General features: G+C 34.9%; 2 protein-coding genes, 3 long non-coding RNA genes, 2 other non-coding genes and 1 pseudogene across 9 annotated transcripts; 4 read left to right on the top strand and 4 right to left on the bottom strand.

Moving 5' to 3' along the window:
• Nucleotides 1–17274: 17274 nt before the first annotated feature.
• LOC123908678 (UDP-glycosyltransferase 79B30-like) lies at nt 17275–19038 on the top strand. Its single transcript, XM_045959391.1, has one exon. The coding sequence runs from the start codon at nt 17426–17428 to the stop codon at nt 18809–18811; it is 1386 nt and encodes a 461-aa protein (XP_045815347.1). The 5' UTR covers nt 17275–17425; the 3' UTR covers nt 18812–19038.
• A 3035-nt stretch (nt 19039–22073) lies between these two features.
• LOC123911151 lies at nt 22074–24864 on the bottom strand. The gene is made up of 3 exons (XR_006810383.1): nt 24626–24864; nt 23718–23894; nt 22074–22803 (listed from the first exon to the last, which is right to left on the bottom strand). It is a non-coding gene; the product is annotated as an uncharacterized LOC123911151 (long non-coding RNA).
• Nucleotides 24865–28122: 3258 nt separating this feature from the next.
• Nucleotides 28123–31011, bottom strand: LOC123903715. Of its 3 annotated transcripts, none has more exons than XR_006808164.1 (3): nt 30656–31011; nt 29620–29843; nt 28123–28442 (listed from the first exon to the last, which is right to left on the bottom strand). It is a non-coding gene; the product is annotated as an uncharacterized LOC123903715 (long non-coding RNA). The 3 variants fall into 3 exon arrangements; XR_006808163.1 differs by having other exon boundaries at nt 29620–29836; XR_006808162.1 differs by lacking the exon at nt 30656–31011 and having other exon boundaries at nt 29620–30648.
• LOC123903716 lies at nt 28371–29626 on the top strand. The gene is made up of 4 exons (XR_006808165.1): nt 28371–28498; nt 28604–28661; nt 28819–28855; nt 28962–29626. It is a non-coding gene; the product is annotated as an uncharacterized LOC123903716 (long non-coding RNA).
• Nucleotides 31012–36474: 5463 nt separating the features above from the next.
• Nucleotides 36475–36581, bottom strand: LOC123912003. The gene has a single exon (XR_006810857.1). It is a non-coding gene; the product is annotated as a small nucleolar RNA R71 (small nucleolar RNA).
• Nucleotides 36582–40047: 3466 nt separating this feature from the next.
• Nucleotides 40048–50949, top strand: LOC123905326. The gene is made up of 2 exons (XM_045954932.1): nt 40048–41056; nt 50930–50949. The coding sequence occupies exons 1-2, from the start codon at nt 40048–40050 to the stop codon at nt 50947–50949; spliced, it is 1029 nt and encodes a 342-aa protein (XP_045810888.1).
• Nucleotides 50950–55660: 4711 nt separating this feature from the next.
• On the top strand, nt 55661–55766 carry LOC123912009. Its single transcript, XR_006810862.1, has one exon. It is a non-coding gene; the product is annotated as a small nucleolar RNA R71 (small nucleolar RNA).
• Nucleotides 55767–65203: 9437 nt separating this feature from the next.
• Nucleotides 65204–66078, bottom strand: LOC123905325 (annotated as a pseudogene).
• Nucleotides 66079–72089: the final 6011 nt, after the last annotated feature.

Raw genomic sequence — 72089 nt, 5'->3', positions numbered from 1 at the left:
TTTATTTTCTCAACGCGCACTTTCCACTATGCTACGCCCATCTTCATTAGAACAATTACTAACCTCCTTTTCATATTCACATACAACAACCTCACTGCCATGACATCCATTCATGTGGTGATTTCGAATCCTTATTACACACATACAAACATAATTTTCCAAATTATGTGTGAGGTAGTCCCATTTGTGAATCCTCAATTAGCATGAACCACAACTCCAAGTGTTTCTTCATTACTCCTCATAAACAAGTTTTCCCAATGACTAACTTCCTCACCTTATTCACTCATCCATTAATGCCACATCACTACTTAAACTTGTCTCGACGTCCAAATTCTGATGTGAAATTTTCCAACAACCATTTTCCACTTAGTCATTTAATCGTTCGGATACCCACCGTAACATTCTTTTCCAATTTAAACTTATTTTCCCATCTCCATTCTTTTGTGCTTTTATCCAAATATACCAAGCTCCACTTTCTTTGGCATACACTCCTCGTGTGATTCTTAACTCAACCTTAACTCCTTACGAGGTACATCAATGTAGTCTTTCTTATTATTCCTTTCGACTTTGACCAATTAAACAATGAGGTTGTCAACCTCTCCTTACAACCTCTAATTATTCCTTTTCACTTTCTTTCTAGTGCACAACCTCAATTTTCCATCGCGACTACCACGCCGACGTTATAACTCTACAAAACTCCAAACTAGTCCTCCTCGACTCTCTAGAAATTTGCAACATCCAAGTTCAACAACCGCCTAGAGTTGGTTCCCAAACCACCATACCCCAACAACTCCTTAAATCCAAACTTCATCTTTAATTCGCCGCACACAATCCAAATACTCTCTTGTTCCAAATAAAATTTCATCATAACCAATATACTCTTCTCCGTTCGACCAATCCCCAAATCGTCGCAACTATCTAAAGTTATAGTATTTTCTAATACTAATTACCCACTTCGCGCACAAGTTCTTGCCGCTCATCTCGACGCATCTACTTACTCAAAAAGTTCTTACTCACTTCTAGCCTTCTCTAAGATGCAACCAACACATTCCTCGTAATCGAACACTCTAAATAATTAACCATCCATGTTCCTAGTTATTAGCCCTTTATGCATAACTATCTCTAACCTTATCCTTAGAACGTCATTATGATTAACTTCCAAATTGACTCATCTTGCTCATCCATCTAGTGTCCGACACTTATCTCAAATCTTAATGCTCGTCTTCTTGAGACTACCCACCAAGAATAAATCATACGCTACCATAACTTCCGTAATAGGTCCGATACATAAATCAACTCCTTGAATCTAATCCTCAAGAACTTAAAATACTAGCCATATCATCCAAATTTCCCATTACATCTTAACATTCAACAAAATGTCCTTCCAACTATTACTCTCATTGTCTTAGTACTCTTACTAACAAACTCTCTTTCTAATAATACACGACATTTCTAGAAAATTTCGAAAAATTCTCGTTCAAAACTTGAATTATTTAAAACTTGTCTACCTCAACACCAATGATGTCATAAATTCAAGATACTACTTGGTCATTCAACCCTTTTGGTCGATCGAAATCATTAACTTAAATGTCCAATCACACAGGATCTCTACTCAAATCCTGACTAACCCCTTCAAACTACTCAAGATGTTTACTTTCTCTTAGGGTCTACCTGCCAATAATCAACAATTATAGCTTACACTGCTACAATTCTCTAAGTATTTCCATACCATACACCTCTAGTATCCCATACCATCGACATAAATTCACTTTCCAAAATTGAACTCCTCATTCTTACCAAAACATCTCTCGAAATCTATAGTTATCTAACCAATGATTACCTATATATTTCTCTTACATCAACACCTATACTTACTATCTCCCAAACTATGTATAGATTGTCACTCATCGACGTGATATTTAGTCTCATACCCTCAATTATCACGAGATTCATCCTTAATAATCTCATTTTCGAATTCAACCTATCTCACACACTCAACTTAAACCTTGAAGGTACCCATCGACGTATAACTGTCATCTAACACCACCAGGTTCGCTCACTCTTGACGCGCAACATCCACTTTAACTCAAATACGGCTCGCCCCGATGATTACCCAATCATCGTAATTAATTCCAATTGACATTGTTGTCTGTTCCACCATCCCTCATTGGCTGCATCTTCTTGACAACCAAATGACTTCATCAAGTCTCATCCCGAACTCACCGTAGCAAACATCCAATATTTTCTTCAAAAAGTTCCCCGAATCAAGTCCTTACTTGAAATCCTTTACAAGAATGATGTCCACTCGTCCACACTCAACATTGTCGAGTGGCCACGTCCAATGCCACTTCCAAGAATCCCTTGTAGTTTTGATTCGCTCCAAGTCCATCTTTCCTTTTCACCCATAGGACTGATGCTCCCCACGGAGACACACTTGGCCTAATAAATCTTTTTCCAATTCCACATCCGACTTGATAAGCGCCAAACGTAGTTGAATCACGGATTGGTGGAAGACACACATTAACGAAACGAGTTAATGCGCCAATACTAGCAAACAAGACACACTGCTACCCACAAATGATTCGCTAACCCGACGCGAATCCAACTCTAAACTAACTGACCTCAGACTGTTAACTCATGTACACACTTTCCCTTTGAAGATCTAATGCCGAGCTCTGATACCAAAATGTAACACCCCATTTTTCAAAGCATAAAAAGGGGTATTATTTTTTTTTTTAAAACAACACGCTTAAATAAAATGGCGCGCGTGAACTCCCGCAGCTATCTCGGCAATTCGTCATTCAATAGAAAATAAATATAACATCAACACATTATATTACAGGGCTTCCTCGAAGCAAAGTGTGTACCTGAATAATTTACAAACAGCGGATACATTAAGTTCATCAACCAAAAGACACGAGTTATGAACCGAATATATCACAAGGCCAAAAGGCACTAAACATGTCTGAGTATAAATGTATAAGACATACAGTCATCCAAAAAACAACTAGGCCCTAAGCCTAACCAAAAATGTAGCCTAACAAGCGCTACTCTCTACACTCCGGGATAGTCCACGAAGTCCTCGCCATCCACACGACCCACAGTCTCGCTAGGCTCTCCGTCATCTAAGGTGGGGGATAACCCGTTCATTTATCACATACAAAGCAAGGGTCACCAACTGAAACAAATATACATACCAAATACCAAGTACCAAAACGGAAAGCGAGTAATCATTTAACATAATTCTCAACACCAAGAACAATGAATAAAGTGCACACATAACCTAATGCAAAACCTCTAATGAATGAGTGTGACACCCCGTCACAGGATCGTCACATGCATGGATTCCGGAATCAAACGGTGGGATAACACCGGGTGCAATCACTCAGATCAAACACCTACTCAATTGGTGGAATACCCCGAGTACAATCACTCAGATCAAATACCGGCTCCATTAACGGCGGGTACAATCACTCAGATCAAATACCGGCTCACTTAAAGGCGGGAGTATCACCGGGTACAATCACTCAGATCAAATACCCACTATGAATGCATGAGCATACGCCTTCTCTACATATACTAATGCAACAACTTACATATTCTCATTAATATGTAATCTCAAACATTCCAACATACATATTCGCATAATATGTAAACAACCAATATGTATTCAACATAACTCATTACGAGAATACATAACGCAACCATACAAAGCACTCACAACCAGTGCATAAACAACAAGCCAAAACAACACATGTTATTGTCGGAAGTAAGGCATAAATAGAAGGTGCCCTTACCTCGGCAAGCTTCCAATCAAAAACCACAACGTTCGCTCTATTCTACCGTTTCGCGTTTCCTAAAAATAACGAGCGGACAATGAATAAGTTTCTCCCAAATTATCTTATCGAAACTAAACCTATCTACAAAGGTCTAGAGGTGTCTAAGGCACTTCCTAACACTCTCGGATATTATTTCCGAGTCCTCCCCATAGTGATTAAAAATTCCCGAAGTTAAATACACTATTTTTCACAAAACAAACACATTTTCGACAAAATAGTTTTCAAACTAAAATGACCATAACTAATTCAACTCTTGTCCACTCGAGACGAACCATACGCCAAACTCTTCGTCTCGAAAAGACGGATCAAATGGTTAAGTTTTGAGGGAACTGAAACAATTTTAAATGGACGAAAATGCCCCTGCACAGTTCGTCCAGAATTGAGAAATCAAGGCATTCTCCCACAAATTTTCATTTTCAAAGCATACCATTGCTCTCTATGGTTTTAAACTTCAAAGGACACTTTCATACACTACCAAAACACTTGAAAACAACCTAAAAATTTTACGAAAATATCTCGACAAAATAATCGAGTTTTTCTTGCGTCGCAAGTTTCAAGTTTTTCTTTCCAAATACAATCCTATAATCAAACTTTGACCCACCTATGATCATTTCATCAAAGCATGCTCATTTTTCACAAAATTGTGGACTTAGAAAAATTTCACAATTTTTCCCCCCCCACACAAGCTCTAGGTTCTGCCCTTGAAAAACAAAGTGGCCCTTCCGCTCAAAATTTTTCGCTTCCGAGGGCATGGTAATATCCCATAATACCCCCGAGTTACTAATCCAAGCCCCAAAAAATTTTCCGGGCAAAGCCTCAAATTTCGAAAATTCAATTTTAGGTTCTTTAACACACATACAACACTAAAACCATTTTTTCCCAAAAATTTTTGCATGGTAATTCGCCCTAGGCCACCATTGTGCCTCCCTCAAAGCCCTAACCAATTTTGAAACCTCTACCACACTTTTCCGAAATTTCTCATGACCAAAAGTTTTCAAAATAAGGACCACACTCAAAATTTTTCCAATACTAATACCTAGCATGATTCTATGAGTCCACAAGTCTTTGAAATTGATCAACCAAATCATTTTGAGGGCCAAAGCAAGGATTTCCAAAAATTTGTTCATGAACACCTCAAGAACACACATAAAAAATAAATTTTCTTGTTTCACAAAAACAAAACCATTTCCTAACATCCATTTGCCTACAAAGCTCATAAACAACTTCAAAAATAAAAGCACAACACAATTTTCCAAAGTTATGAGCATTTCAAATAAGTTTTTCAAACCCTAACAAAAGATTTTATGAAAATCTTAATCACCATGGAAATCACAACATGCCAAGCTTAAACAAGCTTAAATACTACTCCTAAACACTTCCTTAGAACCACAAACAACCAAAACTAATTTCTAGAAAAATAATTCTCAAGAACATAACCCAAAAATTCCTAGAATCATGAGTTTCTACCAAGCAAAAACAAGGAGAAGGCTAGTTACCTTAAGAGAAGTGATTTCCTTGCAAGTTCTATGGATTTCCCTAGCTTGGAATGAGATGATTTGGTGATGAAATGAAAAATTGGTGAAGATATGAAAATGGGGGATGGCTTCACGGTTTGGAGAGGAAGAGAAATGGAAAAATTCAGATTTTTCTAAGTCCCCAAAGAAGCTAAACCTCCTTACTATACATTGGTCTTGGTCATTCCTAGCCATTGGATCAAAAGTGCAACTAAAGCCATGAAAAACCCTCACCATTGGATCAAGCAAATCCCATCCACTTTAGATATTTATTTCCCTCATGAGAAACTCACGCCTCATCGACGAGTCGCACTACGCATACGAGCCAAACTCGCGAAACTAGAAAATTTAGAAACTAAATGTTCGCCTTAAACGATTTCCAAAAATTATCGCGAAACATTTTTCCTCGACTGTAATTTTCTTCCCTAACTCTTAAAAATATTCTCAGGACATATCCTAACTCGCGCAGATATATAAATCCTCCATCTAAAATTCTACGGAATTCCGAAACCGTAAAATTTTACAACAGCGGGTAAAATTCCTACTCGTTTTTCCAAAAACAAGAATAATCCAAAACTCGTCGTTCTGACTTCACAGAAACCTTCTCATTCATGAAAGAGGATTACAACCCAAAAGTCTGTGCCTTTCCAGCGCACGAGCACAAAACAGACTCCATCTCAGCAAAAATCCTATTATTGCGACGATACTCACAAAAACACTTAACCAAAAACCCTAAATTCCTTAGCCATTACTTATTTTCTTCACGCAAAAGGTACTGTGGAATTACGGGTCTTACAGATTCCGAAACAAATGAACACGGCTCGCTTTAATTGAATAACTTTCATAATAATTTTAACGAAATTACTAACGGTATATCACATACACCATTTTGCATTACGGTTACTTATATCATATATAAGTTTATGGCCGTTCTTGATTGTGTAACCTTAGGACAATTAACATATCGCATGCTTCACCATACAAGTGTCGGATTCCGAAGCCGTTTCAATGTTAATTACCAAATTCATACACAAAACTTACATCACATGTAAGTATTGACCGTTCTTGTTCGTGTAACCTTAGGACAATCAACATATCGCATGCTCCACCATACAAGTGTCGGATTCCGGAGCCGTTTCAATGTTAATCATCCAATTTATACACAAACAACCGTCAAATTTTAATTACTCGATTTTAATCTTTTATTAACTGTTTTAATCATATTAAAACTGAATTCATGAATTTAAACAAACATCAATTCATGGTTTCGTAAGTGGCTCTGATACCACTGAAGGAAAATTGATACGATAAAAGCAGCGGAATTTTAAAATTTTCCTTTTGTGATCCTTACGAATGGTCATGAATTGTGTTTAGAGTTTTACCGTTTGGTTCGAAAACTCCCTTTAAATCACGAACGGCTATCGAACACTTCGAATCACGAACAAGGTCACGAACAAGAACCTCGAACCGTCACGAACAAGGTCACCACCAAGTCACCAACGAATTTGATCACAAGCGTTAAAGGTATAACGCCTCTAGCCAGTCCACACGAACAACAACCTTCAATGGAGTGCTAGCTCCAATGGTTTGAAGGGTTAGGAGAAAGGAGGCACAAAATAAGGATTAGGGTTTTTCACAAAAACTCTAGAAAGGTGATTAGGGTTTCTCAAGAGAGGAGAGAACAAAGGCTCATGAGAATGAGTAACAAAAGTGTGTAACTTTTTTCTCCTTACCACAAGGGTTCTATTTATAGAGCCACTTGCCATGGCAAAATTACACTAAAGCCCTTTTAACTAAATGGGCTATAGTGGGCGCCATTCTCATGTAAATATGTCTAGTACATATTTGCACCCCCTTCTTGCTACATCATACCATATGATGTAATGCTCATTTTAATTACCATAATACCCTTATCATATTTCCTTATTTCTCCAAGGTGCACCGTACCTTACGGTGTTCCAATCTCACTAGATTGTTCTTATGTGTGTGACCCTGTAGGTTTCCGTAACATTGACAATTATAATAAATCACTATTTATTACAATAAACAGTGAGCGGTATCTAGCAACACATCACTGCTACTCAAGTTACGAGAAATTAACATGTGATCTAAACATAACCTCTTGTGATAATATCAGTGTGTATAATTACCCCTTTGCCCTTTATGTCTATATTGAACACAAAACATACTTGGTGTCATCTTTGTCCAGTTCAATATTGGGCCCATGACATTTATCCTGTTATGCAGGATTGGCAAATTCCATCTAGGTCACTACTGTCCCTCAGCATGCTTTGTGAAGTACCCATCAACTGCCTTTATGGTTATCCTGTTACGGACAACGTTAGATCAGCAACAAAGTACTTGACTCCACATCTAGGGTACAAAGTGGTTTCAGGTCTAAGGGCGGTTTACACCATTATCACCATGAGAGTAACTTATGACACTTTGCATAACTTTGCATGTAGTACTCTCATAGCGGGTCAATCCAGTATAAATATTACTCCTAATATTTATACCTATGTCAAGACTTGATAACTCCTTATCCCATGATCCATGAGATGTGATCATCAGTCTATCTTCATAATAGTCTTTATGCTTTAAGGTTATTTCCTTTACCTTAAAGCTCGACTACGGATACTTTAAGAATAGTGTCCTTATGTTTAATATTATCTCATGATTAAGTCACACTTAATTATTAAACGGACTTTCTATTCTAGGGACTTCATTATTTTGCAACCTTACAAATATAATAAAGAAATGCCATATTTATATTCAAACTCCTAAAGCAAATACTATGAAAATAGATTGGCTCTTAGGGCTTACTCCAACAATTATTTCTAGTGATTGTCATTAGATCACCATCAAGAATATCCATGGATATCTTAAAAGGACTAAGGATGACTTCCTGATTGGATCTGGAAAGGATCATTGTAAATGAGTTACAATGATACTGATTTTCCAAATCGAAGAACAGTATACCCAGATTGTAGTCTGGAATAAACTTTATGCTCGGATGTCAACTATGTAAGCTTACAAGCTTCAGAAGATTGAAATAACTATTACAAAGGTCAAATATATGATTTGAATCGTTTGTCTCATAAGATGAGGAAGAAAATTGTTTTTCCTTACGTTGCAGATTCCCTTGACCTCATTAAAGATGGTAATGGTTTAATCTTGCAAGCAACGGAAAACCAGATCTCACCAACGATTCAAATACAAGTTTTGACACTTGATTTCTTTTTATAGAAGATCAAAAGTGTAAATTGGAAGATGTAATGGGTACCAACATAAGAAAGAGTTTCTTATCCAATAATAGAAAATCTTGCATAGAAGATGCTTGATGATGACGCTAGTCCAATAGGTGTTGAGTTAATATCTGATTGGCTTTAGTGCTAGTGGGAGATTGTTGGAGTAAGCCCTAAAAGCCAATCTATTTTGATAGAATCGTCTTTTGTATGATGACTTTGATTTATATATTTAATATATATAATAAGGCATTTCTTTATTATGTTTGTTTCAAGCTAATAAAGTCCCTAGAATAGCTAGTCTAATTAATGGAACATTAAGTGTGACTTAATAGTGAGACTCCATTAAACATAATGACACTATTCTTAAAGTATCCATAGTCAAGTTTTACTGTGATGTGGGATAACAGTAAAACATAGAGACTATTATGTGAGTAGACCGATGACTTCATCTCACGAGTCATGGATATGAGATATCAAGTCTTCACATAGATATAAATATTAGGAGTAATATTTATATTGGATTGACCCTCCATGAGAATGCTACATTGTATGTTATGAAAAGTGTCATAAGTTATTCTCATAGTGACAATGGTGTATACCACCCTTCGACCTGAAACCACTATGGACCCTAGATGTGGAGTAGAGTACTTAGTTGCCGTTCAAACATTGTCCGTAACAGGATGACTATAAAGTCGGTTGATGGGTACTCCACAAATCATGTTGAGGGACATGAGTGACCTAGATGGAATTTGCCCCTCCTACATAACAGGAGCAATATCTGTAGGCCTCTTGATGGAATATGACTGATAAAATGCGTGGCCACGCCGAACTAAGTCAATATGAGATATTGAGCTTATTCGTTGCTCAGTATATTCTGGGATCAAGAAATAAGATATTGAACCATACAAGGGTGACACAATCTATGCCTTGTGTTCAATATAGATATAAGGGCAAAGGGGTAATTATACACACGATCGTTATCACGGAAAGGGTTCGTCAGATCACATGACATTCTCGTCACTTGGGTAGCAGTGATGTGTTGCTAGATACCGCTCACTGTTTATAATATTAAATATGTGATTTAATATTATTGCCAACGTTACGAGAACCTATAGGGTCACACACAAAGGACAGATAGATGAGAGAAATAAATAAGTAAGACTTATTTATAAAATAATAAGTAGGACTTATTAGTAATTAAATAATTAAGTATGACTTAATATTTAATTTATGAAAATAGAGAAATGCGGTCCACCGTAAGGTACGGTGAAGTGCTTGGTTTGATGACCACACAAGTAGTTCTATAAATAGAACCCTTGTGATGAAGTTTTGTAAGCTTTAACCTAATTCACAAAGTGAAACCTAGCCGCCACTCTCTAAACCCTATTCTCTCTGAATCTCTGGTGGAATTGGCTAGCACCGATCATCGGAGAAGTTCTGTTCGTGTGGACTGAGTAGATGCATCGCTACTTTGCTTTGCTCGTGATCAGAAACAGTTTCTACTTCAAAGGTTCTGCACTTCAAGAGGTAAACACATAAACTTGTGGTTTTGTGTTCTTTGATTTGTGATTAATGATTTAATCAAGATCCGTTCATCGGGATTGTTCCGCTAAGAGGATTAAAATTTTGAAAAACCCCTCTTAAAATCCCTACATATAGACTTGCATAAATAATTCGATAAAATCATGAAAAATCAAGTTCATGGCTCTTTGGTATGTTGCTCCAGCATTTTTTAAACCAAAAGGCATTACTACCCACTCATAGGTGCCTAAAGCACCAGGGCAACGAAATGCAGTTTTTGACACATCATCCTCATCAATAAAAATTTGATTATAACCTGAATAGCCATCCAACATACTTAAATACTCATGTCCTGCTGCTGAATCAACTAGCATTTCTGCTACAGGCATAGAATATTCATCTTTTGGTGTAGCATTATTCAGATCCCTAAAGTCTATACAAACTCTAAGTGATCCATTTTTCTTAATGACAGGAACAATATTGGCTAACCATTCTACATACCTGGCTGTTCGAATGAACTTGCACTTGAGCAGCCTTTCAATTTCCGCCTTGATCTTTGTCATGATTTCTGGTGCAAACCTCCTTGGAAGCTGCTTCACAGGTTTCTTATCTGGTCGAAGAGGTAGCCTATGTTCTACCAAATTTCTGCTTAGCCCAGACATTTCATTATAATCCCATGCAAAGCAATCTTTGTAGCTCTTAAGCAATTCAACCATTCTTTTTCTTAAGCTTGGATCAATATTGGCGCTAATATAAGTTGGCCTTTTAACAGAGCCATCTCCAATATCAACTTCTTGCAAGGGATCTTGGGCTTGCATTCTTTGAATCGAACTATGTGGATCTTTTTCAAAACCCAAAGGTTCATCATCATATATGCAGTCTAACCTTTGCTTTTTTCCATCATTCACCTCACTAGCCTCTAAGGCCAGTTTATCTTCTACGTTACCATTGGCTTCGACAGCCATATCTTCTGGTGAACTAATGGCCTCAAGAGCCATTTTTATTCTATTTTCGGCTGCGTAAGCCGTAATTCGATCCCATGCTGGGGACTTAATCATCATGTTCATTGTAATTGACCCATCCAGAAATTGATGGATATGCATCCTCAGACAAGGGCTTCTCTATGTCTTCCCTTTCCCAACAAAAGCCATGGGTTGGACGCAGTTTGACTGAGTGGTATACATTTTTTGACACCACTTCATTTGGATCGAAGGCAGCATCTTGCTCACCACAAGGAGCAATGGTTGCCAGGTTCTTATCGAAGTTTTGCAAAGTCACAGTGCTTGTCTCTGAAACATATGCACTCTGATCTGCTTCCACATTTTCGACCAAACCATCTTCTCTCCAGATGATTAATCTTTGATGCATGGTTGAGGGGACATCCCCAACACCATGAATCCATTCTCTGCCCAATAGCAAATTATAATTGGGTTTAGCAGCTATGACCATAAACAAGGTCTTTCGAACAGTGCTACCAACACACACTTCTAATTGCACTGCCCCCAGAGAATGGCCAGTTTTGCCTTCATAGTTGGCCAATACCACATTGTGAGAATGAAGGTATGTATCATAAAGACCTAATTTCTTCAGCATGAAATAGGGCATGATATTCACCACAGCTCCACCATTAACTAAAACTTTATTTATTCCCACATTATTGACTTTCGCTCTGATAAATAGAGCCTTCAAGTGGTTCTGCATTCCCAAGTCTGGCTTCTCGAAGATAGCTTTTCGTTCTTCGACACAACCATTTTGCATAACATAGTAACACATTGGCTTGTGATCAGCCAAATCAAGGGCCTCGAAGTCCTCTTCTAACTCATTGACTTCTGTAGGCACATCATACTCCAAAGGCAAGATGGACACCACATTAACCATAACATCGAAATCTGATCCCTCATCCAGGAGATCATCATCCTCCATGTCATCTTCACCTGCTGCCGCTTCTTGGGCATTTTCAGTTGTTGGTTCCTCCAATACTATGGAAAGCCTCTCTTTCGCTGGCCTTTTGGCCATTTCAGCTTTCTCAGTTTTCTGGGTTGCAACAGTTTTGCCCCCAGCCTCAGCATCCTTTGCTGCTAACTTCTGTTTCCTCTGAAACCTTCGCCACTGAGTGCGGGTCATGGGATTTTTTCCCTTATAGTTGTTTCTATAAGAGTATTTGTTGACTTCCGTGGCAGCATTCACTGTTTCCTTTCCAGCTACCACTTTTGAACCCTTAGGTTCAGACACAATGTTCACATTGACATTGCTGGAACTTCCATTTTCCATCATCCTTCGATTGAAAGTCACATATTGCCCACTTACCCATTGGTTGATGGGTGCTCTCCTAGATGGTTTGAAAGTGTTCTGGGGGCCTAGCCTTTGCTGGATCGAAAGGCCTTTGGTGATGGGCTTACCCCAATTGGCTCCTTTGTAGGGCCAAGCTTTTTGGTTTGGCCTAGCTTTTGGCCATTTTCTCTTGTTTTCAGCATAGGGTACAACATTTTGAAGGCCTGCAGTGGCCTCTTTGTCGCACACAGCACTGCACCTGGGGCAAAGCATCACCTCAGAGTTCTTCAGCTTGCACCTATTTAGGAAGTCCACCAGCTCTTCCTCAGCATTGGGGTACACTTCACGCACCCTCTTTTCATATTCCTCTTCAGGCACAGCCTCAATTGGAGCAGCAACATCTACAACTTCAACCATGTTGCAGTCATAGACTTCGACATAGGTAGCATCAGCAGTTGGCAAAGGGTCTGCATCTACCTTCATTGGAGGCTTTGCCTTATCAGCATATTTCAGCCTTCCTTCATTCAGCGCTTTTTGCACCAAGTCCCTGAAAACAACACATTGATAAGTTTTATGTCCCAAATAATTATGAAACTTACAATAACCTCTTTTCTTTCTTTGTTCTATTGGTGGTATTTTCATATCTTTTGGCACAATAATTTGACCATCAGCTACCAATAAATCAAAAATTTCATCACATTTCGTAATGTCGAAGGTATAAGTTTTTGTGACAAACTTATCATTTTTTGGTTCGACTGGATTTTTTCCATTCGACGGCCTTAACAACTTACAAGTGTAAGGAGGTCCGGGCTTTAATTCAGCCACGTTAATATCACTATCTTCGAATTCTAAGTATTCATCACTAATTTCATAATCAATCTCATTATCATAAGAATCAACAAAACTAATTTCTTTCTTTTTCTGAAACTTAGAATTTCTAGCTTTTTCAGCCTTTAACCTTTCGATTTGTCTCACTCTGTCAGCTAACTGTGACATGTCTCGAAGGTATTGAGTATCCAATTTCTTTCGAATCGAATAGTCTAAACCACCAGCAGCTATTTCGACCAGCTCATGTTCAGGCACTTAGGTAAAGCACCTGGATTTCAGTAAACGAAACCTATTTAGATAGTCATCAATTGACTCTTGGTTTTTTCTTTTTACACTGGCTAGCTCTTTCAGGCTTATCTTGGTTTGGCCCATATAAAATTGTTCATGGAAAGTCCTTTCCAATTGGGCCCAACTATGAATCGAATTGGGAGACAAAGTTGTAAACCAAGTAAAAGCATTCTTGGTAAGCGAATCAGGAAAATACTTCATTCGCAGATTTTCATTATTTGCCAAGTTCCCAGATTCAGCTAAGTACCTAGCAATGTGTTCTACAGTCGACTCGCTAGTGTCCCCAGCAAACTTGGTGTACTTTGGGACTTTCCAACCTCTTGGTAACTCTGTTTGTAACACATATTCATTGAAGGCAGAAACAAAATTTGGCCTCCGACAACCTGTGTTTAGGCCGTTTTGGGCCAAAATCGTTTCGACCATGTTAGCCAAATTATTCTGGCCAAGTAAGTTATTGTTCTGAACCTCTCGCACTACCTCATCAAGATCCTGGTTCCTCCTAACCATTACCACTGGAGGGTTCTGGTGAACCACTTGAGGATTTGGGTTAAAAACGGGAGGATTTTGATTCACTACCTAAGGGGCTTGGTTAACCTCATGAGGGTAATAAGTTTCCTCTTGTACAGCTGGTGTAGGTGTCGGGTTTGGAACTGGTTCAGTAGACACATAAGTTGGCCTCTGTTGCACTGGAGTCGAAGACATTGCAGGTAATATCACTTGTGGAGTAACAGGATTTACTCTAGGAGGTGGAGGGGGTGTACCAAAGAAATCAGCAATTCGACTCATTTGGAATGCCAACATTTGGTAACTTTCGTTGGTGTTCTGAATCAATGGATTAAACACAGTACCAATTTGTTGCATCAAGAGATTAACCATTTCATGATTACTCTCGTCCATTTGTTGTCTTAGGGACAACACAGACGCAGTAGTTAAGGGTGTGGGAGTCACCCTTGATGAAGTGTACCTATCAGGTTCGAAAACTGGCATCCCTAGGCCAAGTGTAGGGGGAGGCCCATACATGAAATTATGACCTGATGGTGGTTTCGAACGTCCAGGACCAGCAGTCACGGACGGAATTGCCATAGTTGTTATTGGCATAGTTGGAATGACATCATGCACATTCGAGATGGTTGGGCTGGAAAATATTGGAACATTTACCAAACCAGACGTGTCCAAACTCTGTGGAGGTGGATCGACTCCCCCACTCGAACTTGCTTCACTACTCATTGCGCTAGAACTTTGATTTCTATTAGAGTTAGATCTTTTGGTATTTTTAACCATAACCTAACCTATCGTCAAGTATAAGCAAGTCACAGACTTCTCATTCCACAACATACAAAATACTTTAAACAAACACAAAACCCGTCCCACTAGGCGTGCCAATTTGTTTACGTGAAAATTTGGTAAACAACCGCTAGTTTAAGTATTTAAACTCGCGAGACCAACTAGTAAATCTCAGGACAATTTTGTGTTTTGTTTACTTAGAAAAATGTTTGAATGTTCGTTTTAGGAGGAAAACAAACACTTAAAAGTTGAATCGTTTTCAAGTAACACAAGAGAAACTAGTTCGAATCGCCTCGAAACAGCAGTTTCTCAAACAAGTATTCAAATTAAACTAAAGAAGATCGCTGGAAAGTAAATTGCATTGAATGTAAAACAATTACAAATAGATGGTTCACAAAACATACATTTCTTCTCAGGTATTCCTTTCGTTCGAACGCTGAGTACTTAGAATTTCAGAGAAAGTTTTATGTAAAATTTTGTGACCCTTGTTCTGAATGAAAAACTGCTATATATACTAAGACAAAGTGGTAACTGCTCTTTGATCATCTGGACGGTCTTCGATTCGCCACGTCGACCCACGTTCTCCACTTTCATCTTTCATTCCTTCAGCGCACGCGCCAATGCTTATTGAGCCGTTGTTGTTTCTTTTTTGGGCCTAGCCCAACTTGCCCTTCGACTCGATTCTGTGCTTTCGACAGGTTCCTGACAAAACCAAAACCAAATGTGCCTTCCAAAGCCTTCGAGGCGCTCCTTTGCTTCGATATACTTAGACCTCGACACAAAATTTGAAAGTTTTATTTTGACAATATAACCTTCAAATAAATGTTGGACCCACCAATTATATTTAATTGATAAATACCAAATTTATATCCAACACATATACTAAAAATGAAAGACAAAAAAAATAAATTATTTTCTTTCTCGCTCTCATTTTCAATCATGTTTCTTTCTCCCTCCCCATACCCACCAAATTTCATTTTCTTTCTTCAAATTCTTCCCTAAATCTTCCAACAATTAAGATGTATATATGTTTATGAAGTTGACTTTAGTCTTGTTAGTAGCAACTGCAATCGTGAAACATGTTTTTTTCAGCTATATAAAGTTTGTGAATATTCAGCTATATAACAAAACGAGTGATCGGTAGTTAAATTATCGTCTCGTAACTTTTATAGAAAGATAGGAGTATGTTCTTGGAACAATTAACAATGATATTGTTTTAACTGTTTTTCAAGAAATGAATAATAAATGATTTTGATTGTAAATGTATGATATTAAACAATATTATTTCTTATTTTAACGATAATTTAATTCAAAATTTCTGTCATTTTAGTCACTCCAATGTTTTATGTCTGAATCAGCCCGACTTATAACTAGGCCTTAGCATCGGTCGGTTTCGGTCAGGTTTGGGCCGAAAATCACTAAATCGATAAAAACTACAATCATTTAATTTGGACCCAATTCCGACTGTCTATATCTTCGGTTTGTTCGGGTTCGGGTCATACGGGTGACAGGTTGAACATGTCGGTTATTACGGGTTATATCGAAACTTTGTTTACATCTAAAACTCCTCCATTCTCCAAAAATTCATAATTTTCGAATAGTTTAATACCTCGTACACAATGCAACAAAAGATAGACCAAGTAAATTAAAAAACAAAGAGGGTTAGATGCAGTTACTTTCTTTCAATATGTAGATCTAAAGACAATAAAATATCAAGTAGAAGAGACGTAGAAATTAAAATAGATCTAGAATATATATATTAGAATATTTTTTCCACTTTCTTCATCACCATATTATTTTTTTTGAACAAGGTAAAATGAGATATATATTAATAAACAGTCTTCCCAGTACAAGGTATACTGAGAACGACTAAAAATATTTACAAAGAGTCACGAAAAGAGCCATACAAATCATACAAGGCCCAAACAAAGTAAAGGATCAGACCACCAGCTATGGTAATTTGAGACTAAAGTCACACTCGTCGTCTTCAACCACCTGTAGGAGAACAACTTTGTAAGCTTTGTAAAATATAACATTTTTATCTTATATCAAAGATGGATAAAAATAACAAAGAGAAGAGTATATGAGATTGAGAGGGAGAGAAGGAAAAAAATTAATTTGTATCAAATGGTTGTTCGGTCGGTTTCAATTATGGAGAGATAGAATTTTAGAGACCCGCCCGTATGCAATCTTTCATGCCCGGTTTTTCGCAATTTGTTAACCCGAGACCCGACCCGCACCCGACCGAATGCTTCAATGTGTTGTCGATTATATCGGCTTCGAGTCGGGTCTCGGGTTCATGCTCATCCCTACTTATAACCATTCAAAGACCGGTTCGTTGAAAATTGAAATAGACACCGCCGTTTCCAATACCACTAGTGACAGAGGCAGTATTATATTGCATGTTTGTTTACTCCACCACGTTATTGCTTTGTTTGTTTATTTATAAATAAATAATTACACAAGACAAAGACAAGTTCCTTCACCACCAAAATAAAAGGATCTCCATCTATATTTAGGCAAATCCACATATATCACTGATCACTCTTTTTTTTCTCTCTTCTTTTTCATCTTCTCTTTAGTTCATTTATATTTTCCTTTGTTGGAAATCATCATCATCATCATCATCATCATGGATTCATCATCTCCTTTACACATAGCAATGTATCCATGGTTTGCCATGGGACACCAAACAGCATTCCTTCACCTAGCAAACAAATTAGCAAAAAATGGTCACAAAATCACTTTTCTCACACCACAAAAAGCACAATCAAAATTAGAACCACATAATCACCACCCTCAATCAATCACCTTCATCACCATCACAGTTCCGCATGTTGAAGGTCTTCCTCCCGATGCAGAAACAACAGCTGATGTTCCTTACCCTTTACAACCACTCATCATGACAGCAATGGATCTAACAAAACCAGACATTGAAACTCATCTCTCAAATCTCAAACCTAATATTGTCTTCTATGATTTTACACATTGGATTCCATCTTTAACTAAGCCTTTAGGCATCAAAGCTGTTCATTATTGCTCAGCAAGTTCAGTCATGGTTGGTTACACTCTAACACCGGCTAGATATTCACAAGGTGAAAATTTAACTGAGTTTGATCTCATGGAACCTCCTCCCGGTTACCCTGATTCATCTATCAAGCTTTATAACCATGAAGCTAAAGCCTTTGCAGCTAAAAGGAAAGAGTTTTATGGTAGCAATGTTCTTTTCTATGATAGACAATCCATTGCATTGAATGAAGCTGATGCATTGGGATACAGAACATGCAGAGAAATTGAAGGACCTTTTCTTGATTACATACAACAACAATTTAATAAACCGGTTCTTACTTCAGGACCGGTTATATTTGATAACAACCCAAATTCTGTTTTGGATGAAAAATGGGCTAATTGGCTTGGTGGATACAAAGCAGAATCAGTTGTTTATTGTTGTTTTGGAAGTGAATGTGTTTTAAGGCCAAATCAATTTCAAGAAATAATGCTTGGTCTTGAGTTAACCAGTATGCCATTTTTTGCAGCATTGAAACCTCCTTTTGGTTTTACAACAATTGAAGAAGCATTACCAGAAGGATTTTCAGAAAGGGTTGAAGGAAGAGGTGTTGTTTATGGTGGTTGGGTTCAACAACAATTGATTTTGGAACACCCTTCTGTTGGGTGTTTCATTACACATTGCGGTTCAGGTTCTTTGTCTGAGGCATTGGTGAATAACTGTCAATTGGTTTTGTTGCCAAATGTCGGTGATCAAATATTGAATGCGAGAATGATGGGAAATAATTTGAAAGTTGGTGTGGAAGTTGAGAAAGGTGAAGATGGATTGTATACTAAGGATAGTGTTTGTAAAGTTGTGAGTATTGTGATGGATGATGAGAATGAAATTAGTAAAGATGTTAAGGCTAATCATGCTAAGATTAGAGAGATGTTGCTTAATAAAGATCTTGAGTCATCTTATATTGATGATTTCTGCAAGAAGCTTCGAGAGATTGTCGAGGAAAAGAATTAGTTGATCTTCATGTAGTTTAATTTAGTCATTTCTTTTTTTCTTTTTGGTACAAAATTAATTTAGTCATTTCTAATTTCAATGTATCATGAATTAAATGTTACTACATAAAGTTGTGGTTGTGTTTTTGCAACATCTCCAATATGCATGCATGCATCATGATTCATGTAACTGTGAATGTGTGATTTTCTTATTATTAGTAGTATTGTGTCGCGGTCACTTCAAAAGAAGGATCCCGTGAGTGGTTTAAGTTTAATAGAACAAATTTGGTTTGGATATCAGATTTTTTATTTTTTTGACGGAATGATATCAGATTTATTTGTTTAGTAAAAATAGTAGTATTTTGTTGGAGTTTTAAACAGGGCTTTAAATCCTTTAATATGTGTATAAAATTTTGAATCTACGGAAAATAACTTATAAATTCATTACATGAGCGCCTATCAATCAATTTCAGCTTCTCTGTTCTTGAATTTTCATTGCCATTCATTTAGAGTATCATTCCACCGAAGTGTGTGTGTAGTGTTGCTGTGCAATATTGCAATTCATCGATCCATTCAGCTACTTTATTAAATAATAACTAGTATAATATCTATGTTTACCCAGAGATGGCTGGGTTGTTCCGATATTTTTTTATTGCAGAGAAAATATTGTATAGCGTAAAATTAATCCCGTTACAAAATTATTTGTCATTATAAAGATTATTATCAGGTGTACTGCACTGCACTCTTTATTAATATATTTTAAAAAATGAACAATATTACTCCTATCCTATGTATTAATAATGGCAAATTCTATGGTGCCGTGTTGCTTTTAACGGTTCCAGAACCGTGCGTTGACTGGCCAATCAGAAGCCAGAATTAGACAGTGCTGACCTTTTGCAGGCACATCGGATTACACGCTGCAACACCATTTACCGTGCACTTTCTGTGTTCCCTCATAAAATCAAGCGAGTTTTAGATCTTAGTATATAGTCGTAGATCTTGTATTTTATTGGTAGTTTTGTTTGTGAGTGTGAGTTCCATGTTGTCTGGGAGCCTTGCTTTTGGTTTAATTTCTTCTAGATTTTTTGCGGTTGCAGTTTGGTTTTCTCCCTTTGTTTTAGGCACATTTGTTTTTATTTTTTAGGGGATTTGGTTTTTTAGTGCTTCGGCTGGGTGGCACTTGTTGTGCTAGGAGTTTGTTTGTTTGCCTTTTTTGCTCCCCTTCAAGAAAGTTGCAGATTTGTTGTTGATGTTGTAGATGAAGAATCATTGATGAATTTTTCACTGGGTTTGTCTGTAACTGAATATTTTTTTTTTTATTCCGTAAAAAAAAAATTATTGTAAAAAAAATAGTTATCTACTACTACTACTAACTGCAGGAATAAAATTGAGAGAAATAATAATTTTTTATTGTAAAAAAAAAATAGTTATCTACTACTAACCGCAGGAATATAATTGAGAAAAAGTGGCTCTTAATTTCAATGATCTATCGTAGTAACAATTTAAACGGATAACTTGTTTTTATGAAAGTTGTGGAGTTTAACTGAAACTACAGATTTGGAAACGAGAAAGAATTTCGATGATCGAACTCCGAATATATAAACATATCGTAATAACAGTCTCAACGAACAACTAGTTTTTTTTTTAAGTGTCCTGTAGTTTGACTAAAACTATCGATTTTGACTCGAGATTTCGAATTTTATGAATCTGACCGTTCAATATCACCTAATTGGACTAAAAAACAAATGAGGAAAAAAGGTTCAATGATCGGACTCCGGACATATAGACAGATCGTAATAACAATCACAATGGATAACTAGTTTTTATTAAAGGGTTGTGAAGTTCTACTGAAACTACAAATTTTGACACAAAATTTCGAATTTTATCTGATCGTTCAATATAAGTTAATTGGACTAACAAACAAATGAAAAAAAAATTAATTAACCAATATTATTTTTACACACACTTTCTCTTTCCAATTTAATATATTATGTACAAAAAAAAATGTATGTACCAAAAAAATTAATTTTTGAAATATATATTAAATCTTTTATGGTTTCAACAACTACTCCTAAATATTTGGAATTTACACGAAGGTAAAATAGACAAAATATAACCTTAAATTATCAAAATGACAAGTAATTTGAAACAATTTTTTTTTTTCTAAAACAACAAGTAATTTGAAACGGATAGAGTATTATTCAAGTAAAATTATATTTAAGCGTATAGATTCCGAAAGATTATTAAAATTTACAAAGACAAAATATGTAATTTAATATATTGTTACTAATTTTTTTTAATAAAATTTATATAATTTTTTTTATTGTTTTTTTATAAGTAAAGTTATAATGAAGAATATAAAATTTGAAATTTTATTAAAATTAATAAGGACAAATAGTATCAAATTCATCCATTAGCGGCTCCACTAACTCACCTCTAATTTTTTATTTTTTTTGCCAAAAAAAGGTTAGTTTTTTTTGCCCTTCATTTGTCTCTATTTTGGAATTTAGCTAAAAGACAAAATATGTGTAATCTGCACAAAAAACATGTTTTTGTGCACATTAGAAGCCACTTTCTACCAAAGTGATTTAAAACTCCAAATTTGTCACATTTGTCATTTATTTTTATGCAGTCATTATAAGATATATGAAATAAGGCTTTGTTTGGATAAATAACTTAATTAAACACTCATAACATAAACTCTTATCATATAAGTGCTTATATATAAACTATTTCTATAACAAAAAATAAAATTTAATAACTGTTTTATATAAGCTATAAGTTGTTTTATAAGCTATTTTGGAGAGCTTATGGAAATAAGCTGAAAATAGTTTATGGAAATAATTGTTACCGAAATAATTGTTTCGGTACCTGCGAACCGAAATTTCTCAGATTTTGGTAAGTGGCTACCGAAATGTATCAACATGTCAACTTCCTTCGGTTCGTATAAACCGCAGTACCCTCCAATGGCAAAAATGGAAATTCAAGGGGTAGAAAAGAATTGAGGGGGGTTGGGAGAGAAACCATCTTCTCTTCCTCTTGCATCCCAAAAATATGCTTGAAAATGTTACCTCTTCCACCTTCTTGAATAATTTTGGCACCTAAACTCAATTTACTCTTCAGAGTCTCAGAAAATTTAATACTCAATTTCACTACAACAATTACACAAACACATTGTGAACAAGGTTTTCGAGATTTCTGCGACCGCATCCTAAGCTCAAATGAAATACGGACACAGACATTAATACCGAACACATTGTGAGCAAGGTTTTTGAGATTTCTGCGACCACATCCTAATCGCAAATGAAACACGGACACAAACATGAATACCGAACACGACCATAGCAATTTGAGAATATGAAATATTTTAATATAATCACATGTGTCAGTATCCTATCAGTGTCGAACACCGGACGCATCTTTCGAGTAAAGTCACATATTCACAGATCACAATTGCACATCAACAAAGACAATGACATAATCATAACCGCGACTACAATTTAAAACCTCGATTGTGAAATCAAATATAATGTGTGATCTCTCAATTTTGAATTACCATGTTCAAGAATCCTATTTGAAATTCTAAGCAGAAAAATGGTATACAACATATTGATATTAACGTAATACAATCACAGTATAAAATACATTCAAATTGACTGAGACCACTTGGTCAAAGTGAGATGATATTTCCTTGAAAAACAAATCACATAATACATTATGAACAAGTTAGATACCAAAATATGTTTTACAACATGCCATGGAAAGTGGGCTTGGTAACAAAATAGTCAATTAAAAAGAATAAAACTAAACTTACAGATCTGGAAAAGCATTGGCTACATAATCACATTCAGTTTCTCTCCATCATATCTCTATTTTCTTCTTGGCTAAATAAGTCATACTCCAACGTATATAAATGTTTGAAAACTCATCCTTCATTTGGTTCTTGACACCAATGCGACCATCTTTGGTAGCCACAACAGTTGGTTGTGATGTTCCAACTGCCATAATTTCTTCCTACAAAAATAAATCCACAAAAATAATCAAATTCATGTTTCCCATAGCTGTTTGATTTGAACACAAATAAGATTACTAATGGTTTATCTTTATCCCCATACACATGGCGCTTAATCTAATCTCAGCCGCACAACCTAATATAGAAATATAACAACCAAAAAGCATTTTAATTATGACATGGTAAAGAGAAAGCCCAAAAAAAATTGTCAAACTGAGACTACAAAGTAGAATGCCACAAGTAGATTATATTGAACGGTCCACATTAATGCAACTCTCATTTACAAAATTTTGCTTTCTAGAAATGTCATAAGTAGTTATCACTCAAAAAGAAACAAGGCCTTGATCATATCCACAACATCAAACATATCAATGACAACAAGATTAAGTTAAAATCAAATGAACATACACAATTTCTGGCTCTCAAATATTTATGTAAACAATGGAAAGTTCACACATTCTCACCTGGCTAGATTGTATAACACAAGCTTCAATCATGTTCAACAAAAATAATGAGAATCATCATAGGACAAACAACACATTTCAAGAACATGTTGAGTTCCTAAGCATATTTCAAACATTAATCAAAAGTTGACATAAAGCTCTACGAATCAAAATTATCATGCTTGCTCATTGATTTATCACAAACCTGTCTTTCGGATCTTCAAAAGCATGTGAGCTTGTTTTCAAAAAGTATTCACAATATTCACAATACTAACTACTTACTAATATAATATAAATTACCAAATGTCATTTAATTCAACAAAATAAATAAAAAATAAAAAAAACACCAAGTACTACATGTTCAGAGTACCTATTCAAAATTTCACAAACATCATGAATCTAACATATTCAAAATTAGTCAACTGAAATTAAAGACTGAATTAATAATAATAATAAAAACTGTAAAAGTTCACTGGGATTGGCGTGCTTTAAGCTCCATGCTCTCCTCCATCTTGCTCATTATTATCTCCAACTTCAACATCATTTTGATGAGCTTCCCCCTCCAGTACATGTGGACTGACCCTGGGCCATTTAACAAATGCAGCAAAGATCTCAAGTGTAGGCCGAGCAAAAGGAATTGTTGTGCCTTGCTGCATATGCATAATCATGAATGCACTATGAAATGGCATTATTCAGCTTCAATGGAACCAATAACTCACTGAACTCAAAAGTAACTAGAAGCATTCATGACAGTGTCCATCACAATTAAAATGAGCTAGCAACCTCAAATCTATCAGTAGCAATTTTTCTAATATTTGTCATCTATCATATGAAACATACATCAAGGGTAACTCATTTATAATTATAATTTAGAAATGAATCTCTAGCTTTCTCATCTATGAATCCAATCATTTGAGTATTCAAATATAAATAAAACTGAAATCTGTGTTCATTGGTACAAAAAGTGATATAAACATGCTAAAAATGAAGCTACTTTTGGTGTATTTTTCCATACCTACAACTACCAGTCATTGTGTGGACTGAGATCAAATAGACAAGATTAGTGTCCATATATGAATGAAGCAATATTAACTAATTTTGTTGTTAGTATAACTCAATAAATTGTTACGAAACTGATATTAAACACATCAGCCCCATATCATACCTCCTAAACCTATCTATATAAAACAAACCCAGCGATGCCATCCCTAAATCAAAACACATAAGCCTAAACTAAACATAGCAAAAATAATTAATTGAACACACTACTTTTTATTCTTATTATTTCCTAATTTAATTTATTTTCTGTCTACAAAATCCAAATCGAACACAATAAATAGCTCAAAGAAACACCCAAATATAATAGAAGGGAGGACGAGACCTGAACAGTGAAGAGAAACAACAGGATTTGGGAGGAGCAAAGAAGGGAGCTGAGTCGGTGTCTATGGAGAAACCACGCAGAGAGGAACTGAGTCGGCGATTATAGATAACAACGGAAGAGACATGAACGGCGAAGATGAGCTATGGAGAAAGGAGCTATGGAAAGTCTTCGAGCAAAATGACTTGATTTGGGATTTTTGCAATTTGGCGAAGATGAGCTGTGAGCCATCTAAGATACCAAAAAAGACTTGATTTGGGAGTTTTGGAGGTAAAAACTAAAAATGAAAATGAAAATTTTCCCTCTCAAACGAAAATGCGGGGAAATTTTTTCCCTCTTAATAATTTTGGACGTTTTTGGCCAGATCTTAGTTAAAAAAAAAATGTTCTATGATTTGTCTGAAATCCGTCTGAACTTTTGGGACGGATTTTAGACCTACATGTTAAAACAATTAGTTTCGTCTAAAATTCGACCGTTCAATATCATCTAATTGGACCAACAACCAAATGAGAAAAAGAATTTCGATGATCGGACTCTAGATGTATAGACAGATCGTAAAAACAGTCTCAACGGATAACTAGTTTATATGAAAGGCTCGTGGAGTTTGATTGAAACTAAAAATTTTGACTCGAGATTTCAAATTTTATCAATCCGACCGTTCAATATCACCAAATTAGACTAAAGAACAAATGAGAAAAATAATTCTGATGATCGGACTCCGAGTGTATAGACATATCGTAATAACAGTCTCAATGGACAATTGGTTTTTATGAAATTGTCGTGTAGTTCGACTTAAACTACCGATTTTGCTCGAGATTTCGAATTTTATCAATCCGATCGTTCAATATCACCTAATTGGACTAAAAAACAAATGAGGAAAAAAAAATTCGATGATCAGACTACGAATGTATAGATAGATCATAATAAAAGTCTAAACGGATAAATAGTTTTTATGAAAGGCTGTGGAGTTTGACTAAAACTACATATTTGACTCGAGGTTTCGAATTTTATTAATCCGACCGTTCAATATCCCCTAATTGGACTAAATAACAAATGAGAAAAATAATTTCGATGATCGGACTTCGGATGTATAGACATATCGTAATAACAGTCTCAACGGATAACTAGTTTTTTATGAAATTGTCGTGTAGTTCGACTGAAATTACCGATTTTGACTCGAGATTTTGAATTTTATCAACCCGACCATTCAATATCACCTAATTGGACTAAAAAACAAATGAGAAAAAGAATTTTGATGCTCGGACTCCGAATGTATAGATAGATCATAATAACAGTCTAAACGGATAAAAAGTTTTTACGAAAGGTTGTGGAGTTTGACTACTACTACATATTTGACTCGAGATTTCGAATTTTATTAATCTGACCGTTCAATATTCCCTAATTGGACTAAAGAACAAATGAGAAAAATAATTTCGATGATCGGACTCCGGATGTATAGACATATCGTAATAACAGTCTCAACAGATAACTACTTTTTTATTAAAGGTCATGAAGTTTGACTGAAATTACAGATTTTGACACGAGATTTCGAATTTTATCAATATGACCATTAAATATAACAAACAAATGAGAAAAAAATTTCAATGACCGGACTCTGAATGGATAGACAGATCATAATAACATTCTAAACAAATAAATAGTTTTTATGGAAGGCTATGAAGTTTGACTAAAACTATAGATTTGACTCGAGATTTCGAATTTTATCAATCCGACAGTTCAATATCACCTAATTGGACTGCATAAAAAATGAGATTTTTTTTTTTGATGATTAGACTCCGGATATATAGACCCTTCATAATAACAGTCTAAATGGATAAATAGTTTTTACGAAATGTTGTGGAGTCTGACTAAAACTACGGATTTGACTTGAGATTTCGAATTTTATCAATCCGACCGTTCAATATCACCTAATTGGACTAAAGAACAAATGAGAAAAAGAATTTCGATGATCGGACTCCAAGTGTATGGACGTATCATAATAACAGTCTCAATGGACAACTAGTTTTTATGAAAGTGTCGTGTAGTTCAGCTGAAACTACTGATTTTGACTCGAGATTTCTAATTTTATCAATCCGACCGTTCAATATCACCTAATTGTACAAACAAACAAATGAGAATTTTTTTTTTGATAATCGGAGCAATTTCTTATTTAGAGCTTATGTAAACAATTTATGCAATTTTTATATATTATTATAAGTTTGTCAAGGTAGTTTATGATAAAATAGCTTATAAAATTACAATTTTCACTAGTGTGAACTTATAAAATAACACAAAACTTAATTTATATTGCATAAGCTCAAAAAAAGTTAGGCCAAACGGAGCTTAAGAATTAGACTTAACTTTTGTAAAAAAAACTATTTTTTTGACAAAAAAAAACTATTTCTTTTTGACGAAAATTAACTTAATATTAATAAACGTTAAATATTTTTATTTTTAAGAACTGTAAAACAGATTTGTAAACCCAACAACAACTTAGCGGTAAGAACACAATATCATGTGTGGAAGAATCTTGCTTGGTTGCTTGGATTAAGCTATTGGTTTTGAAGTATTTTACTGATTTCTAACTCCTTAAACTTATTAATGTCCAAACCTTAGTTGGCGTAGTAAATTGTATTATTTTTAGAATGTGGTTAGGGAATGTTCTAACACATGTTTTTCAAAGTTTGTACTCTCTTTATCTTATTACCTGATGAAAGATGTTGTTTACTGTAAAAAAAAAAAAACACAATAACTTTGGTTCTTCATGAACAACAAAATCAAGAGAACTGTTCTTGAGGAAGCTGAGATTTGAGAACACAAAAGCTAAAAACACAGATCGTCATCAACATCAGAGAAGGGAGAAAGAAGAAATTGAAATCTAGATCTACCATCATAAATGTTACAGGAATCAAACACCTTTCCTGTCTCAATCTTTTAAGTAACAACATGTGAAATAGCTTTAGTTAGAGAACAAAAACATATGTGAAATTGAAGATTGAGGGAGGCGATTGAAATTGACGAGAGCACGACGGTGTTAAAATTGCTTTATTTATTTTCAAAATCCCTTTGAGTTACACTGGAATGCACTATTGCAAAGGGGATCTCAATACGTAGAGCTTCAACATTCATCAAACAACTCAGATCTAGAAAATAACTTGGAAAAAGATGATGCTAAGTTGTGGATGATTTGAAGGGAGAAGAAATATAAAGAATTAAGAAAGAAAACTTTTGTTTTTCAGATTGTTGATCTATGTTGTTCATCACATTGATTCAAAATCCTCAGAAATAAAACCTAATTTTTTTTTGGTATATCATGGTGTTTTTATTTTGATTAAGTTTTTTCTTTTTATTTTGATGGGTGGATGTACAGAGGGTATCTATAATCTTGACAATAAGTGTCTAAAATTTTCCACTGTAGATTTACCAAAATGGTGGGTTGCATTTTTTCCAATTTTTTAATCGGTTTTGACAGCTGGCCAGTTAAAATGGTGGGCCAAGTATTTTCTATAATTTAATGTTTATTTTTTTGTCTTTGTTGCAAATTTTGTCATTTTGTAGGAGCCTATACAATAATTGAGTGCACACAAACTTGGAGTGCACACAAACTTTACACCTACACTTATATTTTTATGTTCAAACCTTTGTCTATAAATATCAAAGGATTGCCCATTATTTTTACACATCAAAACTGTCTATAAATACAAATTTTTCTATTTTCTTTCATTTTTCTTGATTTCCATTTCTTCAACAATAACTAGGCAGCAAATCTTGATTTCCTTTGTCTTTATTTTTTGCAATGATGATTGATGATTTCTTGAGCCTGAAAATAGAAAACTCATTTGATTAGATCTCATACACAATCAAACTTTTTGTGAGGTATGAATATATGAACAAAGATTGAGACCATGAACTATTTTTCAATGCAATTTATTTGCTTTGATTGAGACTTATATTTTGTCATTATGTTTGCTCTTTTTTTAGGTGAGGCTCACTTCGTTCAATGATCTTGGTTCGATGATCTTGCTTCTGAGTTTCAAAGGTAAAGAGATCAGTTTTTCAAGAAACTCATTTCTTTCATGAAAATTGTCTTTAGTAATACCCTCTTAAATTACTAACTTCATAATTTTAGTGATGTCCTTTTTACTTCATAATTATCAGAATTTGCAATTTACTAACATTTACTTTTTTGCAAATAGACTATGTAAACATGGGATTACGAAAAACAGTTTATAGGTACATATTATTATATATGAACAAAGCATCAGGCCATAAACCATCTACTTATGTTACTTCGTTTGAAATAAAGTTTTGTGATTATGTTTGTTCTATTTTTTTATAGGTGAGCCTCACTTCTTTTGAGGATATTGCTTGTCTTTCACAAAGGTAAAGAAATGTTTTCCTAAAGGTATTTATTTTGGTTGGTTTTTTCTACAACAGCATATCAGTACATAAAAATGAGATTGCATATATTGCTTCCACCTTTATAACACCCTCATTCAAATAGGGATTTAAATTTATGACCTTATTAAAAAATTCTTTCAAGGTTACTAATGTGTTGGCAGCTATGGCCAAGGAAGTAGTATTTGAGAAGAGCATACACTACACTACTAATGAAGAGAGCAAAGTTTTAAAGACTTTGACATGTGAATAAAGAAGCAATTTATCATGTCACTTGCTTAAATCAAATTCGGAAAATAACAAGGCATAACCAATCAAGTTCATAGACATATGATGCTAAGCGTGTCTCCCATTGGAGCACTTATCAACTTATTAAGCTCAACTCTTACTTTGTTTTCCCAATGGAAAAATGTTTATGTGGTAGGCATGATTGTTTCAATTTAAGGATTTTTTTTTAAAAGGAATTTAAGGACTGTCTTTGATTAAAGAGTGGTTGCTTAAAATAAATGAACTAAATCCATTAAATATGAACCTTTGGGGTTAAAAGTGATTGAAATCTTAAAAGAGCTTTGGCATAAGTAAATGGAGGTGATGTTTACCTTGAGTGCTACTGTGATAGCAGCTATGGTCAAGGAAGGAAGGAGCATAATGATTTGAGAATATCCTACACCAACAATAGAGGGCCAAAATGAATGCAGATTAACTATCTTCAGTGTATCGATGGAGGTGATGCAATGGCAGAACCGCAAAGGGGGAGGATGATTCCAAATACTTTAAACAAGTTTTATATTGCAAGAACATTTTCACTTCCTCCTTCTTTCATCTAAAAGATTACAAATATATTAGTAAAACATTTCAAAGCAAGCAACATGCATACAGAACTTGAAGAACTAAAAGACTCCAGATTTGTGCCTTCGATGATTTAACAACATCCTCATTTCGTTCTCATAGCTCAACACATTACCATCCACGTTTCCAGAGTAATGTGTATAGATATATTTGTATCTAATCAATAGTCTGAATTTTAGAAGGCTTATTAATATTTAAATTTAAATAATAGTTTAGTAAGTAATGATACATCAACTATAGACTGACGATGCTGCAATTAAAAATAATGCAATCACTATAGTCAATGTAATAGAAATGTTGGATTGCTTAAGCTCAATAGAACAAAAACAAAAGACAAAAAACTGAATATAATAATAGTGACCTACATTTACATTACTTGAAAAAATCCTTGAAAAATTGGATAATATTTATTCTTTTGAAGGAAATAAATCAGTGATTGAACATCCATTGAGCTATGAACTATCATTCTCGGGTTAATAATAGGGAACCACAACTTATATTTTATTTTTTAAAAAAGCTAATTTTCTATTGTAAAACATGTTTCTGCAGAGAAGTAGATTAATGGAAATAAATACTACTCTATCACCTGCAGATTTACAAAGAAATTAAAAAAAAATGTTGTAGATCCAAAAATAAGCACACGCAGTAAAGACATTTTTTAAAAAAAAAACAAAAAGTTTAGATTTTATTACAAGCACATTTACAATATTTTTCGAAAATAACAAAAAATTTATATCCACAAAAATAGAAAAAAGGAACCACAAATCCATAAAACTAGAACCTTACCTCTATTGCCACTGTCTTAAACCGTCTCCTTAGCTGTCGATAGCTGCATGTAGTGGCCGCATCTCACAATTTGAGAAGTACATGATGGGTTCATGGATTTAAAATCAGATGAGAGACATGTTTTATGGGTGAAAAAGAGGGAGAAGACAAGCGATATACAAGGAAAGACATAGAGAACAATGAAACTATTAGAGACGAAAAATGAGAGTTGTTTTGTGGATTGTTGTTACTCTGTAAAAGCAAATGGAAGAGAAAGGAAATAGGTGGCGGCTGGCAAAATAGAAACCCTAGCCAAATTAATGAGTTCTCAGTTTTGGGCTGTATTGGATAGTCCAAGCCCACAATGCTTATCTCACCTGCTTGATTTTTAAAATGATCTCTTCCGACCTCGTGTTTTTTTATATCTTGAATTTCCATTTTTGCCCTTGCAAAAAATTTTGGTTTATAGAAATCGAAGCTTTGAATTAAACCGTACACCGGTTTAATTCTTCGTAAACTCATCCTTTGAGGAGAATATTACTTGAACCGTCTCCCCTTTACAAGTCTACATCAACTCATTCTTTTCACCCCTCAGATGTGAATCTCGCAGCAAAATAATAATAGAGGTTTTTTACTTGAACTGTCTCCCCTTTACAAGTCCACAAGATATTTTTTTTTGACAAAACAAGAAAAATAGTTTTAATCAATAAGAAAAATAGTTAAAATGAGGTTTTTTTGGTCAAGAGAGGACAAACTCACGCTGGATGTCGGGGGAAAACGACAACGTATGAAGAGGGAAAGAATGAAGAGCATTTGCTTTCAGTTAGGGTTACAGAATGAAAAAAATGAAAAACACCCTAAGCGTAGGATGCCGGTTAATTGAAACTTTTTTTTTTAAAAAAAAAAAAAAAAAAAGTTTTTTTTTTTTTTTTAAAAAAAAACCGTGCATCGCACGGGTGAAATCACACTAGTACACACACAATGGGATGATGGAGTTGTGACTTGTGAGTGAGATGGAAGTTTGTTTAGATTTTTTGGATTTTAAAATTTTATTACGTTTTTAATTTTTAATTTTTTTTTAATATTTGGTTGAAGATTTCTATAAAACAAAACTTACCAAAAAAAAAAGATTTCTATAAAACAAATAAAATAAATTTGGATGAAAATTTGGGTTGGAAAATAATCTGTGTTGTGTGAAATTTCTTAAGATAATTTTGTGATTTTGAGGTGAGGAAGATGAAGATTCATCCATAATTATTTTTTTTATTAAAATTTATTTTATTTACAAAATAAAATAAATTTTAATAAAGAAGGAAAAGAAAAGAAAAATAATCCAGTGCGCTTCTCTCTTCAATTTTGGTGTTTTGTGTTTCACCGTTAGATTAATCCAAAATAATGACTATGGTGCACCCTCTTTACCATATAATCTGACGTGGATAGAGCAAATTAGGGCTTTGCTCCTATTGGCCAATATGGTGGACGGTTCTGGAACCTTCAATTTGAAGGCGGCACCATAGAATCTCCCATTAATAATATGGTAAATTCGGATCAAGATGTCCTGCAGTAGTAAATTACAAAGTTACAAGCTGTTTTAAATCTCATCTGTCCATTTCAGATCGGTCGGTTCATATTGCATCTATACAAAATTAGTCCAAATCAATCTGAACCATTCAGATTAGATCGGACGGTCCTGATTTTACACTGCGTGAAACTGCGTGAAAAAATTACTGCAGGAAATCCTGTTCCGGTAAATTCTAATATGGACCACTTGATGAAGTGGTCTATGGTGGACCAGTCATGAATAACATTATAACGAAAACAAATTTTACAAAATCCACCGTTGGATCGAAAGTTTATATCATTTAGATCATTAATAAAAAATTTTAGAAAAATTGAAAACATTTGATATGTTATTGAGACACATCAAGATTAACGGTTTAGTAAGTACCGCAAATTTTGATGGGTCTCAATAACATATCAAATGATTTTCAATTTTTCTAATTTTTTTATGGATGATCTATATGATATAAATTTTCAATCTAACGGTAAATTTTGTAAAATTCGTAGTCGATAGATCACTTGTCTACGGTGGACCACCTCACTTGTGAAGGTGATCCACCGTAGCATTAGTCTTAATAATATATAAGTAGAAATATATGTTATATTATTATATATACTGAATAATAGGCCCACACTATAACCATAGCCGTCACCACTTTTTCTCTTCTTCTTGATCTACTAGAGATGGATGATTTAGGGTTAATTTAGACCTAAAATCACCCTCCAAATTGTTTTTCTTTCTATTTTAATTAAATAAGTGTGATTTCCACATATATTTAGTATTTCTTTTGTTTGTTTTTGTGATTTCTTCATCCTTTGTTTTGATTTTCTCGTCTTAGTGCGGAGTATTGTCATCCAGTCTTGGTACGGTATTCATTTGTTTCAGGTTGAAGGATTAAGGTTGATTCAGTGCAGATCCATCAATGACTTTGATGTCATCAACACTACAGATCCGGAGGCATGGATATTCTGGAAACTTCAATATAGTCAAATATGTAGGCTTATGCAATATGTTGTTTTATGCTATTAACACAGATGTTGTGAGTTTGTTCGCAGATTCATCCTTTTGTTTTTAGCGATTTTGAATTTGTATTGCATCGATGCACTCTTATCAATTTGAATGAATGAATACCTTTTATTTAGTAAAAAAAAGTATTAATATAGCCCGTCTATAAATTAAAAAAAAATATTATCCCAGTATAAATATAGATAGAGTTTAATTGTTGTGCACTGTCGGTGTAAAGATTTTTTACAAATACATCCAATGGTGTGTTGCCATATCATTTAATGAATGTGACACATCATGTGTTTTTAAATACCATACATGATGTGTCGGTATATTATTGGATGCATGTGTAAAATAATTTTACACTGACGGTGCATATAAATTAAATTCATATAGATATCCTTATAAATTCCAAAAAAATATTCCCGCGTATACAGTCTCACATATTAATATAGTTCTCGTATATTAATATATGAGTAGAAAATATGTTATAGAATAAATTGGTATTATTCATGATGATAGATGGATTGTCCCGGTTTGTATTCCGACAAAAGACCCATCTTTGAGTCTGAAAATCCAACCCAACAGGTTGTTATTAACGCAGTCTCCTAGTCCTTTGCAACATCAATTGGTTGAAAGACGGTTCTCACCCTATTCGCTTAGCCCGATATTCCCGCAGCGGAGGGACCTGGATTCGATGCAGTCGGCACCTGTGACTGCACCTGCAGTCAGTAAGATCAAGACCGTTCGATCAAGATCCGACGATCATTATTTAAAGATCAGAGTTTTGATATTTTAATTACATTTAAATGTGAACCGTTTGATGTTAATCAGACGACTCTAATGCACTGACTGCATCAAATCGAATGCATTGAATCCATTTCCGCAACTGAGGGCTTACTGCTAAACTAGCATATAAAACCCTTTTTCACCACTTATTGTGCTCCATGGACGTCTTAGTTATGGCACAAGAGTGTTCCTCCTTCGCAATCTTTTTGGTTTGACATTGCTTTCACAACCATATGCCTACATATGAAAATTTAGTTTATGCTTGTGATTTGTGTCTTACAAATTCAAAATCCACTCATCATCTTCTCTGTGGTGAACTTGTGAAATTGGCTGTTGATAACACCGAAAAATGCACTATTTATTTAATAAAATTAGCTTAGCATTTTACTATTTTTCTGCATTTTTCGTAGTATTATTACTATTATTTTTATGTATTTCAGGAATGTCCGGAAGCTACCAAATAATTTATAAGTTGCAAAATAAATGCTAATAAAGAATTGGATCGGATCAGGAAGCAAAAAGAGGGGGTGAATGCCAAAAAACAATCACACTACAAATGGGCCATGAGCCACGAGCCACAAATGAAGCAGCCCAAGTTCAAACATACATGGCGCATGCCATAAGTGATGGCCACACGTGTGCTTTTTCATAGGCACTTACTAACAAATATACATGGTGGTCCCCACATGATTTTTAGGCAAAAGCAGATATTTTAACACCAGCACATCATCACGTGATGCTATCTTCAAGCAACTATCGTTTCCAATTTTCACGCAGCTCAACGCCAACAACCCACTACTCAGGAACAAAAAAATCTGTTTTCTCAGCCTATAAATAGATGGCTTTAGTTAGATTATTGGACACGCTTCATTATTAGAATTTAAGAGCAGATAGAAAATATTTTACTTTCCTGTTTTCCATTCAGTTTAGCAGTTTAGCATTCAAGCTTGTTCCGGTGACATTGTTTTCAATTCCAGTTTATTAAGGTTCTAATCTCTTGTTCTATTTATTTTATTTTATTTTATTTATTTGTTACAATTTGTTCACTGTTCTTTTAATTCAGTCACTATTTGTTCAAGTTTTACATTTTCCGGTACCTATCGTTGCTTTAATTATGTTATGTTTATTTATATAATTATTATGTTGTTACCAGCAACTATGTCTAGCTAATTTATTGAAACTGGAATGTGAAATTGGAAGCTAATTTGGATTCGATGGTTAATTTGTTTACTTAATATTTTAAACTAGTTTTCTGTATCAGTTTTTAATAATTAAATTAAAGATTTTGCACGAGAGTGAAAATCAAATAAGGTATAAGTTAATAGCACGACAGTGTGAGATTTGTACCGGATAGTAAAAACTGAACATTAATTTTAAACACCGCGACAGCTCTTTAAAGTTAATTAAACCATATTAGTTTTCAAAAAGTATTTTATAAATAAATGTGAGAGCGAGAGTGAAACATTCACTTATATAATATAGTATCAGTTCAATAGCGCGACGGCGTGAGACTATATTTTTAAACTAATGTTGTTTTGTGAAAACAAGATTCTTTTCCAATTAAATTGTATTGATTTTCAAACAGTGTTTTCATAAGTAAATGTAAGAGACGTATCTTTAAATCAATATCAATTTGTTAAAAAGAAACCTTTTTACTAAATACAAATTAATTATTGAATCCATTGAAGCGACTTAATTCACATTCCGGTTAGTATAATAATATTATATTTAATACAGTTTAATTAATTATCTAAAACGCCTTCTTTAATTAATATCTAGCCTTAACCTTACGTTATATTAAAAACATAAGCGAAATATTAACAAATAGTCCCTGTGGGATCGATAATCTTTTATAACTACACGATATACCTGTGCACTTGCAGGAATATCGACCAACAAGTTTTTGGCGCCGTTGCCGAAGACTAATTTAGTCAATTTTCGCTACTTAGTTTTTAATCTGTAACGATTAAGGCAACCCTTTTACTTAGGTTGTATGCCCAGTACTCGTACCTCCGAGGAATCATTAGAACAACCTATCCCAGAAATAGAGCGTTATATTCATTTACAACGCCGAATCCGCGAATTTCAAAAACAATTTAACCTCATACCGATGGCTCAACGCGAACGTCCTCTCAAGGACTATGCCGTTCCCTCCGAAGAGGAACCTCATTCGAGTATCGCGCCCCCTAACATCGAAGCAAGGAACTTCGAATTGAAACCCGCGCTGTTGCAAATCGTGCAACAAAACCAATTCTCTGGTTCGCCCACGGAGGATCCGAACCTCCACCTCTCAGTGTTTGTGCAGTACACAGACACAATAAAAGCCAATGGTGTCGAACCCGAAGCAATACGACTCCGTCTTTTCCCGTTCTCTTTAAGAGATAGAGCTAGAGCTTGGCTTCAAGCTTTACCTACAAACTCCACTACATGGAACGAATTGAAGAAGCAATTCTTGGCCAGATATTTCCCGCCAAGCAAGACAGCTATGTTAAGAGCCCAAATCAACGGATTTAGGCAAAAAGATGGAGAATCACTCTTCGAAGCTTGGGAAAGATACAAGGATATGATGAGACTCTGTCCACACCACGGTTTAGAACAATGGCTTATAATCCATACCTTCTATAATGGGCTTCTATATAACACTAGACTCACCATAGATGCGGCCGCCGGTGGCGCGCTAATGGATAAACCTTACCAAGAAGCCACCCAGCTTATAGAAAACATGGCCCAAAACCATTATCAATGGGGAATCGAACGCGCTGCCATAGAGAAATCCCAGACGAAAGGTGGAATGTACGAAGTAAGCGGCATAGACCAAGTCAATGCAAAAGTAAAAGCCCTTTCTCAGAAATTGGAAAGTTTAACTCTACCAGCTACCGTAGCTGCAGTGCAGCCAAACTGCGAACTATGTGGAGTTCCCGGACACATACCCTCCGAATGTCAATTACTTGCCGGACTTGACCAAGTAAACTATGCCCAATGGAACCCTTACTCCAACACGTACAACCCTGGGTGGAAAAATCATCCAAGCCTCCCCTATAAGAAAAATGATGCTTTATTTACGCCTAGCACTCCACCAGGCTTCCAAAACCAAATAGGAGCCCCTGTTGCTCCCGTTGCCCCTCAAAAGTCAAACTTTGAACTTATGATGGAGAATTTTGTCCTAGCTCAGACTCAACAAAATAAGGAATTCATGAACCAAAATATTCACACTAATGAGTTGATTAAGCAATTAGCTAACAAAATCGATTCCATTTCCACTCATAATTGAAGTGGAAGAAATAGTCACAAGAAAGGGGGGTTTGAATTGTGACCCTTTTAAAATTAATCCTGCACTCTACAAAATTAATCTCAAGTGTATACTTGGATAAATGTTAGTGGAATATAAAACAGCTTGTTCTGAGAATGTTCTCTGTTGCGTGAGCTTGTTCTGAGAATGTTCTCTGCTGCGTGAGAATTCAAAGTGAATGTAGATTAAGTGGTTTGTGTGATGTGTGTTTGCAGTAAATAAATAGTTAAAGGTAAGAGAGATTCACACACAAAAATTATACTGGTTCACCCAAATCCTGGGCTAGTCCAGTCCCCACGCCTGTGAGTTTTCCACTATGATCTCGAGATACTACCGATCTCAAATACAAATCTTCTTTGATCTAAACCACGATCAGAAACCTCCAATCCCTACAAGCTTGATCTACCTCAGCCTTACAGAGGTGTCACTCAATCAATAGTTACGTATTGACTTGAGCCAATCTTCTTTTTACAAAGGGAAGTTGTTATGGATCTAAGCTTATACAAAAACTCAAAACTAGTTTGAGAAGCTTATACAAAATACACTCAATACACTCAGTAATATTGTGATCCAGTAGGTTGATAGAGAGCTGGAGTGTGAGTGGTAAAATTGAGAGACAAAGATATAACCACTTAAAAGTGGGTTATGTTGAAAAGTGGTCTCTTGAGAAATTTGCTTGTAGAAACTCAAAGTTTGTTTGAGAAGCAAATAGAAACACTCAATAAACTCAGAAGTATGATGTGAATGAAGAGCCTGAGTTTGAGTGATGAAAGAAGAGTTTTAGGACTTGTAGACAAAAACAAGTAATTGATGATTTGTAGCTTGAACTCTTGCTATTTCTCTTGGATTTGCTTGCCTTTTATAGATGCTTGCTTGAGGTTGAAGCTTGGCCTTCAAGTATATCAGTTAGAGGGCAAAAAAGAGCTGTTACTCAATGCTCCACAAGCAGCAGACAACTTCTGCATATTTGACAGGTTCTCTGTTCAGTCTTGGAACAGTCTTGAACTTCATTTTGCTTTGATCCACAAGAGCCAAATATGTGTGAGCTGTAAGCAAGTACAAATGAGTTGTTTCCTGCATCCTTCCAATGTCAGAGGTCAGATATAGCCGTTTGGAACCTCAGTAAAAGGACTCATGACAGTTGGAGATGGTTTTGCAAAACTGTGTGCAGGAACGTTCTTGAATCAGTCTTGAACCAGTCTTGATTTCCATTTGGCTTTGATCCATAAGATCCAAATGTGTGTGAGCTGTTACCAAGTACATATGAGTTGTTTCTTACTTCCTTCCACTGTCATGTATCAGATATAGCCGTTTGGATGCTCAGAAAAGGACTTATGACAGTTGGAAATGGTTTTGAAAAACTGTGTGCAGGATCAGTCTTGCATCAGTCTTGAAACAGTCTTGACTGCACCAGCCAATTGTGATGAACCTTCATCCTTCCTTCCTTGTGATGTGCAGCTGTTCAAATAGGCTTGAGGACACTTCAGAGATAGCATTAGCTTGGGAATAAACCAGCTGGAATAGTACAAGAGCATATGAGACAAAAAGTACTTCTATGACACCACCATTGAAGAATGTTCCCACATAGTCTTTTTGCAAGTACATCATAACTCATGGTTCACAATGTGTTGTTGCATTCTGATTGGTCTATGATATTTGATCAGGTATTTTTATTGGATGATCAATACCATAAAAGATCATGAAAGATCAAGCTTATAATTCATTGCATGAATTATGACTAGGAAAGGTATATGCTCATTTTCCATCAAAAGTGTTGATCCAAAAAGATATTATCTTCTGTAGAGATTTGATCCATATTTCCTTTGTAAAGTGCTTATTTGTTTTGTCCAAAGTTGACTTATAAAATCAGAAAGCACTTAATCCAAAATGTGCTTATATTCAAAAGTGCAGTCTGTCTGTTAAGAATGTTCTCAGATCATTCTTGAAACAGTATCTCAAGATTTTCTTAAAGAGGGATCTTCATGTTGCTGCAAAACTTTCCACAATTCCTCTTGATGTTTTGCACACATTGTTGCTTGTTCATTGAGTACTTTGAGATGCTTTTAGTGGAGGCGTGGGAGTACTCATCATGAGGATTATCATTTTCTAGCTTAGACAATGATTGAAACTTTTATGCCTTGTGGTGCATAAGCTCCTTTGTAAATTCATGGAAAATCATTCTTAGATCATTCTTGTCTTGAGAAGCTAAGATGAAACTTTGAGTAGGTTTTGAAGATCTTCAACATATGCATAATTTCCATTGATGTTAATTGTAGTAGTAAATCCTCAAAGCATGTAACAAAACTCAATGTGAGTTTTGACATGATAACATCAAATATGTTCTTGTGTAGCTTGTGATGCAAGTATTTCCATCAACTATGATCTTCATATTCTTCCTTGAATCTTTAAGCTCATTGTGAACCTTGTGGTGATGAGGAAGACTATTAACCATGAAACTTGCTTTCTTGTTTGAATCTTCAAATGAAACTTCTTATGATTCAAACAACATCCTTTAAAAATCTTCATGAAGCTTGTGATGCTATTGTTATGATCATCTGATGCTACTCTGATTCTTTCATTGCTTGAGTATACAAAATGTACTTGTTGATGTGAGTGGCTTCTAGATTGTCCACTTTTGTCATTACCTATCTTTCAACAAAAACTCAAGTGCAAACATCAGTAGATCACCATTCATAAAACTTAACATTTATTACATAAGGTTTGTTGTCATTAAAACACTAAAATGGATTTTGCCTCAACAATAATAAGATGCTAGAAACTCAAATTTCTCAAGTGGCTCAAGAACAGGCAGCTACAGCTGCCCTAGCCGGAACATTACTCGACCAACCGCAATCAAATCCCAAGTGCCACGTTAACGCTATAACACTACGAAGCGGAACAGAGTTAGAAGACCCCGTTGCTAAAAGAGTTAGAGCGAGAGACTTAGGAAAAAGTGTAGAGAAAGACTCGGAGAGTGTAACTGACAAGGACACTGAGAGAGAACCAATAGCAGTGGAGGATGGACAAAAATTGAAGGTTAAAGAGGTGATTGAGAATGATCAAGAAAAACCATATGTACCCCCTCCTCCTTACAAGCCTCCTATCCCATATCCTCAAAGACTTGCAAAATCTAAGAATCCGGGACAGTTTGAGAAGTTTATCGAGATGCTCAAAAAGATTCATATTTACATACCCTTCATTGAGGCTATAACCCAGATACCTTCATATGCCAAATTCTTAAAAGAAATTCTTTCAAACAAGCGAAAGATGGAAGACATTGGGCAAGTGGAATGCAATGCAATTAGTGAAAACAAGCTAGCCCCAAAACTCGAGGACCCAGGAAACTTTTCTATTCCTTGCGTTGTTGGTAGATATGTCATAGATAAAGCCCTTTGTGATCTAGGAGTAAGTGTAAGTTTGATGCCTCTATCTATCTGCAAGAGGCTCGGACTTGGAGAGTTAAAACCTACTAAGATGTCCTTACAGTTGGCTGACAGATCTATCAAATACCCATTAGGAATACTGGAAAATGTTCCAGTAAGGATCGGCCAACTGTTTATCCCTACTGATTTTGTGATCATGGACATCAGGGAAGACATTGATATTCCCATTCTGTTAGGTAGACCTTTCTTAGCTACTGCGGGCGCTATAATAAATGTAAAGAAAGGGAAGCTTACCTTTGAGGTCGGGGATGAGAAAATCGAGTTCATACTATCTCAATTCATGAAAGGCCCCACCTTTAAGAATTCTTGTTGTAGACTCAACATAGTTGAAGGATGTAACACCCAAACCCATTATTTATATATTTCTACCTTTAGTAAAATCTTTTTCAAAATACGCAACTGAAAATCACATTTAATTTATTGAATATCGGTTCGAGTATTACACTCCTCTATCAAAATAATACTAATGTAATTAATTAGTAAAAATAGTGTTTATACAAATCTTTGAATCAAATAATGTATTTATTGATTATACAAAACCACCTAGACAATAGACTTTATATACAATATAAAACCCTTTCCCGTGTCACAATCAGAGCAGAGCTTCACCGACGACTCGACATCGAATACCACAAAACCTGTAAATCTGGACCCCCAACGATCCAGCACATAACACATAAAAGAGAGTTAGACAACATACTCAAAATATAAGTGTAAGTAAATGGTACTTAGACACTTCTTCATAAAAACATGCATAATCATACATTATACATATACCTCACCATCATTCATGCATATTCATATATCATGCATATACTTCATTTATCACATAATCAATCATTCACAAAATACACCAAACATATAGTTTCACGTCGTCTCGGACAATACCAAAACATTAACAAATACATTGTTCAGATAATGGTCATGACGGACCCTGCGTTGTTCATTTTATAGTCATGACGGACTCTGCGTTGTTCATTTTATAGTCATGACGGACTCTGCTCCTCACATACGGATTAACAATCAACATTTACCAAGTATGTGTCAAACATCATTTATCATAAAATGCACACAAAATCCCTAATGCAATCTAATGCTTCACATTCATGTTATGTCCTCTAGACACCTCTAATGCATGTGGTACCATCGTCTTTATCAGAGCATCTCACCTCCGATATCCTTCTTTATCAAACAAATATAGTTCGATATCCTTCTTTATTGGACAAGCCAATATCCCTAAATATTCATGATGCATGCACTCAAAACTCATGAATATATTCATCAACAATTATGGCATATAGCCCATCAACAATAACGTGGAACACTATCCAACGTTCGTCTTTATTAAGATAATCAATACCTTAATATCCGTCTTTATCAAATAACATAATTCGATATACTTCTTTATTAGAATAACATACTCTAATATCCTTCTTTATTAAGTTGATTAACACCTTAATATACTTCTTTGATATTTAAACAAACATCATCAACAATCATCAACACATACAATGCATTTACTCACATTTTTAACACAATACTAATAATATAAGTAAAGTGTATTAAGCATGCATTTTATCATAAAACAAACTCCGGAATCGGAATCTACGCGAAAAACTGGGTAAAATACATAATATAACATGTTAGAACCCTCAAAGTCATTCAAATTCCAAAACAGCAAAGTGCTGTGCTGACACGGTGGCTAAGCGAGCCTTAGCGAGCTGTTCGCTGAGCGAAGGCTCAGCGAGCTTCAGCGAACCACACCAGTGGCTCACCTGCTCGTAGCGAGCTGCAGCGAGCTGTAGCGAACAGCTCCTGCCAGAACTGCTCAAAACATGCGATTTCCACCCAAATTCACCCAAAAATCCCATTTTTCATGTTATAAACCCCAAATGAGTTTGTATTCAAGTGCAACAAACATATCTAAACACAAAAGGACAGTTCATTTCTCAGATCTACATCATAAACATCGAAAAAGTAAAGTTTAAACACTTTTTCATCAAAACTCTCAAGAACACAAAGTTCTTGAGTTTAATCTTTCATACAACTCGTTTTAACCATAATTTTCGTTCATTAATCATGTTAAAAGCATGTTAAGCATATTAAGAACCTTAGGAACGATTTCCATCAAGAAAATCCGTTCTAAGCTAAAACGAAAATGGGGTGGAGGAAGTTCGGGTGAGGAGAAATCGACATTCTCCCCTTCCTCGGGTCACCCACGAATATGAAATCTACTCTCTTACCTGGATTCGAAGAAAACACGACGAAGATCTCGAGTCCCTAGCTCTCCTTCTTACCCTAGCTCCTCAAGCTCTCTCCTTTCTCTCAAGAACACAAGAACATGAGAAAATGAATTCTCTCTTCCCTCACTATGCCCATATGGGCGCTCCACACACACACAAGGCCCATTGGGCCTCAAGCCCAATTGACTTGGCCCAATAACACGTTAACTCTCTCTACTCGCTTAATAACTAAAGTACTCGATAAATAACTTAAAGTTATTAACTTAATTAAAATGCCACGTTAAATAAGATATTTTAACACATAAAAATAATAATATGAAAATTGGGTCGTTACAACTCTCCCCCACTTAGAAGATTTTCGCCCTCGAAAATTACACGACTAAAACAACTCCGGATAACTCCTGTATCCGACCCTCCAACGAAACGCTCAAAACGCTACACATTACCAAGTATGACAAAATTAGTTTATCCCATCCAACACAATTTTTGTCCATTTATCAACAAGAGATCAAGGACGGCCAGTTCCTCAATTTGTCGATAGATAGTCAACAATCATGATATCGGCATAAACCATTCTTATCAAACCGCTAAAACGTCAACTTCGCACGAAACATCCATAGACTCACATTCTTCGGTACTCACAACTCTACCCCAAAACAGGTATAACCAATCGAACTCTCCGAAAGATACTTCCGTGGAATACTTCCACAACTCCATAATTCTCATAAATCTTTGATTCCCTCATGAATCACTTAACCGTGTTACATCACTTATTCATATTCGAATCTTATTCCAACATATCACTCGATGACCAACATTCTCAAACTTCATTGACACATGCTAAAAACTACCGTCTCTAACCGTCAAATTCCTTTTCTCACATTGAGTCGAATCCAATACGACTACTCTGTTCCCAAGTAATCTCTTAACCAACATTTGCATTCTTTAACGCAACATTTTCCAATACTACTTCTCTTTAATCCCTTAGCAATTCGCCACTTCAAAATTAGGCTACCGCCTAAAATTGGTTCTCCGAACAATCATAACCTTTATCTCGTTGATTCCAAACGACATCTTCAATTTGCCCATAATCCATCTATATGTTCCTCATCATCTTGCATTGCAACAAGCATAATCTTCTTCGTTTATTCACTCATCGGTTTCTTATTCACTTACGACCTATACCAATCATCATCTCTCTTTGGATAGCTATCTTTAAACTCCTCCTTAGTACATTCGATACCAAAATCAAACTCTTGAATTAAATCTACAAAGCTCCAAATATTCGCCATACGACCTAATTCTATCCATTAAATTCTAATCAACTTTTGTCTTAGTATTCTTACTCATGACTCCTTGTCTAATCTCAATATGACATCTAGAAAATTTCCAAAATTCTCGTCCAAAATACATCTTAAGTTTATTCCTCGAATCACTACCATTCCGTCGTCCACGATGAGACCATACTACATCAACATCCACGATGCATCTAACAAAACTAGTCTCTACCGACTCTTTCATTCCATGGATTCAAATTTTCTGGTAAATACTTACTCACTCTTATCTTTTGGGCACTACAAAATGCTCTCCGATACTTACCTTAGGCATCGCCTTCAACTCCTTACTATATGTGCTCAAACACAACATCTACTCACATGTGCGGTAATCCTTTTCGCAAACTCTCACCTAACACAAGTCACTTCCAACATGACCTCCTATTACTCATTCTCAACACGTTCTCCAACGGCTAACTTTCTTATTCTTCATCATTCAAAAATGATACCTCTCTTTTAGCTTCATCTCCACCTCTAGGATCTCTACGTTCTCGTTCAACATGTGACACAAATTGTCCGGTCATTATCCAAATCCAATCACTCTTTCTTCGACAAGCCTCTCACAAAATCTTTCGAATTGTTATCCTACTTCCATCTTCGAATAAACTCGACTACTCATACAATCCTTACTTCCAACGATTCAACAAACATACCAATCCTATTATGATATTTCTCAATTCCATTCTCATCTACTTTAAAACTTACTTCCCTTCCTTGATTAATTAACACCAACGGTTCACTAATCTTCACATCTCTTTCTCTAAGCTTCTCAAATCTCTTCTGAAAATCACTTCACACACTAGACTTAGAATTCCAAATTGTTCAACCAATTCAACATACTACCATATGCACGACTCACGTAAAACTTCTTACTCCAACATCCGGTACAACATTTGATCCACTTGGATGACAACTTACTTCAAAATCATCACCTCCCCAAGAATCTTAATCACTCCCTCTTCCTCGCATTCGACTCCTTTCGATCAAACAGGTACTTCAACTTTGGTCCACAAAACACGCCTCCATACTTTTAGTGCAACACACGATCTCCAATCATTCCGAATACTCTTCATCTCACTTAACCAATCTCACTAACGCCCCACGGCGAAACACTTGGTCTGACAACTTCCCTTCTAGTAGTTTCTCACAACTTGTTGCGCCCATTCATTCCACTTCGAACAACGTCGCCAATTCCTGAATATTCCGCTTCAAGAACATCTCTACTCATCTCATCTTCTCACGTTCGAAACGTCTCGGAGGGATATAACCTTCTCCCCCACTTATCTCAAACTTACTCGTACTCTTCCACTAGAACTTCCGGTGCTCACACCTAACGGTTGTATCGTCTCTAAACATATTCTTCTTAAGAAGAAACTAGTATCGACATCGTTCGTACGCACGTTGTAACGACCCGATTTTTAGTAAATCGATATTTTATATATTTGCATATATTTTGGGTTAGTGTTAAATATTTATTTACGCGACCTATAATTATTTATCGCGAACATAAGTTTGTGAGCGAAACCTTTGTCGTGTTAGTGGGCTTGGGCGTGTGATAGGGCTTAATGGGCCTAAGCCATTGGGCTTGGTTCATGATCCAATAGAGAGTAGTATAAGTAACCAAGTCAAACCAATGAATAGTCTCACAAATTCATTTTTCATGAGAAGTTAGAAGTTGTAAGCTTAGAAGCAAGAACAAGCTAAGCTAGGGTTTTGGCTAGAAGAACTCGAGCAAGGAGAAGAGATTTAGAGGCCAAAAATCATCGTTCAATCTAAGGTGAGAGTGGTTAAGCATAAGCTTGGGTGATCCAAGAGAGGGGAGGTGTCTAGCCTCCATTCCTAAACTCTCTCATCCAATTTCTTTGGGGTTTGGGTGAAGTTTCTTTATCATAAACATGTCTTTTCATCTTAGTATGCTTAATGAACATCTAGGAGGGAATATGTATATGTTTGATGATGGTTTTGCATGTTTATGCAACTTTGCTTATTTTGCAAGAAATTGGCATGATTTTGTATGTGTGATGTGTTTTGATGTTTGTGAATGTTAATACATGTATATATGTATGGTACATACATGATTGATCACTTGTTATGCATTTATAACATGTCTAGATGTATTTTTGATGGATTTGAGTGTTAAACCGCCTTTGGAAAACTCAAGAACAGATATTTTTCTGGTGTTGTTTGCTTAGCGACCAGGAGTTCGCTGCAGCGAACATGTTCGCTACAAGCTCGCTACCTGTTCGCCATGTACCTGTAATCCTCTGATGTAGTTCGCTACAGCGAACTGAGCTTCGCTTAGCGAATAAGTTCGCTACCTGTTCGCTATGGCTTCGCTTAGCGAACAGTACTGAACCTGCAACTTTTGTTATTGTTTATAAGTGTATCTAGGCACTTGTAACATGGTTTTGTTTTGGTTTTGAATTATTATATGTTTAATAATCGTGTTGTGTGATGGCATTTATGTAAAATGTCAAAGAAGTATATGTATGTTTGTATATCGGGTTGTCCGATAAAGAAGAATATCAGTTTGTCTGATAAAGAAGTTTAATGGATTATGTTATCCATGTAGTGAGCAGTAGCTTCGTGCTAAGTGATTATCATATGTTTGGTAAATGCATGGCATTCATAAACTCATGCATTATTTAGGGATATCAGACTTGTCTGATAAAGAAGGATATTGGACTTGTCCAATAAAGAAGGATATCAATGGTAAGTTCCTTGATAAAGAAGATGGTACCACATGCATTAGTCGTGTCTAGGTTGGCATGACATTGAATGTTTGACATTAGTCGCATTTGAGTAAATGTGCAATTATGTGTTATGTGTTATGTGAGTTCTTTGTGTTGTCCGAAACGACGTGAAACTATCTGGTTGTGTATTTGCGAGTATGTGTTATCTGGTGTATTACTTATTGAGGTATGTGTGTGAGTTAGTATTACGTTATAGGTTGAATATAGGTGCGTTTCTATATTCGTATGTATGTGATTATGTTTACTAACTCTCTACCTATTTGTTATGTGCTGGACCTTTGGGGGTTCAGGTATTCAGGTCGAGGTTTCGATCGAGTTTTAGCTGCAGATCGTTTTGGTGTGGAGCACTTTTGGTGAGGAGCTAGTGTAGGCTACCTTTGTATAGTTTTGTTAAGTTTAGTTTGGTTGAGATGTATATTAGTGCTCTGGTAGTTTGTAACATCGAGTCGGGGATCGTTTGTATTCCGTCGTATATCGATGCGAACATCTTAACTTATGTTTTATGTTAATGAATTATCTTTTGAACTATTTTGTTCATTGCTTTGAAAATCCTTTATGTTATGTTTTCCGCTGCGACGTTTCGTGTCATGTGCACGATCGTTTTATGAAAATGTTTTTCCGTAGCGCTCCGGCTACTTATCTTTAAAAAGTTTTTAAGATCTCGTTTTTAAGGGTAGTTAGTTCGGGGTGTTACAATAGTTGGTATCAGAGCAGGTCGGTTCATGTGAGCCATTAGGATTTTCTTTCTCTTGTATGAAGCATGTGTTGGGTACACTGTTAATACATTCTAACGTCGAGTTGTGATTCGTTCAGGAATCATGGCTGCTGCTAGGACCAACGCTCAGATTGCACAAGCTTTGACTGCTTTGACTACATTGGTGGTAAGGGATAATGACCCGGGAAGGGATAGTGAGAAAAGATTGGAAAGGTTTATGTCGCATAAACCAACTCTGTTTACCGGAGGCTATAACCCGGAGGGGGCTATCAAGTGGTTAGATGAGGTTGAGATCATCTTTGAAGCGATGTGTTGTTCTGAGGAGAACAAGACTACTTTGGGAACTTATGCCCTTAGAGAGGAGGCAATCGTTTGGTGGAGGAATGTGAGACTCAGGATAGGAGTGGACGGTGTTGCTATCGTTTGGGAAACTTTCAAAAGGGAATTTTTAAGGAAGTACTTTCCGGCTGATGTGAAGAATAAGAAAGTGATCGAGTTCATGGAGCTCAAGCAAGGAAATTTATCGGTCGCCGAGTATTCGGCTAAGTTTGAAGCTTTGTGTGTGTTTAGTCCACACTACAACACGGTGGAAGCCGAAGAGGATAAGTGTGTCAAGTTCGAGAGTGGACTTCATCCGGATATCAAGCTTTTGATTGGATTTTCTGAAATCAGGGATTTTCCGACCCTTATGACCAAGGCAAGGATTTGTGATGAAGATAGCAAAGCCAAGACCAACTACTATAAGGCTCTGAATGATAGGAAAGGAAAAGGTTTGGATCGTGGTAAGCCGTATGAGAACAAGGGCAATGGAAGTGGAAAGAAGAAGCAAGGAAGTGGAAGTTGTTACAAATGTGGAGAGCGGGGTCATATGTCATATGATTGCCCGAGGAAAAGCGACAAGTGTTTCAATTGTGGACAGTTTGGGCACAAGGCCGATGCTTGTTGGGTGAAAGTGTTTTGTTTCAATTGTGGCGAGGAAGGTCACAAGAGTCCGGTATGCAAGAAACCGAAGATGCCGCGTTGAGGGTTCGTTCTCTGTTTTATCTCTTAGGAAATTTCGAGGGCGAAATTCTTTTAAGGGGGGTAGAGTTGTAACGACCCGATTTTTAGTAAATCGATATTTTATATATTTGCATATATTTTGGGTTAGTGTTAAATATTTATTTACGCGACCTATAATTATTTATCGCGAACATAAGTTTGTGAGCGAAACCTTTGTCGTGTTAGTGGGCTTGGGCGTGTGATAGGGCTTAATGGGCCTAAGCCATTGGGCTTGGTTCATGATCCAATAGAGAGTAGTATAAGTAACCAAGTCAAACCAATGAATAGTCTCACAAATTCATTTTTCATGAGAAGTTAGAAGTTGTAAGCTTAGAAGCAAGAACAAGCTAAGCTAGGGTTTTGGCTAGAAGAACTCGAGCAAGGAGAAGAGATTTAGAGGCCAAGAATCATCGTTCAATCTAAGGTGAGAGTGGTTAAGCATAAGCTTGGGTGATCCAAGAGAGGGAAGGTGTCTAGCCTCCATTCCTAAACTCTCTCATCCAATTTCTTTGGGGTTTGGGTGAAGTTTCTTTATCATAAACATGTCTTTTCATCTTAGTATGCTTAATGAACATCTAGGAGGGAATATGTATATGTTTGATGATGGTTTTGCATGTTTATGCAACTTTGCTTATTTTGCAAGAAATTGGCATGATTTTGTATGTGTGATGTGTTTTGATGTTTGTGAATGTTAATACATGTATATATGTATGGTACATACATGATTGATCACTTGTTATGCATTTATAACATGTCTAGATGTATTTTTGATGGATTTGAGTGTTAAACCGCCTTTGGAAAACTCAAGAACAGATATTTTTCTGGTGTTGTTCGCTTAGCGACCAGGAGTTCGCTGCAGCGAACATGTTCGCTACAAGCTCGCTACCTGTTCGCCATGTACCTGTAATCCTCTGATGTAGTTCGCTACAGCGAACTGAGCTTCGCTTAGCGAATAAGTTCGCTACCTGTTCGCTATGGCTTCGCTTAGCGAACAGTACTGAACCTGCAACTTTTGTTATTGTTTATAAGTGTATCTAGGCACTTGTAACATGGTTTTGTTTTGGTTTTGAATTATTATATGTTTAATAATCGTGTTGTGTGATGGCATTTATGTAAAATGTCAAAGAAGTATATGTATGTTTGTATATCGGGTTGTCCGATAAAGAAGAATATCAGTTTGTCTGATAAAGAAGTTTAATGGATTATGTTATCCATGTAGTGAGCAGTAGCTTCGTGCTAAGTGATTATCATATGTTTGGTAAATGCATGGCATTCATAAACTCATGCATTATTTAGGGATATCAGACTTGTCTGATAAAGAAGGATATTGGACTTGTCCAATAAAGAAGGATATCAATGGTAAGTTCCTTGATAAAGAAGATGGTACCACATGCATTAGTCGTGTCTAGGTTGGCATGACATTGAATGTTTGGCATTAGTCGCATTTGAGTAAATGTGCAATTATGTGTTATGTGTTATGTGAGTTCTTTGTGTTGTCCGAAACGACGTGAAACTATCTGGTTGTGTATTTGCGAGTATGTGTTATCTGGTGTATTACTTATTGAGGTATGTGTGTGAGTTAGTATTACGTTATAGGTTGAATATAGGTGCGTTTCTATATTCGTATGTATGTGATTATGTTTACTAACTCTCTACCTATTTGTTATGTGCTGGACTGATGAAGTATCTGGGTAAGTATATAATTATCGTATCCACAGGGATTGTTCCGAATCAAATAGGAGTAAATTGGTATCATACGAGAGTAGTTTGCAATAAAATAAATAGGGGGAAGTGTTCAGATTTCAGACTTGAGAAAGTAAATGACAAGAAAATAAGGTTTTCTTTCAAGATGCGAAGGCGATTGGATCTTTTTGGTTCATCTGGTCACTATTGTCTCGGATATCTCATGCGTATTAACAAATTACAAACTTAGTTCCATGATTCGATTAAAATAAATAACTATGTCCAATGTCTTGGTACATAGTCCTCTCAATTGATTATCAATCACTAATGTCTTAGGATGACCTATAATCAATTGAGGTTTGTTTCCCTTTAATCCTTGAATTCACAATTAACAAACCTATATGTCTAAAGAATAAGTTAATTGTACAATTATCTCTAGGTCAATCAATTCGTTTCTAATGTCTTAGTAAACAAACAATTATAATCATCAAACAATTCGCGACGTTGTATAAAGCATTAAGAACAAGAGATAAAAGAATGAAACTAACTTCGTAATTATATTAAAACATCATATGAAATTCATGGTTCAAGACAATAATAACTAGAATCCCCTAGGATCCAATCATAGAGTTTAGTTACTCATAATCATAGAAACAACAATAATTAGAGTGAAAGAATTCATTACAATGAAGAACAATGAAGAAATTCGTGCTCTGATCTTGATCTCAAAAGTGCCTCTGTCGCCGTCAAAACTGTCCAACCCTAATTCTGAACAGAAAAAGTATATATATGGTGTAATCTGCGTACCGGCGCCCCGCGCCAGCCCGTCTGCGCGCCGCGCAGACTGACAGAATCTTCAGGCAATTCCAGCATCGTTTCTGCGCGGCGCGCCAGCTTGGCAGAATCTACAGACACTTCTAGCAACTTCTGGGCGCGGCGCGTGATGCTTCCTTGGTCTAGGCGCAGTACACTTCTATTCCTTCACTTTTTGGCCTCAAATCCTTGTGTTCCGAGCATTCTTGTCATGATTCTTTTCCTCTTTATTCTTGCATAAAAACATACTAAATGCTATCTAGAAATGCCCTAAAATGTGGTTAAAACATAGTAATGACGTGAAGTCATCACAACCCCAAACTTGAACTTTTCCTTGTCCTCAAGGAATACCTTCATCCATCGGAAAACCTGGCACTATCTTTACAGCTTAATTCAAATACATCAGAATCAGTCAAGTCAATCATACACATGCAACATTTCAAAGATCATCCCTATTATCAATGTACTCGCACACAAATGAACATTGGAAAAATCAAGAACTTCTCACAAATATTGACCAAACAATAATCACTTCACTCCCTCACATTCTCTCCTGTTTGCATTGTTAAATTCACTCAATCAACACATACATAGCCATTCTACCATATGCTTGCAAACATTCTAACAATCGATCGACATGCATAAAAATTCACACCTTTAGAGGACTTGAGGGTTATAACGGGGCTTAGGTTTTAGGGTGGATATTTTTTTGGATGGTAAGCAGAAAAACTTGGAGTTTTAAAGATCACCTATTCACATGATTGGATATTTATTCAAACATCTTACCCAAAAATCAAGAATTGTTATACTAGAGAACCTTTTTCATTTCTTCTTTTTTTTTTTGAAGAGATTCATTTACATTCTCTCTTGGTGTCATTTTTTTTTTCTTTTTTTTTTTTGTTTCACTATATTTTCAAAATATTTTTCTTTTTGGTTCTCTAGTACCCCACCCCAAACTTCATCAGTTGCTAATACCAAAAGCAACCCCAAACTTAATGATGAGCAATGTGCTCGAGTCATAAGTTATGATCTAACTCCAAGAAAATCATCTTTTTTTTTTTTTTTTTTTTTTTTTTTTTTATAGTTTCCAAAACTTGGGTTGTCAAACAAACAAAATTTTTCATTCGGCTCAAATGGGGTTAACGAAAGATATAACATTTTTAAAGGTGGCTTCAACAAGGCTCAAGGTACCAAACAACGTGCCTCGGTGTGTAATTCAGAGCAATCAATCAATTAAGAGAACAAAAGCAAGTTCAAGAGAATTAGCTAAGTTGTGGAATCTCTCATAACAAGAAAAAGTTATGTGTTTGGGCTCGAAAACTCACGGCTAGGCCGGATTATCGAGTGGTCAATGTTTGAGAAACTTCCTCAATTTTTCTAATTATCATAAAATATAACAAGCAATTAACACAAAGACTCTCAAATCATATCGCATGGATGGTAACACAGATGATCCTTAATGACATTAAAACAAAACTATTCTGAAGTGCACAAGCTTTCAAACAGACACAAGCATTCATAAAAGACAAAAACAAATTCAAGTTGAAGGGATTAAGTAGTACCATAGAGTCAATGCGGATGGGACGATCCGCTCCCATCACGTCGATCTCCGAGGCCCTGGTCCGCCTCATCAAACATACTTCTCTCCTGATATGCAGCACGACAGAATTCACAGACCTTTCTGGCCATCTCTGGGCGCGCCGCGCCGGTTCTCTGCGCCGGAGCGTGTCAAGTCAGTGTTTACAGGCCTTTCTAGGCCTCTCCTGGCGCCTGGGCGTGCCTGTTTCTTTGACTCCACTTCCGCACTTGCTTAACCTGCAACCACAACTAAGGCATAACACGAATAGACATTAGTAACAATTAAAAACCTTGGGTTGACTCCCAAGCAGCGCTCGTTTAACGTCCATAGCTTCGACGGTCCATGACTTCAAATTAGGGAGGATATTTCAGACTTGTTTCACCCCAACTCCTCTTTTGCTCTTTCTTCAACCGAGAATTATTCAGATCAACAAGCAATGATTTCACTATTGTCGGACGGCGAATGAACTTTATCTGCTTATTCCTCCCTTTCTTTCTTTTCTTCTTTCGTGCTCCTTTTGGACCTTCCTTAGAATCATCCACACTCTTTTTCCTAAAACTCATCATGACGGTTTCAACTAGCTTCGTCACTTCTTTCTTTACTAAACATTCCAAATGAGGGATAACAATTTTACAAGCACCACCACCCGGATTGACTTCTTCCTCCTTATACACCTTGTGCAACCAAAAGGCAGGGATTATACCATTTAAATTCCAAGCCGAAGTGTCATAATCCTTCTCCAATTCTTTAACAAGGTCATCTTCTTCCAAAGGAGTAAGCAAGCTACTAAGTATGACCGGTTGCTTTGAATCTTCTCCCAAGAATACATACTTCCAATTAGGAGGAAGTTCTTGCAACCCCGGAGGACTTGGCTCAAACTCTTCCTCCACAAGCAATGTCTCCTCCACTTTTAGCGTTTCCGCTACTTGGCACTCATCCAATTGTTGAAGAAAAAGTTCAATTTCATGATCCCATTCTTCTTCTCTCACATCCTTTGCCACATCCTCTAACACATCCACCTTGAAACATTCGGGTACCTCTCCACAAAACTTTGTTGCTTCAAACACCTTGAAGCATACTTGTTCATTGTCTAGACGAAACATGAGCTCACCCATCTCAACGTCAATTAGCGCCCTTCCGGTGACTAAGAATGGTCTTCCCAACAAGAGAGGAACTTCAGCGTCCTCCTCCATATCTAGAATCACGAAATCAGCCGGGAATACAAATTCAGCACATCTTACCAAAACATCTTGTAAAATTCCATGTGGGTAGGTAATTGACCGGTCGGCAAGAGATAATTGCATCTTTGTCGGTTTAGCCACGGCACCCGGGATGCGCTTCATCATAGACAAGGGCATCAAATTGATGCTTGCACCCAAGTCACATAAAGCTCTCCTAACATGTAAGTTTCCAATAGAGCATGGAATGGTGAAACTTCCCGGATCCTTCTTCTTTTGTGGAAGCTTCTTTTGAATTATTGCACTACACTCTTCGGTCATGTCTACCGTCTCGTCATCAAGAGGTTTTCGCTTCTTTGTCAAAAGCTCCTTCATAAATTTCGCATATATGGGCATTTGTTCCAAAGCCTCTGCAAAAGGAATATTCGCTTGGAGACTATGAAGCATTTTCATGAAATTTTTGAAGTGTTGGTGCTCTTTCTCCGTAGCCTTCTTCTTTCGCGGATACGGCAACTTGGCATGGACTGGAGTGTTTTCCCCTTTGTTGCTATCCTTCTTTTCTAAGCTTTGATCTTTCTTCAAAGTGTGGTTCTTTTCAACTAACTTCTCGTCACTCTCTTTTTGAATTTTTTTCTCTCTCTCATTTTCGACTACTTCTTCTATCTCATTTTCTACTCCACATTCTTTTTCAACTTCACCCTCATTCTCATTTTTTTTCTTCTTTCTTTTCTTTCACTCCCTCTTCACTCGTCTCACTTTTTTTCTTCATCTCGACCTCCGGTGAAGGAACCACTCTACTTCTCAAATTAATTGCCTTACAGCTTTCATGACCAGGATTATCTTTTGTAGAACCTTCAAATCCATTATTTTGAGTGGCCGCGAACTGCCTTGACAATTGACCCACCTGTGTTTCAAGATTTTTGATTGAAGCTTCATGATTTTTGTTGGCAATGTCTTGGTTAACTTTCATCTGATCTTGGCTAACCTTCATAGCTTCAAAATTTCCTTGAGTCACCTTGATAAATTGAGTAAGAGTATCTTCTAATTGAGACGGTTTCCTTTGTTGAGAATTTTGTGAAGATGGTTGTTGCTGAGATTGAGAAGAACCTTGATTTCCTCCCCAACCAAAATTTGGATGATCTCTCCAACCCGGATTATAAGTGTTTGAATACGGGTTGTGGTTGGGGTTGTTCCTCTTGAAATTAGCTAAATACTTAGCTTCCTCCGAACCTTCAGGAAAACATTCACCATTTGAGTGACCTTGCCCACAAAAATCACATTTCACATCTTGAGCTGCCATGACTTGCATTTGTGGATTCGAAGAATTAGTAAAGTGTTTCAACATTGCTGCCATTTGAGTATTCATCAAAGTTGATTGAGCTAAAAGTGCGGTTTGAGTATCAAGCTCCAACATGCCTGGCTTCTTCTTTGCACCGCGATCATTTTGAACTCGGTATTCATTTTGAGCCATGGATTCAATCAACTCTCTAGCTTGAGTTTGATTCTTATTCTTCAAAGACCCACCTGCTGATGCATCCAAGAACATTCTAGTTTGAGCTCTCAATCCTTGAGTGAAGTGCTGCATCTGGGTATGATTATCAAGCCCATGCTTAGGACATTTCTTCAGATAAAGTTTGAATCTTTCCCATGCATCATATAGAGTTTCAGAATCTCCTTGTTCAAAGCTTGTTATGTCTTGCCTTCTTTCAAGGTACTTATGAATGGGGAAATACCTATCCATAAACTTCATCTCCAACTCTTGCCAAGTGTTAATAGTATTCGGTGGTATTGTGTCTAACCAGTCTTTTGCTCTTCCAGTTAAAGAGTACTTAAAGAGCCTCAACCTCTTATCCGATGCGGTTACACCTGGTGGATCTGTGTAATCACATGCTTCATAGAAATGCTCAAGATGGAGATTTGGGCACTGTGTTTCAACCCCTGAGTATTGATTTTCTTTAAGGGCGCTGAGCACTGAATTCTTGATGTCAAAAGACACGGGATTCCTAGGTTGGAAACCCAGATTGGCAAGCTCTCCGTTGTTTCTTTGGCCATAGTCACCTAACGTCCTTTCGGGCACAACTGGTGGAGGCGGGGTGGTGGATTTCCAGCCATGATGTTGGCTTCGTTATCCGATGTGTCTGGACTAGAAACCACTTGTTCACTACTTTCTTGTGCAACACCTGCTAACCGGGCAACCTCTCGGGCTAACCGAACAGCTTTTCTGTTTGCTTTAGCTGTTTTCTCTATTTCAGGATCAAAGATAAGTTCTCTTGCTGCTTTCCTACCTTGCATAAACAACCAGAAAATACCTTTAGAAGCAACTGCACTACACAAGAATGAAAAAGAAAATAAAAAAAAATTTAGAACTTTTATATGTTTTTCTTCTTAAAGGAATGCTAAATAAAAATAAAACAATAAAACTACTAAGTATGGTCCAATTGCCTTGTTGATTCAATCAACAATCCCCGGCAACGGCGCCATTTGATGAAGTATCTGGGTAAGTATATAATTATCGTATCCACAGGGATTGTTCCGAATCAAATAGGAGTAAATTGGTATCATACGAGAGTAGTTTGCAATAAAATAAATAGGGGGAAGTGTTCAGATTTCAGACTTGAGAAAGTAAATGACAAGAAAATAAGGTTTTCTTTCAAGATGCGAAGGCGATTGGATCTTTTCGGTTCATCTGGTCACTATTGTCTCGGATATCTCATGCGTATTAACAAATTACAAACTTAGTTCCATGATTCGATTAAAATAAATAACTATGTCCAATGTCTTGGTACATAGTCCTCTCAATTGATTATCAATCACTAATGTCTTAGGATGACCTATAATCAATTGAGGTTTGTTTCCCTTTAATCCTTGAATTCACAATTAACAAACCTATATGTCTAAAGAATAAGTTAATTGTACAATTATCTCTAGGTCAATCAATTCGTTTCTAATGTCTTAGTAAACAAACAATTATAATCATCAAACAATTCGCGACGTTGTATAAAGCATTAAGAACAAGAGATAAAAGAATGAAACTAACTTCGTAATTATATTAAAACATCATATGAAATTCATGGTTCAAGACAATAATAACTAGAATCCCCTAGGATCCAATCATAGAGTTTAGTTACTCATAATCATAGAAACAACAATAATTAGAGTGAAAGAATTCATTACAATGAAGAACAATGAAGAAATTCGTGCTCTGATCTTGATCTCAAAAGTGCCTCTGTCGCCGTCAAAACTGTCCAACCCTAATTCTGAACAGAAAAAGTATATATATGGTGTAATCTGCGTACCGGCGCCCCGCGCCAGCCCGTCTGCGCGCCGCGCAGACTGACAGAATCTTCAGGCAATTCCAGCATCGTTTCTGCGCGGCGCGCCAGCTTGGCAGAATCTACAGACACTTCTAGCAGCTTCTGGGCGTGGCGCGTGATGCTTCCTTGGTCTAGGCGCAGTACACTTCTATTCCTTCACTTTTTGGCCTCAAATCCTTGTGTTCCGAGCATTCTTGTCATGATTCTTTTCCTCTTTATTCTTGCATAAAAACATACTAAATGCTATCTAGAAATGCCCTAAAATGTGGTTAAAACATAGTAATGACGTGAAGTCATCATGGACCTTTGGGGGTTCAGGTATTCAGGTCGAGGTTTCGATCGAGTTTTAGCTGCAGATCGTTTTGGTGTGGAGCACTTTTGGTGAGGAGCTAGTGTAGGCTACCTTTGTATAGTTTTGTTAAGTTTAGTTTGGTTGAGATGTATATTAGTGCTCTGGTAGTTTGTAACATCGAGTCGGGGATCGTTTGTATTCCGTCGTATATCGATGCGAACATCTTAACTTATGTTTTATGTTAATGAATTATCTTTTGAACTATTTTGTTCATTGCTTTGAAAATCCTTTATGTTATGTTTTCCGCTGCGACGTTTCGTGTCATGTGCACGATCGTTTTATGAAAATGTTTTTCCGTAGCGCTCCGGCTACTTATCTTTAAAAAGTTTTTAAGATCACGTTTTTAAGGGTAGTTAGTTCGGGGTGTTACACACGTCGCATACAAGGGACAAAACCTAACCCACGATACCTAAACACTTACACAAATTCATGCAAGCATTCAAGTAACCTATACTTCCCTCACTTTTCTAAGTTAGGAAATCAAAACAACACAAGAAAAATGAACATTACATAGCAACAATTCATATTCACATTTATTCTAGCCCTAGCAAACACATGAAGGCAAGAATCTCACATCCAATTAACTTAGGACAAGACATCAACAAAATAAATTTCTTGTCTGGCTCCCTCGTTTAGCAAAAGCTAGCGAGCTCCCGGCGAGACAAGTCAAAAACATTCACAGGATTTAGCAAGACTTAGCGAGACTCAGCGAGGTTCATTCTTCGCCTAGCGAGCACATCAAAAAATCAGGGTGCTCTGCTACGGTTTTGAACTTACGCCCACTAAAATCTCGTTTTCTCGACTCACCGATCCACAAAATTCAAAACTTCAAGCATATAACATCATTATAGACTTGAAAGTACAATTAGAATCATGCATCAACAATCACAACATAGAATTTATGAGATCTTCATGTTTTTACTCATAAAACGCATAGCAATTCAAATGCCTAGTAATCATCTAGCACATGTCATAAACAAACATATAACAAACACATAACAGGACACATTAATATCCTACTCTTCTCACCATTTTGAAAATTTAATTTTCACTTACCCAAAAGAAAATAACTCTATATTTTCTCCAAAATCTTCAAGAAATAATATTAGTTTTTTTTTTAAAATTATTTCAAATCATTACCACATGCAGTTTTATATCATGCCGGATCGTCACATGCAGTTTTACATCATGCCGGATCATCAACAATTAGCAATAAGCATCAATCCATCAAGTTTAAACTACAAAAAGGTTAAACTCTACGCATATACAACTATTATAAACATAGAAGTATAGCACTCACACCATTACTCAACAAAAGAATGGATCGATTAATCCAATTCACACCACTCGTAGTTCCTAAATGAACAACATGAATGATTTCACAAAACAAACAACACAAAATCGTTAGACAAACACGACTGACTCACAATACTCACTTGGTCTGACTGCACAGACCTGCTCTGATCGACACATAACCCACACAGTCCGAAGACAACGGGGCTCTGATACCAATTGTAACACCCAAACCCATTATTTATATATTTCTACCTTTAGTAAAATCTTTTTCAAAATACGCAACTGAAAATCACATTTAATTTATTGAATATCGGTTCGAGTATTACACTCCTCTATCAAAATAATACTAATGTAATTAATTAGTAAAAATAGTGTTTATACAAATCTTTGAATCAAATAATGTATTTATTGATTATACAAAACCACCTAGACAATAGACTTTATATACAATATAAAACCCTTTCCCGTGTCACAATCAGAGCAGAGCTTCACCGACGACTCGACATCGAATACCACAAAACCTGTAAATCTGGACCCCCAACGATCCAGCACATAACACATAAAAGAGAGTTAGACAACATACTCAAAATATAAGTGTAAGTAAATGGTACTTAGACACTTCTTCATAAAAACATGCATAATCATACATTATACATATACCTCACCATCATTCATGCATATTCATATATCATGCATATACTTCATTTATCACATAATCAATCATTCACAAAATACACCAAACATATAGTTTCACGTCGTCTCGGACAATACCAAAACATTAACAAATACATTGTTCAGATTATGGTCATGACGGACCCTGCGTTGTTCATTTTATAGTCATGACGGACTCTGCGTTGTTCATTTTATAGTCATGACGGACTCTGCTCCTCACATACGGATTAACAATCAACATTTACCAAGTATGTGTCAAACATCATTTATCATAAAATGCACACAAAATCCCTAATGCAATCTAATGCTTCACATTCATGTTATGTCCTCTAGACACCTCTAATGCATGTGGTACCATCGTCTTTATCAGAGCATCTCACCTCCGATATCCTTCTTTATCAAACAAATATAGTTCGATATCCTTCTTTATTGGACAAGCCAATATCCCTAAATATTCATGATGCATGCACTCAAAACTCATGAATATATTCATCAACAATTATGGCATATAGCCCATCAACAATAACGTGGAACACTATCCAACGTTCGTCTTTATTAAGATAATCAATACCTTAATATCCGTCTTTATCAAATAACATAATTCGATATACTTCTTTATTAGAATAACATACTCTAATATCCTTCTTTATTAAGTTGATTAACACCTTAATATACTTCTTTGATATTTAAACAAACATCATCAACAATCATCAACACATACAATGCATTTACTCACATTTTTAACACAATACTAATAATATAAGTAAAGTGTATTAAGCATGCATTTTATCATAAAACAAACTCCGGAATCGGAATCTACGCGAAAAACTGGGTAAAATACATAATATAACATGTTAGAACCCTCAAAGTCATTCAAATTCCAAAACAGCAAAGTGCTGTGCTGACACGGTGGCTAAGCGAGCCTTAGCGAGCTGTTCGCTGAGCGAAGGCTCAGCGAGCTTCAGCGAACCACACCAGTGGCTCACCTGCTCGTAGTGAGCTGCAGCGAGCTGTAGCGAACAGCTCCTGCCAGAACTGCTCAAAACATGCGATTTCCACCCAAATTCACCCAAAAATCCCATTTTTCATGTTATAAACCCCAAATGAGTTTGTATTCAAGTGCAACAAACATATCTAAACACAAAAGGACAGTTCATTTCTCAGATCTACATCATAAACATCGAAAAAGTAAAGTTTAAACACTTTTTCATCAAAACTCTCAAGAACACAAAGTTCTTGAGTTTAATCTTTCATACAACTCGTTTTAACCATAATTTTCGTTCATTAATCATGTTAAAAGCATGTTAAGCATATTAAGAACCTTAGGAACGATTTCCATCAAGAAAATCCGTTCTAAGCTAAAACGAAAATGGGGTGGAGGAAGTTCGGGTGAGGAGAAATCGACATTCTCCCCTTCCTCGGGTCACCCACGAATATGAAATCTACTCTCTTACCTGGATTCGAAGAAAACACGACGAAGCTCTCGAGTCCCTAGCTCTCCTTCTTACCCTAGCTCCTCAAGCTCTCTCCTTTCTCTCAAGAACACAAGAACATGAGAAAATGAATTCTCTCTTCCCTCACTATGCCCATATGGGCGCTCCACACACACACAAGGCCCATTGGGCCTCAAGCCCAATTGACTTGGCCCAATAACACGTTAACTCTCTCTACTCGCTTAATAACTAAAGTACTCGATAAATAACTTAAAGTTATTAACTTAATTAAAATGCCACGTTAAATAAGATATTTTAACACATAAAAATAATAATATGAAAATTGGGTCGTTACAAAGGACATATCGATAAAAGCACCTTTGAACAAGTCCCTCCCGACATACTAAACTCCCACCCAGTAAATGATATCTTCCAGAATACGAAACACAAAGAGGGTGAGGATTATGAGAATATACTAGGTGGATTTTCTGATACTCATGACCATATTTTTAAAGAATGCCAAATGCTGGCACATGGGAAGATTCACGCCGTAAAGAAGAAACTCCCACCTCCTCTCACCAAAAAGAAAGCAAAAGGGAAAGCACCTATGAGATGGTTAGATGTGTTCAAATGGATCTCTAAGGATGGTGAGTACAGTGTTACGGATTTCAGTCTGAAAGAGGCGCCCTCTTGATTTAAGGGTCGTGCCAAGTCGAGCTAACCGACTTTAAACAAAGCGCTGCGTGGGAGGCAACCCACGAGTTTTTATTTTAATGTTTTCATTTGAATTTGCAGAAAATAAAGAGATCGATCGCTTAACACCCATCAGTGCATTATAGGCGTAAATCTCCAGGTTTTGCACTCCAATTCTACTCTAGAGTCGCAACAGTGAGGACACCGTTGAATTTAAGTTTAGGGGAGCATTTCACTACTTTTATTTATTTCCCAGTCATTTCAATTTATTTCCCTTTTCGCATAATAAAAAAAAAATAAATAAATCTATAGTGTTTTCTTTGATTTTTCTAAATTTTTCCTTTTCTTGAGCCAATTTAAAAAATTTTCTAAAGATTTAGGACAATTATTCACTTTGAAAGTATATAGGTTAAGAAAGGACGAGAGGCTAAGTTAAGAAAATTAGGGAATTTTACAACAAAATCGGTATTTTTCCAACACCCATAAGTCTCCCTAGTATAGATATCAATTTGAATAACTATTGTGCCGAAATCTCCTGATTTAAATTTGTGGATTCCTTTAGTAGTTTATTTACCAGTCGGACACCATCTATAAGTCACACATTAAGTAGGTCAGTCGATGAATATAAGCGAATCATTTAAGCAAATAAAAGGTCATACTGTGGTAATACGGTTAAACCTTGTGAATATATATGTATATTTGAATATTGCTTGTGAAAGTAATACGAAAATTTGCATCATCGAGATAATTTGCGAAAAATAAAAAAAAAAAAAAAAATGAATAAAATCGCTAACCGATTTTCTTACCATGTGTGTGACATAGATAAAGGGTCTTAATGTGACTGTCTAGAATGAAAAAGGATAAAACAAAGGAGATGATCTAGATTTTAGTACAATGGCATGATCCGAATTCGGTATGTATAAGAGGGAGAACTTTGTGTGTCGTTGAAATACCCTTCTTGATTGAATAAGCACCTAATTAATTAGTCTTAGTTGATTTGAATTTCTGACCACGTATGAGTATCTGTGGTATTGTTTTTCTAAGTCTACATTTATGAATTGCTTAGTATTTTAAATTTTTTCTATATGCAAGCTAAATTGCTTGAGGACAAGCAATTGTTCAAGTTTAGGGGAGTTTGATAACACCGAAAAATGCACTATTTATTTAATAAAATTAGCTTAGCATTTTACTATTTTTCTGCATTTTTTGTAGTATTATTACTATTATTTTTATGTATTTCAGGAATGTCCGGAAGCTACCAAATAATTTATAAGTTGCAAAATAAATTCTAATAAAGAATTGGATCGGATCAGGAAGCAAAAAGAGGGGGTGAATGCCAAAAAACAATCACACTACAAATGGGCCACAAGCCACAAGCCACAAATGAAGCAGCCCAAGTTCAAACATACATGGCGCATGCCATAAGTGATGGCCACACGTGTGCTTTTTCATAGGCACTTACTAACAAATATACATGGTGGTCCCCACATGATTTTTAGGCAAAAGCAGATATTTTAACACCAGCACATCATCACGTGATGCTATCTTCAAGCAACTATCGTTTCCAATTTTCACGCAGCTCTATCCCCTCCTATTCTCACGCCAACAACCCACTACTCAGGAACAAAAAAATCTGTTTTCTCAGCCTATAAATAGATGGCTTTAGTTAGATTATTGGACACGCTTCATTATTAGAATTTAAGAGCAGATAGAAAATATTTTACTTTCCTGTTTTCCATTCAGTTTAGCATTCAAGCTTGTTCCGGTGACATTGTTTTCAATTCCAGTTTATTAAGGTTCTAATATCTTGTTCTATTTATTTTATTTTATTTTATTTATTTGTTACAATTTGTTCACTGTTCTTTTAATTCAGTCACTGTTTGTTCAAGTTTTACATCTTCCGGTACCTATCGTTGCTTTAATTATGTTATGTTTATTTATATAATTATTATGTTGTTACCAGCAACTATGTCTAGCTAATTTATTGAAACTGGAATGTGAAATTGGAAGCTAATTTGGATTCGATGGTTAATTTGTTTACTTAATATTTTAAACTAGTTTTCTGTATCAGTTTTTAATAATTAAATTAAAGATTTTGCACGAGAGTGAAAATCAAATAAGGTATAAGTTAATAGCACGACAGTGTGAGATTTGTACCGGATAGTAAAAACTGAACATTAATTTTAAACACTGCGACAGCTCTTTAAAGTTAATTAAACCATATTAGTTTTCAAAAAGTATTTTATAAATAAATGTGAGAGCGAGAGTGAAACATTCACTTATATAATATAGTATCAGTTCAATAGCGCGACGGCGTGAGACTATATTTTTAAACTAAGGTTGTTTTGTGAAAACTAGATTCTTTTCCAATTAAATTGTATTGATTTTCAAACAGTGTTTTCATAAGTAAATGTAAGAGTGACAGTTAAACATTTATTTTATTTCTACATGATATAACTCAATAGCGCGAGAGTGTGAGAGACGTATCTTTAAATCAATATCAATTTGTTAAAAAGAAACCTTTTTACTAAATACAAATTAATTATTGAATCCATTGAAGCGACTTAATTCACATTCCGGTTAGTATAATAATATTATATTTAATACAGTTTAATTAATTATCTAAAACGCCTTCTTTAATTAATATCTAGCCTTAACCTTATGTTATATTAAAAACATAAGCGAAATATTAACAAATAGTCCCTGTGGGGATCGATAATCTTTTATAACTACACGATATACCTGTGCACTTGCAGGAATATCGACCAACAGCTGTCTTCTTTGTTACAAACTCCATCAGGATGAATCTTTACATGACATGATGAAGCTCCCTTATTACCGCGTTGAACGGGGACTATATATATAATTATTTTGAGCTAAAGGTAGACAATAAGAATGTCTATGAATGCCAACTTAGTTGGAAGGTGTGTTCATTCCCTTGATATCTAGATGCTATTAGTTTATCTAAAATAAATTGCTAATATAATTATAATATAATTCATTTTGTAACAATTGATAATAGATAATTTTACCGGTATATCGCACAAAGTATCATACTAGTGTATTTCTCTATGACAGACAGTACCATATTAGGGTATGTTTGTTTCAAATTTTTTATCAAAAAAATCTATTTTTCCTAAAAAAAAATCTATTTTTTTATCTTACTTGTGTTTGTTTCATATTTTTTTCAAAAATCATTTTCAGTAAAAAAAATCATTTTTTGTCAAAATCAATTTTTTATCACTCATCATCCCTCACCATCTTAAAAAAATAAAAAAGATTTTTATGATTGTAAACAAACGATAAATAGTTTTAGATTTTCTTCAAGAAAATCTATTTTCTTGAAAATGATTTTTTTCAAAAAAAATCATTTTTTTAAAATCTCAAACATGTTGGCTCTTAATTCTTTTCCTCAACGATCTCTTGGAGCTTCTTGCAGAATCTGAATCTGTTTTGAATCCACCAAGCCAATTAGCCCATTTTTCATCCAAAACAGAATTTGGGTTTTCAAGTATAACAGGTCCTGAAGTAAGAAATGGTTTATTAAACTGTTTCTGAATGTAATCAAGAAAAGGTCCTTCAATTTCTCTACATGTTCTGTATCCCAATGCATCGGCTTCATTCAAAGCAATGTTTTGTCGATCATAGAAAAGTACATTGCTACCAAAAATATCTTTCCTTTTAGCAGCAAAGGTTTTAGCTTCATGATTATGAAGCCTGATATAGATGAATCAGGGTAACCAGAAGGAGGTTCCATGAGATCAATTTCAGTTAAACTCTCACCCTTTGAATATCTATCTGTTGCTAGAGTGTAAGTAACCAAGAGTGACTGGACTAATAATGGAATAATGAAGTGCTTTGATGCCTAAAGGGTTGGTTATAGATGGAATCCAATGTGTGAAATCATAGAAGATTATGACATGATTTTCAACGTCGGGTTTTGTTAGATCCATTGCTGTCATGATGTATGGTATTAGAGGGTAAGGAACATCAGCTGTTGTTTCTACATTGGGAGGAAGACCTTCAACATGGGGAACTTTGAGTGTAACAAAAGTGATTAATTGAGGGTGTTGATTGTTTGGTTCTAATTTTAATTGTGAAAAAAGTGATTTTGTGGCCATTATTTGCTAATTTGTTGGCTAGATGAAGGAATGAAATTTGGTGGCCCATGGCAAACCATGGATACATCGCTATGTTTAAAGGAAATGATGAATCCATAATATAATAGTGATGATTGTCAACAAAACAATGAAAAAATGAAAAGAAACAATTAATTTTTTTTTTTTGTTTTGTTTTGTTAAGAAGATCCTTTAATTATGGTGGTGAAGGAAGAAGAACAACAAACATATAAGTACGGTTATTACATGTGTTGATATTAAATGTAGAGTCAACTAGCACGACACCCGTGCGTCCGCACGGGAGTCGCGGCGTTGCCGCTCCTCACATGATAACATAAAATAGTAATTTATTGAGAAGTGGATTAAAAGATTAAAAAAATAGAAAGATATAATATTTGGTAAAAAAAATAGAAAGATATAATATTTGGTAAAAAAATAGAAATTAAAGAATAATGGTAAAACTATCACAAAAAAACTTCATGTCTCCGTATTAATATTTGAATATAAATGATAATGTAAAAATTATGGAAAAATAGGTTATCTTATTAATATATTAGTAAAAACATAGGCCTTGTAAAAACCACAAAAAAATTACGTCCCTGTATTAAATATATGAGTATAAATATAATCCTTTTAAAATTATTAAAAAATAGGCAACATTGTTAATATGTTAGTGAAAATACATGTGTCACAAAAATCATCAAAATAATTAGGTCACCATATTAAATATGAGTATAACCCGTAAAATTGTAAAACAAAATAGACAATTTAATTAGTATATAAATAAAAGTATAAGCCCCGTAGAAATCACAAAAAAAAAAAAGTTTCCATATTAATATATGAGTATTTTATAGGTTCTGTAGATGTTATAAAAGAACGGGCAAACATATTAATATGAGTAAAAAATATAGGTCCCGCATAAACCACACAAAAAATCAGGTCATCGTATATTAATATATGAGTATAAATATAAGTTCACAAAAAATAGTTAAAAACTGGAAATTTTATTAATAAGAGTAAAAACATAGGTCCTGCGTACGTTATGATATAAACTGTTGTTGTTTTGTAATTGTTTGACACACCTTGTGCCAATCAGGACTCATTATTAATAATAAAATTCATTTTAGTTTGTTAAAAAAAAAAAAACAGGCACGGCATAAATCACACAAAAGATTATATCCTTCTATTAATTCATGAGTATAAATATATGTAAAAAATGAGCAACCTTATATATTAATAAAAAAATATATGTCTCATAAAAATGAACAAAATAATTAGGTCCTTGTATTAATATATGATCTAGTATAACCTGCAAAATTATAAAAAAATAAACAACTTTATTAATATATGAATATAATTATAAGTCTCGTAAAAATCACAAAAAAAAGGTTATCTTATTAATTCATGAGTATAAATATATATAGGTCCTACATAAATTATTAAAGAATATGAAATCTTATTAATAAGAGGAAAAACATATGCCACTTTTTGCTTTTTATTCTTGTTCATCTTCCAATGATTTTGATATGAAATCACCCCCTTTTGATTGTTTTATATATTTTTTTATTTAAATAAGTGATTTTCACACATTCTTAGGTTTCATTTGAGTTTTCTTTTGTTGTTCTTGTCTGATGTTTTAATCTCGTCTTAGTGCAGAGTTTTTTGTCTTGAGTTCGCGTCTTGGTACGATGTTCGGTTTAATTCCATTGTAGTACGATGTTTGTTTTGTTCGAATTTGCTTTGATTCAGATTCAGTGCAGATTCACACGTACTCTACTTATTTGAATAAGTGAATATTGTTTGTTGTTAGTCTAAAAAAAAAGGAAAAACACCGGTCCCGTAGAATTCACACGAAAGATTATGCCCCATATTAATATATGACTATAACTCGTAAAATTATATATAAAAAAAAAACAACTTTACTAATATATGAGTAAAAATATAAGACCCGTACATATATCCAAAAAAATCAGGTTCCCGTATTAATATGAATATAACCCGTAAAATTATTTTAAAAAAATAGGCAACATAATATTTTAGTCCTTTTTTTTCTCCAATAATTTTCTTCCGCATAGAAAAATCTCATAAGAACAAAAGTTATATCTTTCTTGTGTGATTTGTTTATAGTTTTGTTTCTCTGACTCTTTGTAAACTTTTGTAGTCTACCTCGGTACGTCTTGTGTTGGAGAGGTTGTCTATGTTAATATATCTCATTTTGGTTTGTTAAAAAAAATATTAGTCCTTATATCCACAACAAAAAATCTTTCAAAAAAAAAACTTCTAAAAATGTCATTTATTTTTCAACTATTTTCAACTTTGTATTTAATTTTTACTGTTTTTTTTTAAAAACTAAATGTATCATTCGCGCGCAACTGTAGAGAATAATCCTCTTGAGGTAACTGAATATTTTTATTGTTTTTGTCTCACCATTTTTTTTACGGGAGTTTTTCAGTTTTTCTCCCACCATATTCTTGTATTAAATTAATTAAATTTATTGAATTGAACTACAAATTGAAAATTAACTTAATTAAATATTGTATTGAAGTCCATAAATCAAGTTGAGTGAATCTAAAATAACAAAACATAAACAATAAATGATAAAATTACACTAAAGAAAGAGTTGGACTCAAATAAAATATCATAAATAAATGGAAACAACATCATATACCTCAATATTGTAAAAAAAAAATAAAAATATCTTTGTTGTCTTATTTGATATAATGCACTTATGACGTTGAAATAAAAAATTCCATTGAATCTCTCCTTTTATTTGTACATGAATTTTAGTCTCTTATTATGCAAAACAAAAAAAATAAACATTTCCCCTTTTTTCTTTTAACTTAATTATATACTTATTTTTCAAGATGATTGATTGATTATAACAAATAACATGAGATAAAAGATTTTTCTTTTTTGACAAAATAAAATGCGTAACATTAATGTTTGTTTCTGAAAATTTTGAAGAAGAAAGAAAGAAAATAACAGACAATCAAAAAATGTATTTGGAAGTTAACAAAAAAGGTAGTGGGAAATTTTTTCTACTAACTTTTGAATAAAAACACAAAATAATCCTGAATTGATTATGTGTCAAAAAATAAAAAAGGGGCAAATTGGTGATTTCATATGTATATTTTTTTCTTATATAGTAGATAATGAGTTTAAATAGCCTAAGCTTAACACAATAAAAAAAAGAAAAGAATATATTTCAATTTTGAATTGGAAATTATATGTACAACACATAAAAATTAAGAATGTTTAAAACCTCTCTTAGCTGTAGTCATTGTCATAATTGATAGGAAGATATTGCTTGATTAATGAGCAGAGTGAGAAAAAAATGTATAGAGTAATGCTCTTTTTATAGTATAATATGTAGTTAAATGATATTGTTGTATTTTTGTTAAGAGATTAAATGTGTCATTATATTCATTCGTCGGTCATAATTATTAATTTTATGCGGATTGCTATATGTTATTTATTTTATCTTTTTGTAAGGTAAAAAAATGTTTTAAATTGAGTAATTAAATTTAATTTGTATAAAGTGAGGTAATTTGAATTTGGGTTACATACAAAAATTAGATTTTTAGATAAAAAGAAAAAAAAATCGTGGGAGAAGTAACAATAAAGTGGAGTTTTGTGGTTACAATTGGGCATTTAACTCATATTGATTATATGTTGGTTCCAAAAATATAACAAATTAATTCATATGACTTAGTGGTAAATGTAATAAGAAGTGTAACTAAAATGTTAAGGGTTCGAATCCTGCTAAGAATTTTTTTAGCATTTTTCTACTAATTTTTTTTTAATAAAGACACAAAATAACCTTGAACTGATAATGTGTCAAAAAATGAAAAAGGGGTAACTTAGGAATTTCATATGTATGTTCTTTTCTTGTATAGTAGATAGATAGATAGATATAATGCACTTATGACGTTGAATTAAAGAATTTCATTGAATCTCTCCTTTTATTTGTACATGAATTTTAGTCTCTTATTATGCAAAAGAAAAAAAATAAACACTTCCCTTTTTTTCTTTTAACTTAATTATATACTTGTTTCTCAAGATGATTGATTGATTATAACAAATAACATGAGATAAAAGATTTTTCTTTTTTGACAAAATATAATGCGTAACATTATTGTTTGTTTCTGAAAATTTTGAAGAAGAAAGAAAGAAATTAACAGACAATCAAAAAATGTATTTGGAAGTTAACAAAAAAGGTAGTGGGAAATTTTTTCTACTAACTTTTGAATAAAGACACAAAATAATCCTGAATTGATTATGTGTCAAAAAATAAAAAAGAGGCAAATTGGTGATTTCATATGTATATTTTTTTCTTATAGAGTAGATAATGAGTTTAAATAGTCTAAGCTTAACACAATAAAAAAAAAGAAAAGAATATATTTCAATTTTGAATTGGAAATTATATGTACAACACATAAAAATTAAGAATGTTTAAAACCTCTCTTAGCTGTAGTCATTGTCATAATTGATAGGAAGATATTGCTTGATTAATGAGTAGAGTGAGAAAAAAATGTATAGAGTAATGCTCATTTACCCCCCCGCAAAATAAGCAAATTTTCGTTTACCCCCCTATGCAGATTTTTTTTCTGTTTACCCCCCTGCAAAAAATAGATTCACTCATTTTGCCCCCTGTGTGTACAGCAGGACATGTGATTGTGCAAATTTGATGACGTGGCTTGTACACGTGGAAAAAAACATTTATATTTATTTTTAAATTCCACGTCAGATAATATTTTTTTTCCCTACAAAATTTTAAAAAATTCCTACAAATAGTTTTTTTTTTGTACAAAATTATTATTTTTTTCCTAAAATAAAAAAACGAATTTTCATATTTTTCTCCCAAATAAAGTTTATTTTCAAAATAAAGATTTTAAAAATTTATTTTCAAATCTTTTTGATTTAAAAAAAAACAGAATCTTCGCCGGTTTGCTTCCACCGTTGTGATCATATTCGTCGTCGTCTTCTTCAATCACCGGAATCGTCTTCTACTTCGTTATTGTCTTCTGCTTCCTTCTATTTTTCTTGTTCTAGGACAAATGATTTTGGTATAAGAGGAAAACACGAATAAAACTTCTTTTTCTATTTTTTTTAATTCAAAGAGATTAACAAAAAAATAATGTTTTGTTTTTAAAAAATAAAGATCAATTTTTTTTTTAATTCAAAAAGATTTGAAAATAAATCTTTAAAATTTTTATTTTGAAAATACACTTTATTTTGGAGTAAATATTTATTTTGGGAGCAAAATAAGAAAATTCTTTTTACGAAAAAAAAAATTTATTTTTTTGCAGGAAATTTTTTAAAAAATTTTGTAGGAAAAAAAATTTATTTGTAGGATTCTTTTGGGAAAAAAAAAAAGAAAATCCGTTTTTTAATTTTGTAGGAATTTTTTTTATAAAAAAATATATATTATCTGACGTGGAATTTAAAAAATAAATATTAATTCTTTTTTCCACGTGTACAAGCCATGTCAGCAGATTTGCGCATTCACATGTCCTGCTGTACACACGGGGGGCAAAATGAGTGAATCTATTTTTTGCAGGGGGGTAAACAGAAAAAAAATCTGCATAGGGGGGTAAACGAAAATTTGCTTATTTTGCAGGGGGGTAAATGATCATTTACCCAAAAATGTATAGAGTAATGCTCTTTTTATAGTATATGTAGTTAAATGATATTGTTGTATTTTTGTTAAGAGATTAAATGTGTCATTATATTCATTCGTCGGTCATAATTATTAATTTTATGCGGATTGCTATATGTTATTTATTTTATTTTTTTGTAAGGTAAAAAAACGTTTTAAATTGAGTAATTAAATTGAATTTATATAAAGTGAGGTAATTTGAATTTGGGTTACATAGAAAAATTGGATTTTTAGATAAAAAGAAAAAAAAATCGGGGGAGAAGTAACACATAAAGTGGAGTTTTGTGGTTATAATTGGGCATTTAACTCATATTGATTATATGTTGGTTCCAAAAATATAACAAATTAATTCATATGGCTTAGTGATAAATGTAATAAGAAGTGTAACTAAAATATTAGGAATTTCATATGTATGTTCTTTTCTTGTATAGTAGAAGTTTAGATAAGTACTAAAACAACAAACAAGCATGGGAAGCGGGTCTTCAGCGACAA

Source organism: Trifolium pratense, linkage group LG2, assembly GCF_020283565.1.
Source record: "Trifolium pratense cultivar HEN17-A07 linkage group LG2, ARS_RC_1.1, whole genome shotgun sequence".
Taxonomy (NCBI): Eukaryota; Viridiplantae; Streptophyta; class Magnoliopsida; order Fabales; family Fabaceae; genus Trifolium; species Trifolium pratense.
Note: the sequence above shows the minus strand (reverse complement) of the source record. Positions and strands in the feature narration are given on the sequence as shown.

Coding starts and splice junctions, on each gene's coding strand:
- LOC123905326 (XM_045954932.1), top strand. CDS start 40,048: ATGCTAGAAACTCAAATTTCTCAAGTGGCTCAAGAACAGGCAGCTACA. Junction 41,057..50,929: donor ACTCAACATAGTTGAAGGAT/GTAACACCCAAA, acceptor AATTATCTCTAG/GTCAATCAATTCGTTTCTAA.
- LOC123908678 (XM_045959391.1), top strand. CDS start 17,426: ATGGATTCATCATCTCCTTTACACATAGCAATGTATCCATGGTTTGCC.